We start from the raw sequence: 72,089 nt of genomic DNA, 5'->3' as shown, positions 1-72,089 counted from the left end.
CCACTGTGTAGATTTTTAGCGCCATCTAGTGGTGAGACTGTGAATTGCAAACAACGGCTCAGTCCACAGCTCACCCCTCCCGTTTCGAAACGCATAGTGAAGCTACCAAGCTACGGTAGCCGCCACTGGACAAAAATGTCATCGTCTGAGAAAACGCAGTGACAAAACGCGCTCTGTAGAGCAGTTCGTCCATTTAGGGCTACATGACATGTGAAATGACGACTTGCATGTAAGGGCACCACTGGTGTATGTAGATAAAATCAGGAGTGTTGTCCCATCCTGGTTCTCTAGTACCCTCTTCCAGAAAGTTTTAGATGTCTCCTTATTTAAAACACCAGATGCCTCATTTATAAAGCGTGCATACGCACAGGTTTGATCGTAAAGTGTGCGTACACAAAAGTCCATGTCTTTGACGTGGAAAAGTGCTTAGCGCCACGTCAGGGTCTGAGCAGACGTACGCACTTTTGCTTGTCCGATTGCTGCAGGTTTTTGGAAATGTAAGCTATTCTTACTGCTCGAAAAGGATTTTAACTTTGACCAGCATTCTTTTATACTGTATGTCAATGACATTAATTGGGCATCGTTTAAAGGCGGAGATTTGAAACTGCTCAGCTGCGCACAAGTTCAAGATCATTTGAGATTTATAAATTTCACATCTGAAAGGATGGGTACTCGCATTTTCTGGGCATACGTTTGTTTTATGAATCACACATACGCATTTGTGAAAAATGATCGTGAGATAAAATTTAGGATGGTTTCTACGCAGCATTTTATAAATGAGGCCTCTGATTCAGCTCATCAGCCTTCTTCCAGAATGGTTAACATGGCTGTTTCTCAATACCAAGAATGCCAAGTTCGGACTCCTGAGGACAGGAGGACGCAAGTCCGGTTATATTGCAAATGCAACAGTAGAGTATATGAGGTCTAATTCAGGCTAACCAATGCATGCAGTCCTGGCTAGAATGTATTTTTGCAATAAAACAGAATAAAAAAAATGCAAAATCACCTGGAACTCACATATCCGAAAATGTCAGAGAAAATTCTAATATAGGCTTTATCTTTACTAACTTTATTTACTTGTCCAAAAGTGTCCAAATCCTTCTTGTGATCACAAGCATGCCTTCAAATTCATCCTCATGCCTCATTAGTATCACCAACTAAAACACCTTCAGCGAAACTCGACAGAAAATTACCAACTGCTTATGGAATTAAAAAGAGCAGAAGTAAGATGCAAACAGTCTTATTTTATCCATCTCCTCTCTTTAACGCTCAGTGCCATTTCAGTTTTGAATCTCCAGTAGATAAAGGACAGCATGTCAAAACACCGTCATCGCTCTGAGCTCCCTTTCACCCCTTACGTCTCCCAGCTCTGAGTTATTTCCTCCCTGCCACCTAATTAGGATTATCTTTAATTTGCAGGATTACAATTAATAGCGTACTGCAGGTAAGTGATTAAGAGTTACCTGGTAATGACCCCGGGACGCTAACTACAGAAGGTGGAGAAATGATGACAGCTCCTCAAAGCCGGTGCGTCAGGCCGCTATTTTAGATGGCCGATTTGGAAGGCGCCCCATGAGCCGGCAACACAATGGAGGAGAACACTTTCCCGCTCTGTAATTAAAGTCCATTGAGTGAAATTACCTTCCGATAATTACCGGGTAGTTGTCAGCGTTTGTTATAGCCTGGTGAGGCTCTGTCTTTCTTGCCTCGAGGTTGGACCGGGTTGGGCCTGGTAGCCATCACCACATGTTAGTGATCTTTTGAGGGGAGGGGCTGTATGTGTCAGAGCCGTGCTGTTTATGAGGGTGACGAGTAGCATTGCTGCATTTTCGGTGAAATTAACAGATCTAACAGGCAGGTTGTGTAACTCTGAATTGTATGTGTTGCGCAGTTTAGGTCAGTATGGAAGTGTGTTCAGGCAGCTCAATCTGTAGCATCCCCAGGGAATACACCTAAGGCCTTTTGCACAGAAAATACACTGAAAATGTGTCCGGGGATTGTTTGATTTTAGTTAATTCACACTGACTGACTTCTTTTTTTTTGAGGGCGCAAGATGTGAAGTTCGTCACAACATGTATGTAGCCCGTCATGTGTGTGGTTCCTTATTTTAAAATATGTGTTGAGTGCGCGTTGAGTGAACCTATGTGCATCTCGTGTAATGTCAAAATAAGTGCCTGCTGCAGATGCATCTAAAGGGTTTATGATAATAGAGACACATATTTCGAAAACACATGCAACACCCGACACTCCGAACACATATTTTGAATTTGAAAAAGAGGCTACAATGTGCATGAGCTCACCAAAATTGGACAGTTGAAGACTGGAAAAATGTTGCGTGGTCTGATGAGTCTCGATTTCTGTTGAGACATTCAGATGGTAGAGTCAGAATTTGGCGTAAACAGAATGAGAACATGGATCCATCATGCCTTGTTACCACTGTGCAGGCTGGTGGTGGTGGTGTAATGATGTGGGGGATGTTTACTTGGCACACTTTAGGCCCCTTAGTGCCAATTGGGCATCGTTTAAATGCCACAGCTTACCTGAGCATTGTTTCTGACCATGTCCATCCATTTATGACCACCATGTACCCATCCTCTGATGGCTACTTGCAGCAGGATAATGCACAATGTCACAAAGCTTGAATAATTTCAAATTGGTTTCTTGAACATGGCAATCAGTGGTGGCCGGTGACTTCTTTTTTCAAGGGCGCATTAAAGGGATCGTTCACCCAAAAATGATACATTTTGTGATGAGCTTCGCATCATGCGCTCTTGAAAAAGAAGTCACCGGCTGCCACAGGGTTCATCCCAGCTTTGTTTCACATTTCATATTATGTTCAATTGAATTAAATTATACATGTACATATTGTCACATACATTAGGCTACAGTTTTAAAAGCACATAGTGTAAAATTCAAGATAAAAACAAGTTTATGGATATACATACATAGGCCAATATCCATGTATTGTTATTTGGGTCACATTGGTTTTAACCATACAGTAGCACGTTAATGACTGCTTTGCTTGGTTTTATGTACATTTAGATTTAAGCACAGTCCATTGACATTGTGTATTTAATGTGAGGCATTTAATGATGCCTAAGGCCCCTGTTAATTCTCTCTTTAATTCATTTGTGTTAGTCAGAAGGCCAGCACTGTTAATTAAGAATAAAAGACTTGGTTTCACATGTTCAGTGCGAGCATATGTACCGTGTCACGTTGGCAATGTGTGTGTGAACCTCAGAGGTCTTCTGCAGTTCACGGTGCGGTTATCTTTAACACAGGCCTTCTCGGTTTAAGATGAGTATCTAATTATTCAGGCGAGGCTAATTTAATGGCCGCGGACAGGTCTTACGCGAACGTCTATGTAAATTATGCGCCTCCAATAAAAATTACAGAGTCGGTCTGAGCAGCGAGATAATGTAATAAATTATATTTTAATTTGAATATTAATATTTGAATGTGGCAGCTTCCATATCTGGCACTTTCTGGTATAATCAGGATATGGGGGATAATTTTCTTGATGGGACTTTAAAGCTCGGAGAGAAGATGATCAGGGAACGAGTGATAGAGAACGAGAGGTAGTCAGAGGTTGTAATACTGCCAGGAATGTGCTGGCACAGTCAAGGTCAATTGAGTAAATGAGGAAAAAAGCGAACGAAAGTCCTTACAAAGCACTTTCTGGTGGAGGCATGAGCGGATCTGTTTACACACATTGATAACTAAGGTGTTGTAATTACAGATTCACCATGTGGTCACATTAAAAGCACATTTCCAGGATCTGGATTCATGAATAGGTGAAAACTGCTGTCTTGTGCAAAAGCTGAAGTGAAGATTTTAAAGTATTGGGCAAAGGGATGTAGCGATCGTAGTTGCATTTATCTTAAAAACTCACTTCCTATCAGGTGAAGCATGGCTGTAACTATGTTAAAGTATCTTAATACAGCCTATAAGACCCTTCATTTTAAGAAAGTGTGTCAGAAACTAATACCAGCCTGTACAAAAGCCCATCATGTTTTATTGTGTAAAGCAAACAACATTGAAGAGCATGCAGGATACTGTTTTATTCACAAACATATCCATCTTTACTACAAATGCATTCAAATGTTTTGTATCTCAACTACGTAAAGGACATTTTCTAATAATCGATTACTGAGATATGGTGACTGTAAGTTAGGCATCCATAATATTAACACAAGCGCCGAGGTTATCAAGACACAAATACCATGCGGGAGAGTCGATAACATATTAACCTTAATCTTAATTGATTTGCATTTTCCCGCCCCCGAGTGAATGACGGACAGCAGTTAGGAAGAGCGGTTCTCACCCCTCACGGCCCCGCAGAGTAAAATATTAATGCTTTCACACCACTCAATTATATTAATGCTTTTTTTAGACAGCATTTACATATCATATCAGGCACCTTTATTCACCTGAAATCCTCTCTTTGTAAAAACCCATGCTGGAAACATATTCTTTACGGGCATGTTTTATTTATTACTGAAATTGCTTATGTAATATTTAAGAAAGGCCACATCTGTGCGGGGAAAAATGTTGTAGATGTTCTTCTAATATTTGGTTTCAATTTAATTTGGTGCTGGCATTATTATAACATAAATAAGTTCATTAAATGCCAAGGGATGGGGGGGCACACCAAAAGATTTGAGAACCAGTGCTGTACTGTATTTCTACAATTGTCTTTTTCTCTGTTTTCCTATGCAATTATATAAAACATTATTGAGAACTTTATTAATTCGTCTGAGCTATAAAAGTGCAATATTTCAGAAATATATATATATATATATATATATATATATATATATATATATATATATATATATATATATATATATATATATATATATATATATATATATATATATATATATATAGGGGAGAGCGGGGTAAGTTGTCACACTTGTCACACTTGTCACACTGTCTAACATTTACTGAGCACCATATATCACAAAAATATAAATCTTACACCGAAGGAAAGAAGCAGCTAAAGTGTCAAAATTTTTTTAACATTCACATCTACACACTGCAATAAATGATTTTCAAGAAAATATTTTCTTAGTATTTTTGTCTTGATTCCAGTAAAAATATCTAAAAATTCTTAAATTAAGATGCTCTTTCTTGATGAGCAAAATGACCCAAGAAAATAAATCTAGTTTTTAAACCAAAAATATCAAATTTAAGTGATTTTGTGCATAAAACAAGCAAAAAAATCTGCCAATAGGTTAAGCAAATTTTTCTTGAATTTTTCTTGAATTTAGTTTTTAAGAAAAATGTTCAAGATTTTTTTGCTTACCCCATTGGCAGATTTTTTTTTGCTTGTTTTATGCACAAAATCACTTAAATGTAATATCTTTGGTCTAAAAACTAGACTTATTTTCTTGGGTCGTTTTGCTCATCAAGATAAAGCCTCTTAATATAGGAATTTTTAGATATTTTTACTGAAAACAAGACAAAAATACTAAGAGTTTTTTTCTTGAAAATCATTTTTTGCAGTGCACTGCAAAAATGACTTTCTTACTTAGTATTTTTGTCTTGTTTTTTGTACAAATATCTAAAAATTCTTACATCAAGATGCATTTTCTTGATGAGCAAAATGACCTAAGAAAATAAGTCTAGTTTTAAAGGACAAGTTCGGTATTTTAGACTTAAAGCCCTGTTTTCAGATTGTTTATGGTCAAATAGAATGGTTTTGACTGAAATTGCAACATTTTCGGCTGCCCTGAGAATTTTCGCGTGTTTGTGTTTCAGCTCAGACCTCTACAATGGGTTTATAGGTGCACTGGAACAATCCTTCCTAAAATGCATTAAACTTTCGTTTACAAAGACGTGAAACTCACCGAGTGGTCAGGGGTGTTCACTGATATGCTCACACAAAAATCGCTCCAAAAGACGCATTCCAACAGGTTTTATCGTAGTTTTTACCAACTCCATTGACTGTATTAGACGTCCTGTGAGGTACGGTATTACTCCGCGCCGGGAACTTTGTTTCTATTCTTGCAATTGGCAAAGGCGGATTAGCGCCACCACCTGGGCTGGAGTGTCTATTATTCAAGCTCTAAGCGGAAGAATGTACGGGTGTGAGGCGTTTGGGGAAATAGGTCCACAAGTTAACAACGAATGCTAAAACAGCTGTTGGAAAGCATCTTTTGCAGCGATTTTTGTGTGAGCATATCAGTGAACACCCCTGACCACTCGGTGAGTTTCACGTCTTTGTAAACGAAAGTTTAATGCATTTTAGGAAGGATTGTTCCAGTGCACCTATAAACCCATTGTAGAGGTCTGAGCTGAAACACAAACACGCGAAAATTCTCAGGGCAGCCGAAAATGTCGAAATTTCAGTCAAAACCATTCTATTTGACCATAAACAATCTGAAAACAGGGCTTTAAGTCTAAAATACCGAACTTGTCCTTTAAGACAAAACATATATAAAAGTTAAGTGAAATTGTGCATAAAACAAGCAAAAAAAAAAAAAAAAATCTGCCAATGGGGTAAGCAAAAAATCTTGAACTTTTTTCTTAAACATTTAATTCAAGAAAAATGTAAGAAAAATTTGCTTACCCCACTGGCAGATTTTCTTTTTTTTTTTTTAAGCACAAATTCACTTAAATTTTATATTTTTTGTCTAAAAACTAACCTTATTTTCTTGGGTCATTTTGTTCTTCAAGACAATGCATCTTGATTTAAGAATTATTTTGATTATTTGAATAAGAAAATTGTGCTAGTGTCAGATTAGAGCGATCTTGACCATGTGAACACGAAGTTGACTATAGAAGTAGTCGTCACACAAAGTGGCTATTTAATTTTTGAGCTAGAGCCTCTAGTTTTGGAGTTATGAACAGTGTGACAGCTTACCCCGTTCTCCCCTTCATGTATTTCTCAATACATCCTTGGCATTCAGACCTCCAATGTTTTTACATTAATATTTAATTTCTTCCTCCTCAGCTCCATAAAGGTCAAAAGATACACTCCTCTCTCATTGGCCCTCATATAGACCAGCAATACAGCAGCAGGTCCTTATTTGACTGACCTCTTTCAAAATGAGACGCTTTTTGCCCTACATTACATTTTCATCGTACCATTAGTCGACAAGGCGTCTTTTCCTGTGATAGCTACACAATGAGAGCAATATATTTTAATTTAAACCCTATAAACCCGTTGAGTGCTTAATTAACTTTTACCATCTTTAGGGGAAGAAAGCCAATTTAGAGACGCTAGCGAGGGTTTGATTCGATATCAAATGGTTTTACATCCCCCGTCCATTTGCAGGGCCTTTTCAGAAGCTGATTAACAGACTGAATTACCGTGTTGGAAAAATTCATACCCTTTCCCCTCGGGAAATCTCCTCTCTCGTGCAGTGAGCACGATTAGCTCAGCTATTGTTTTTCTTTAATAATATTATTTAATGAGCGTTAAGCAGACAAAAACAAAAAGAGCTCATTTGAATTTGAATATTCGGCACATTGTGATGTCACAAACACTCATTTAAAAATTAAAATAACAAATTAAGCTGCATTTCTGTGTAGCTCAATTGGTAAAGCATTGTGTTGGCAGTGCAAAGGTCATGGGTTCGATCCCAGGAGCACACATATGGATATAATGTATAGATTGAATGCACTGTAAGTCGCATTGGATAAAATGCGAAAAAATGTAAATGCATTTGCGTGACAATTTCAGAAATGAACAAAACTGATGTTTTTATACCAGCTAGGCTAAAAAAAGCTGAATTAAATAAACAGGACACAAGTGATTAGATATTAATGCCATTAAAGGATGATTTCTGAGAGCTCTTTGCGTGAATGGATCACATGATTTCCAAATGGAAATGAAAATGATCTTTAATTAAGAGAGAAAGCCAAACATTTTCATTAAGTCTACATGACAATGAGCCCTGCAATCTCACTAGTCTCAGGAGAGGCTCTCTCTCTCTCTCTCTCTCTCTCTCTCTCTCTCTCTCTCTCTCTCTCTCCTCTCTCTCTCTCTCTCTCTCTCTCTCTCTCTCTCTCTCTCTCTCTCTCTCTCTCCTCTCTCTCTCTCTCTCTCTCTCTCTCTCTCTCTCTCTCTCTCTCTCTCTCTCTCTCTCTGGGCTAGTGCCTGAAGTCATCACCCCCCACCTGCTTCATCTCTGTGTTTACTTGCCATAAGCGAGGATTGAGAAATCAGCCAAGAGATGAGTCTGGGAGAGGAGGGCACCCCACACCTACATGATGTTAACCCATGTAATCCTATTACAGTCTTTCTTTTTTATTCATGCTATTATTTTCCTTGCAAAGCCTAGAAGAGGCCCAGCTTGTTTACATGTGTCCTGCAAAATGACACACAGCACTACCAGATCAATTCACTAAGACCAGAAGATTATGATAATTCCCCACTGAAAAATTGATAGGTTGTTCAAACACATGGTAAGGTAAAATATGGACAAACCAGCAGGGCAACAGGTTAACCTAGGAAACGTCCTTATTTGACCCAACCGTGGGTTGAGAGAACATCGTTTTACTAGAATTGTAAATCTAAATGCATTGTTAATCAAATCCATATAAATGCATGTTCATTTAGGCTACTTAAAGCTAAAAAAGTATAAAAAGTATGAAAGTATTTGACACATCAGCATTTTTATCAGTAAGGGGATTTCTAAGTGTGCTATTGACACAAGATGTGAGAAATCAGAACATTTAAGTATACAAGTTGAGTCATAATAAATAAAGTGAAATGACACATGGATTAAGTATTGAACACACTTTATTTAATAATTTGTAGAAAAGCCTCTGTTGATGATTTGACTTCTAGACATCTCTTGTATGGAGAGACTCATGAGTGATTCTGGCCCATTCTTCCACAAAAATGGTCTTTAAATCTTGAAGGTTCCTTGGGCCTCTTTTATGAACTTTGATCTCTGAGATTATGTAAGAGTAGATTCAGAACTGTGATAATTTTTCCTTTAAAGGGGACAGAGAATGAAAAAACATTTTTACCTTGTTGAATAATAGTAGTCTAACCGCATTCACGAACATACAAAAAGTGCTAGACATGCTAACAACATCTCAGTCTCATTGAAATTCCTCTTTTAGAAATATCAGCCAGAAAACAACCCAATCTGAAAAACTGATGCTTATGACATCACAGGCATCTCACTGCCCCTCCACTTTAAAATAATTGTGTACATTTTTTGAGTGGCAGCAAAGTCAGCCAATAAGTAATGAGATTACAAGTTAAGCCAGTAGGGGGAGCCAAATATGTGCAAAACCACTTGTTTAAAATCCCCCACCCTAGAGCTATCTGAGAGAGGTTTTTAGGAAGCTTCTAAGGCATTACAGACCCAAACAAAATTTTTTTTTGTCTACATGTCACATCACAGAACAAGGATAAATACCCTGTTCAATCATTCTATGTCACCTTTAAAATGAAATAAGACTAAAGTCATTAAAGGGTTTACAGAATAGCAATTTTTGAAATCTACACTGTAAAAAATAAATTGTTGGCTCAATGAATTATTTTTTAGTAACTAGTTCCACAGAAATTTTACGTTCACTCAATTTCTGACTCCAAAGTGTTACCTGGATTGATGTTTTTTAGTTGGCCCAAACTTGACTCAAATATAAAAAAGTAGGCTATGTTAGCTCAACTAGCTTTATAGTTCATTCAACTAAAATGTTTTAATCAGTTGAATATTTAAAAACTTACAGTAAAGACTATGTCAATTAAAATTTAAGTATTTACTCAATGTTTTATGTGTTACTTCAATTAATATTTATTATTTGGAAATGTTTAATAAACTTTTTAAAATTATTTATCAAATAATTTATGCTGGTGTTGTTAACAAATAATTAACTTCAGTCACATAAAAACAAAAGCTTTTTATTCACTTATTTACTTATCATACAGACTGAACATACAGAATTAAGTCTTCTCTTAACAGAAGGCATAAAACTCCAAAGCACTCCAAAGTCAGAACATCTCCAGGGCCATTTAACTTCTTTCGCCATGCATCCCTCTGGTCTTCCTCTCTTCACATCATCACCGCTCTGGTTTGATAAACAGAGGAATATAAACACACACACACATACATAGATGTTTAATATAATAAAGCTTGACGGTGAAAGACTTTATACTCTAAAGTTGCCAAATTTCCCTCAGACATCACACGTAATTGAATTAAACACTACTGGGCGGTTTTCTCGGACAGGGCTTATCACTGACTAATTATTTTGCTCAAAATGCACGCCAGTGTTGTATTTTATAAGGTTTGTTTGTAAAAATGTCCCAATTATAATTAAGACGGAGTCCTTAACCCTCTCCGGTAACGTTAACTAAAATAGCTCCACTTTATCTCGGAGACATAACATAACACACCTTTATATAACTTATATCTTTACAAAAACGTCGCGTATTTGCGTCTTTGCCAATTTAATATAGTCTAAAATTAACATTTATTTACAAACACTTACCTGACGTGAACTTGAGGAAACGGCTGATGACTTGTGTCCTTGTGTAAAACAGTGAGTGATTCAGGCTGTTAGGTGCGGATTGATCTCAGATGAAATGACCTGTGATCCAGATCCTTCCGAGTTAAGACATTTTAAATTAAAAACTCACGCACATACTGTACATACACACACGTGCGCGAGCTGGTACACACACGGGTATATTTAGAAGTTTTATTTAAGATTGTAATGATATTGGGACTATTTCTCCATCCGCTCCTTCAGCTCTGAAGTTCAAATTCGCATGCTGTCCGGTTATAACAAATGTAAAAGATATGAAACATCACTCAACAACGATATCAATTAAGTGCAATCCTAAAATATGATTTAAAACATAACCCTTTCATTGTTAAGTATGAGAAATTAAAATGAATTAAATCACTTTTAAACGCCACAGAGATATCAGAGCCAGCAGTCGATTTCTGATGCGCTTGCCGAGGCGAGGCTGCGCTGGGCGGGGTGTGAGCGCTTAAGCGCCGGTGATTTTCTGGAGCTCATATGGAGGTCAAATGGAGCTAATCTCCGTCCGAAAGTGTCCGAGCACATTTTTAAATAGACGCTATCTTTATTAACCGACCGCATATTTAAACTTTAAGCACATACATTCACGCCTGAACAACTCTTACAATTACATTTTGTGACCAAATAACAGTAATATTATAAGCATTTTGCTGTCATAACTCCACATATCGACCAGATTTGTCTTAATTAGTTCAGTCAACATTAGCCATTCTGAATGTTGACTGGATTTGAAAATAACCATTCATTTAATGTTTTAAACACAGATTTATCTAGACTTAAAATAATATGTCTTCTCAACTAGCTCAAACTAAAAAATTGGTTTAACTTATATATTTTTGCCCGTCCAACATTTCATTAATTGGATTTTTTACAGTGTACTGTAATTTTAATAGCTTAAGAAACAACAGTTATCTCTGGGAAGTTAAGGTTTTGCATTATACATATGTGTTTGTGTGTACTTTTAAGATCTTTTTCCTTCGTTGTGGGAGAAAGAATCCATGTGTGTTTTGTACTTCGACTCCCATCTGAGGTTACTGGAGGTGGGCATGGATGAGTTAACTCCCCTCAGCTTCCCCTCGCCTCCTCTCTGCTCCCTTCAGACATCCAGCAATGAATAATACAGTAAAACAATACAACACTTCTGGTCAGTGTAAACAAAAGACTAGTGTGATGACACAGTCTAGTGAATTATAATGCTGAATAGCAGCTTACAGCAGAGTCACATCTGTGTCTACTGTTCGCTTGACTGAGTCCTTCATGTGTTTGCCTATAGGCTTAAATCAAGTTCTGCTCATGTCGAATGAAATGGAGTAGGTTATATCGTCAGTGTAGTCGGGGACAGTGAGAAGAGAAACTTTTAAAGTAATTCTTAAAGATTTAATAAAATCTTTAATAAAGTAAAAAGAGATTTTCGTTTCTCGCGTCATCGTTTACTTTGGGATTTGTACCTTTTGCGTATTGGAATCGGATAATATGTGCTCTTTAAGTTCAAAGCTGATCAACTTAGATTTACACGTTATTGTTTTTTATTTTATTATTTTAAGTCTAATGCTGGATTCCTCTTTGTAAGTTGACATGACTTAAAAAAGTTGACTTAAAAATGTATAAAAACATATCGAGCCCCTAAGGTGACATTGGAGTAAAAAAACTAAATTTAGTTTCGCGTGCTCACGCGAAACATTCGCGTGCTCACGCGAAACTTTCATGTGCTCACGCGAAACCTTCATGTGCAGAATTTTTTTTAAAGTTTAGTTTCGCGTGCGCACCTGAAACTTTCTTGTGCGCACATGAAACTTTCGCATTCATGTGCGCACGCGATAGTTTCACGTGCATGCGCAATATTTTCACCTGCGCATGCGAAACTAAACGCGATAGTTTCACATGCGCACATGAAACTAAACTTTATTTAATTTTTGCTCTATGTCCCCTTAGGGGCTCCGTAATAACATGTTGAAATTGTTCAAGTTAATTTCTTAATTTAAAGTAACACAATTGTTGATTTGACAAAAATGCTGCATTTTTTTACAGTGTATTATGAACTCATAGGTGCAAAGGTGTACGTTTTGAAAGGGTACCACCGTATTGACAGCTAGGTACCATTTTTTGACCATTTTGTTCTGACAATGTATTATCAAAAGCTTAACAAGAAAGTCTTGAATCAATTTACACAAGTAAGACATACTTCTGAATAATCCCTTAAGGAGTTATTTACAAAACTAGCTTTTTATCTGCACCCCACTTCTTATGCAAAAGGACCAGCCATACATGAAATACATTTATTCTTTCACAATGAGTGATGAATGTAAATAGGTGAAGCTCTATAATCTAGCAGGGGCCACTTAAGGCGCACCAACGTATATCCATGCAAATAGCTTTAGACGTGAGAGTCTGAGCGAGCGACCTCTCTGTCTAAGTCACACACATACACACTCACGGCACCAATAGAGGACAGAAATGGAGATGAATGAAGCCCTAGCCACCAAAGTAATCAAAAATGCATTTTCCATATCTCGGTAATTGAATTGTGTACAAGCTGCAAGTTAATGAGGTCATCTCCCCTCCAGCTCTGACAGCAAAGCACAAATAATTATCTCCCCATTTTTCCTTATGTAGCAATTAATTTGAACCATTGGCAAGCAACCGCCGGCCCCTCCCCGCACCTCTCTCCAGAGCGGCCCCTACTTTCTCTTCTGCTCGTCCCCTCCCCCTGCCTTTTCCCCCGTGTGCCACTTTCTGCCTCTTCCCTGCTCTCTTTCTCTCTCTTTTTATCCTGCTCGAGTGCATTCTGGTTTAGGCTGAGAGGCATTGACAGCCGATTGATGTGAGAGAGCCGGCGGGGCGGCTCGGGGCCAATGTGGGCAGGACACGCAATCAAGGCCTTACAGCTGTCACGAGGCTGTGTGGCGTCCAGGTGACTGTCACCTGAGATTTCACATGCTGGCACTCGTCGGGCGCCGGGGCCGTGAGAGAAGAGCCAAAGGGACATCTGGTTCTGGGTGGAGGATGAGGAGAACGGACCGGCGGTGGTGTTTGTCTTGTGTGGAGCTGACGTGGAGAAAGAACGGAGAAAGATCAGATAAAGAGATTGTTCTTAATGGGACATTCATGCAAAAATAGGCTTTATGCCCAGCTGCACTACTTCCTGAACTTCAGCCAGCTCCTTGTTTCCTGTCTGCCATTATTGGACAAACTGATTAATCCAGGTGTGTCTGATTACTGTTGTTGTGACTACTGAGGTCAGGCACACCTGGATTAATCAGTTTGTCCAATAATGGCAGACAGGAGCTGGCTGGAGTTCAGGAAGTAGTGCAGCTGGGCATAATGCCTGCCTATTATTCAAAAATAATACATTTTTTGACCATTTGTTTTCATAGTGTACCTCATCCCAAAATAAAAAAAAAGAGTCAATTTTTTATACTACTCACCCTCAAGCCATCCTATGCGTATTTATAATGTCATAAGTCACATACACCTAAGATGGATAGAGGGTGCAAGGCCTAAATATTCATTTTGGGGTGAACTATCCCTTAAAGTATAAAATAAAGAGTTTACATGGCCTTCATTATGTATTTCCTTCTATCTATACATGACTCAAATCCCTCTCTACATTCTGAGCTTTAATAATTGCCATCAGTCAGTCCTCGAGTATCACCGCGGCGTACCAATTACACGATCATCTGCAGTCACATCAAAGGGTCTGTGAGCTCATTGTCTTTCATTTTCAGTGAGTTGAAGCCAGGAGGATGTCCGCTCAAATGACTGACAGCTACTTTATCTAATCCCTGACAAATAGTGGCTTAATAAGCATCCCGACACTGGATCGGCCGCAGAGGATGTGTCGGTAATTGGGGTAATGGAGGAGGTTGGCAGATTTCATTGACCTCTGCCCTTCATTAATCCGTTTTCCTTATCCAGCTAATATCACGTCTCAAGTGAGCCTCTCCTCCCCTAACCAAACAGACAGCTCCCTATTGAACCTGAGATCTCACCTCACCAAAGCGGAGCTTGAAAATTAGCCCTAATAAGATCTTTGCTCCTATTTGGAAAGAGAAACGATCCCCATTACCACGTTCGTTCCTCTGCGGTGTTGATTTACACAGAGACTTGAACGTTTACCATTGCGTGCCCGGCAGCTTTGACATCGCTACTTGCAGACGCGTGCCAACAAACAGCCAATCAGATTTATGAATTATTCAGCACCGGAAAGAAGGGTTTGTTATCCGGGAGCATAATGATAAAGAAATGCATTCGTCCTGAATTATTGTAAATTACTGACTATATGAGATTACCTTTCTGCCTCGGTAGTTTCTAAAACCAATTCACCTGCTTGAAAAAAATACAGACGTGGGGTTGTAGCTTCATACAGTGGTAAAGGAAAATCAAAAGATTGATGTGCACCGATGCAGTGGCTGAACTTTGTCATCTGACCACATTTAATGGGACATTTTTATACCTGTAAATGCTTAATAACTTCTTACACTCTGAGGCTATTTTGGGGATTTCCGCCTGGATTTGGCCTACCCAATTTCAAAAGCTTCCCATACCCACATGCAGTGGTGCACATACAAAAGTTTGGTATCATTTTACAGGAAACCCTTTGAAATTACATAAAACACTGTTAAAAGTGCTCAACATGGTTGTATGTGTTGTCAGTCCTCTAATAAACACAAAAATAATTAGCCGCTTTTTGATGGTTTTTTTCTAAAGTCTGTATTTAAAAGTGTATAACTCTGGCCCTGAGTGGTAACGAAACCTACAGACAGTTTTGTTTGATTCCAGCAATTGCCAGCTTACAGAGGAAAAAGGAATTTTTTCTCTATCATAATAAATCCAAAAGTTATTTTACTCCAACTGAAGGGAGGAATAATACCCTTTTTGTATTAAATTTCTGCCTAAAAATCTTTGAAGTGCTCCCATAACCACATACAGTGGAATAAATGCAATTTATTTATATCATTTTAAAGAAAACCCTTTGAAGTTACATAAAAAGCTGCTGTTTGTGACAAGTATTGTTATTTATGTTGTTTTTCATATGATGAAACACCAAATTTTCTTTTTTTATGTTGTAAATACTGTCTTTGATAGTGTATAACTCTGGTTCTGTGTGCTCTAGCAGACTGCAGACAGTTCTGGTTGTTACCAGCAGCAGACAGTAAACACCCAAAAAAAGAATGAACTCTTTAGCATGTCGCATTCAAAAGTTATTCTCATTTTACTGAAGGGTGTGAAAATACATTTGTCATATAAATATTAATTTTTTGTTTTGCACATATAATAAATAGCAAGGGATTATTAATGAACACAACCAAAGAAAATGCTGTGAATGGACTCATTGTTTAGAGTAGGACCTAAGAGAAAAGATGGTGTAGCATTTGTGGCTATCTGTGCTATCTGAGGCAGTTCACATTCAAGTTTCCCATATGTTTACAAAAGACCATATTTTACCTCATTATTCATTCGACGATTGTTGAATATGTGATAATAATAGATCAAAAATAACGCTGTAGTCTTATTCCTGAGAATGAGAGCTTTCATTTGATATAAGACTTGCCTATGTTGGTCATACTTGAAAAATATGAAATACGTGAATATTAAAATCATATAAAAAATTGTGGGGGGGTGATAGTGTAAATTAAGTGTTAATAACTTTCTTACAGTAAAAGATATCTCAAAGTGATGCATATCTGCAGAAAGTAGAGACTCTAAGCTTTCAAACAGTATCTCATATGTGGTACTGGGTCCATGATAGACCATTACAAATTACAGGAATATTTTATATTAAGTCAAAATAAGATAATTCTGGACCCGGTACAGGGTCCCAGAGTTAAAGAAGTTTGTTTATGCCACCATGTAAACAGAAGAAGGTAAATGTTTTCTTTGAGGTTGCAGTTTTATAGCTTTCATATCAATGTTGTCATGTGAGTTTCTTCTTGCTTACACGATTAGAAGAAATTATCAAAAATGGTCTCTAGCTGTCACACCTTACTTACCTATTCATTTAGCTGACGCTTTTATCCAAATCGACCTACAATTGCTATATATGTCAGAGGTCGCATGCCTCTAGAGGAATGGGTTAAGTGTCTTGCTTAGGGACACAATGGTGTGTCACAGCGGATTCGAAACCTGGGTCTCTCACACCAAAGGCAAGTGTCTTATCCACTGCGCTATCACTACCTCTATGTGGTACCAATATGTACCTCTGAGGTAATAATATGAAGTCTTTAGGTATAAAAGTGTACTTTTTGAAAGGGTACCACCGCAGTGACGACTATACATGAATATCAGCTGACGTCACTCACTTGTCTTCCGCCATTTTGAGGACCTGAAGTGGTCGCAAAAGAACTAGAAGCTATGCCTTCAAAATCGCTATTTTTACAACACTAAGAAGGCTCAACACAACATGATATATTGCTCAAAGTATCGCCTGTGGCTCTACACGTGAACTCGAGCATTAAGAACATTCTTTGTGAACACAGAGTTAACTAAAATGAAGGTTTTGAACAACTGACTTTGGCGTCCGCTCGCCGCCTTCTTCCCAGTCAAGATGTATCGATCTCCAATTGCGACGTAAGGAGGGGAGTAAAGATTGATAGCTCCTAAAGCATAGTTCCATAAAAATGCACGGATAATTCGTTGTTTGTCGCAAGTGAAAAACAACATTGACCTTCTAGTTGAAAAAGGAGCCATGAGATTCATTCATTCGCATTCTGAAATCGATTATTTACGTCTGGCAAAGATGACGAGCGGTCACCATAACAGCCAACGTCAGTTGTACAAAACCTTTCTTTTTAGTAAACTCCGTGTAAACAAACAATGTTCTCAATGCTCGCGTTCATGTGTAGAGATCCAGGTGATACTTCGAGCAAAGTTTCATGTTGTGTCGCGCCTTCTTATGTTGTAAAATAGTGGTAGTTCGGTAGCAGCGGACAGCGGCTGGAAGACACATCAGGGATCGAGTAGGCATCACACCCTAACCAAGATATATTTTTTTAAAGTAGTGTTTCTTTTCATGACAGTCGAGATGCGACATGTTGTCTTTCGTAGCCCTACTGTATCCGTAAGAATCATAGACAGGAAAAGATAAGAAATTCGTAAATCGTAGCAAGCTAACCAATGCTTGTCAGTGGCTTGGTAGTACTCAGTAGGTCCTCAAGATGGCGGCATGACGTAAAAGGTCACATGACTGATTTCCATCTATAGGGACTGTGAAGTTTTTACCATGCAGGCTCTTCATCAGACTTGGATACATTACACGCCATTTGAAAGACTTTTATTTAATACATTTTTGAAATTTCAAAAACTTAAAAGAAGATAATTTAAACTGTTCTTAAATGATTTATAGTCATGTGCGTTTTTCTTTTTGTCAATTTGGTTTAAGATAAAAATGCAAAGTGATCTTATGAGAATACGTGTGTATTTTTACGTAAAGTGTGGTTTACATTTACCTATTTTTTAATACACACTGAAACGTATTGACGTGTTGACAGGACTAATATGTTTATTATTTAAGTATTAACAGCTTTACAGAAGTACAAATTTGTATGTATTCCTATTCATAAATATTAAAATTGCGGGCATTGGGTGTTTCTTATTTAATTTAATAACTTGTTTTCAATCATATTTTCTGACTTATTTGTTAGACTTTCGGAGAATTACACAGTATTAAACAAGACTACACTTTAAGGGGTGGTTTCCCGGACAGAGATTATCTTAAACCAGGAGGACTAGACCTTAGTTTAATTAGGAAATATAAGTAGTTTGAACAAACATGCCTTGCTAAAAACATTACTTGTGTGCATTTTGAGGCAAAACAAAGGGCACTGATGTATTTTAAGATATGTCAGTGCAAGTTGTTTTCAGTTTGGACAGCTCTTACATTTATTTTAGTCTAGGACTAGTCTAATTCCTGTCCGGGAAACCGCCCCTAAAACCTTAAAAAGAATAAAATTTCTGTTAACCATCAATTAACCATTTGTAATATTTTGTAGTTTGCCATGACACACAAAAGGCGTTTCTCCTATGCAGTCTTATGCAAAATAATTACACCAAAACACAACGTAGTTTCACAAAAGATGTTCATTTTATTCATTCGTTGTAATCAACATCTTATCAAGCCATGTTGATCCTAGTTCTCATCAGCGACTGTAAACATCAAATCTTTTGTTATGAATTTGAATTCAAATATTGCGCCTCAAGAAGTTTTACACATTGCTTTATGGCAGTGATATCAAACGCTCATTGGCTCTTGCATGCTACGTCATAGATTTGCGACCTTGCCGTCTTTCAGTCGATGTACTTTTAAAATTTAAAATGTGTGCCTTGAATGTTTGGTGTAGGGTAGGGTGGTAACATTATTGGTTAAAAAATGGAAATTATATCGCACGGTATGAAAGATTTGTAAATGTTTTACGTTTTGTAGCTGTAAAAGCGTAATAATGCCACGATTAAATATTGCAATTGTATGCTTGAGAATCTATTTAAACATACAAAAAGTATGTTTTGTGTTTTTGAAAGTGATGTATTACTATGTATTAACAGTGAGACCATGGGTTTGTATTCCTTGTAATGCACTGTAATGTAATGTAAGTCTTTTTGTATAAAATGTCTGTTTAATTCATGAATTTAATGTAAATGAAATGCATGATATCATGTACATGCGGTTGTTTCACATTATAGGGAGTTCCTCAATAATCTTGCGTTAGTTTGGTAAAGTTTTGTCATTTATTTTTTAAACCATGTGCTGCATGTCTATAATGAACATTTTGTCCAGTTCACAAGCGTTTTGTGACTAGAATTCAGTCAATGCATGTCAAATGAACCAAATGTTTTCCCTCTCCACGAAGTAATGTGACTGTGAACGACAATGCAGAAATGTACAATGACATTTTTTGCAACTTGTTAGCCCAATGCATCCATTAACTATCTCTATGACAAAAAAAAACATGGACTTCGCTAGTGATAATGAGAGAAATTGGTGCAGATCCCCAGATACTTGTCTTTTGAGGTCAAAGCATCCATAATCCAAGATGTGTTGTTTTCTCACATCTGCCAATTTGTTCTCCAGGCTTCTGCTTTAGATTGTGAAATGGACTATGGTAATAAGGGTGTTGACTTCAGTGAAAAAGACTTCATTTCTACGTCTCGTATGAAGATGTGGTCTCCATCTCATCTACGTATCATTATATGCCGCAGCGCGTTTTTCCCGGCTTGCCATTAGTGCCAGAATGTGGGTCGCGATAATAAGAGGCAGCGCTTATGCTAGTAGCTGTGGGCTTGGTGTTGTGTGCACCTATGAATGAGTGAGCAGAAATTGCTGTGATTTGAATGACGCTTGGCATTATATGAAGTGACACGGGAAGGTGATAACCCAGCTAAATGCTCGCTTTTGTTTGGGGTAATTTTAAATGAAACTAACAACGTCTCTGTGTCATCCTGACGCGGCTCTGGTTTTGTCTGCTCGCTGTGACATGACAAGGGTACGAGTCTCTGAGGGAGTCAGGCCGAAAATTGAGTTTGCGTGTCTCGTATAATCACGTGCCAATTGTTTTGGTTCGGAGTTAAGCTTTTTCCGGCCAGCGTTTTAACTTTTCAATGACGATTTTGTTTTTGGTTTTAAAGTTTAAAGATGAACTCGTGCACTCGCGCTTTTAACGGTTGTCATTTTCACCAGCTGGAGTGAATGAAGCCCATCAAAAAGTCGATTGTTAATGAAAAGCTTTGAAATTAACTATTTAAAATTGAGTGAAAATCTGACTTAAGATACTTGAGTTTTAACCTTCTCCAATTCAAAAGGAAGAAACTTCAACCTCTGTCCCTTGACAACACTAATTCAGACTGCGAGAAGATGTACAAGAACATCAAATGAAGAGCCATTAGATTCATCTGTGGGTTGAAAATTAGGCCTGGGAAATTATATCTGACGTGAAGCATAATTACCTTTCAGTGAAAGTGAACATAGATCACAGGTTTCCTGTTGAGGACTCACAATTCATCTTACAGTCACCTACTTTTTTTTGAAGACTCAACAAAGGATTGGCATCAGGTGTCACTGTTAATGAATAAGTGTGTTTGATGATTGGCAGAGGCTAGGAGGATAAGCCAGCTTTAGTGATTAAGTATTTTATGAATTGAAAATAGCTTTTGCCGAAATTGTGTCTGTACGCTTTTAGCTTGACGAAAGTGTTTCTGAATAGGTTTGGTTTCATTTTAGACAATTTCATAAACTGCTTAAAATCAGCGTGCATGCAAAACAGTCAAGTGTTTTATAAATATTTTGGCTGTGCTTTACACTCAAAATATAGCTCTTTGGCTAAACATGATTAAATCATGGACAGTGGTTTCACATGTTTGATTAACATGTAAGGTTTCTTCAGATACTTCATGTAGATATATAACTGAATCAAGTTTACTTAACATGAAACAAAACAAATACTTCTTGTAGTCACAACATGACTGAATCAAGTAAAAGCTTTTCAAAAAAACATCAGCTGTTCAATTTCTCATTAATGCAATTATCTAATCAACCAATCACATGGCAGTTGCTTCAATGCATTTAGGGGTGTGGTCCTGGTCAAGACAATCTCCTGAACTCCAAACTGAATGCCAGAATGGGAAAGAAAGGTGATTTAAGCAATTTTGAGTGTGGCATGGTTGTTGGTGACAGACGGGCCAGTCTGAGTATTTCACAATCATTTACTGGGATTTTCACGCACAACCATTTCTAGGGTTTACAAAGAATGGTGTGAAAAGGGAAAAAAACATCCGGTATGCAGCTGTCCTGTGGGTAAAAATGCCTTGTTGATGCTAGAGGTCAGAGGAGAATGGGCCGACTGATTCAAGCTGATAGAAAAAAAACTTTGACTGAAATAACCACTCGTTACAACCGAGGTATGCAGCAAAGCATTTGTGAAGCCACAACACGCACAACCTTGAGGCAGATGGGCTAAAACAGCAGAAGACCCCACCGGGTACCACTCAACTCCATTACAAATAATAGAATTAGCACAAGCTCACCAAAATTGGACACTATTGGAAAAATGTTGCCTGGTCTGATGAGTCTCGATTTCTGTTGAGACATTCAGATAGAGTCAGAATTTGGCATAAACAGAATGAGAACATGGATCCATCATGCCTTGTTACCACTGTGCAGGCTGGTGGTGGTGGTGGTGGTGGTGTAATGGTGGTGGGGATGTTTTCTTGGCACACTTTAGGCCCCTTAGTGCCAATTGGGCATTGTTTAAATGCCACAGCCTACCTGAGCATTGTTTCTGACCATGTCCATCTCTTTATGACCACCATGTACCCATCCTCTGATGGCTCCTTCTAGCAGGATAATGCACCATGTCACAAAGCTCGAATCATTTCAAATTGGTTTCTTGAACATGGGTTCACTGAACTAAAATGGCCACCACAGTCACCAGATCTCAACCCAATAGAGCATCTTTGGGATGTGTTGGAACGGGAGCTTCGTGCTCTGGATGTGCATCCCACAAATCTCCATCAACTGCAAGATGCCATCCTATCAATATGGGCCAACATTTCTAAAGAATGCTTTCAGCACCTTGATGAATCACTGCCACGTAGAATTAAGGCAGTTCTGAAGGCGAAAGGGGGTCAAACACAGTATTAGTATGGTGTTCCTAATAATCCTTTAGGTGAGTGTATAATGCCTTCAAATCAAACAAACTCAAAAATATATTCAGTTAGTCTGTTTTTATCAATAGTATTTTACATAAATGTTGTTTTTACCTTTTATTGAACCTTTATCTGGTAATTTTCTTTTACTGGTACATAAAACATATCTTTCTATTTTACATGACTTCTCAGTTTTCTGGGTTGTGTAATGCAATTTCCTCACGAACCACCAGGGGTTTGCGGACCCCAGTTTGGTAAGAGCTGCATTATAGGATTGTGTTCTCTGTGATGGATTCATGCATTTCAAAAAGGCATTTCAGAAGGCAGCAAAAAAGTGTTTTTGAACAGCTTTATATCATGAATTCACATACACAGTGCTGGGTTATTTGAACCCATGGTTGGGTAAAATATGAACAAACCCAAGCATTGGTTTACCCATGAATGTCTTTTTTTTGAAGAGTAGGATTCCTTAATATTTTACCTATATAGACAGCACACTAAGTTTTCTAAAAGAGCAAGTGTGGCTATAGCTGCAACTTCTAATTTATGTGCCAAGCTTCGTATTGTAAACTCCTGGGAGTATTTCTGAAATACTGAGACTTTATGACACAAACGCACACACATTACTCCCATCCACAGCTGAGACAGGTGTAAGTGTTGCCTAAACAGAGTCTTTCCAAGCCCATGTGCACATCCCTCCTTGCGTCTTTCGGCACAGATATGGAAAAGTACCTCGAGGCGGTAAGGGTCTGTAGGCCTTTCCCTAGAGATAAGAGGAGCCCATCTGTCTTTGAGTGCCACTGAAGCTAAACTATAACGCTGGGCACGACTCCTCCTCAGAGAACCCCCCTCACCTCCTCCCAATCCGACCATAGACGGCAGATGGCGTGCAGCCTCTTCGTTCCTCTGCCATGTTTGTTTAATACATTTAATTAATATTCTACCTCAATAGAGACCCACCACAGACCCTCCCGTCAACCTCCTTGAGGTGTCATGCATCGCTATCTCTCTTTCCTCACTTCTCTTTTATGATGGACAGACTGGCATTGGGCAATTATACACACAAGAGGTTAAAAGTGCCCTTGAGTGCTTTCTAAATGAAAAGCTCTGTGTGTTTTGTTGTAACGGCGGATGTATTTAATCACACGTTGGCCGCGGGACATACACGAGACCGATAATGCCGTAGCTTCCCTGTGCATTGGTTAACTGACACACTGCTCAGGAATTTCAAGTCATTTGTTCAGTCTGGCTGAAGGACCCTTGGGTGTCAGTGGCCCTTATTAATAAAACTGTATTTAAAAACTGAACATTTTGTATGTAATTTTGACCAAAGGCCAGACTTCCTGTCAGCGCTTTCTTGTTATCCTATGATTGGGACACAAAGTAAATGCCAATTTTATAGTACTTCATAACAAGAGAGCAGATTTTAACTCCCTCATATAGGCACTGATAGAAATTGAAAAGGTCAAAAATGAAGATACATTGTACAAAGACTTAAACTGTTAAATGCTTCAAGGTGGTAAATAACACATTAACCTTCTAGGACCTGGTGTGTCCACATACATGGACATTAATTTTTTTGTTATTTGCACCATAATACTTAATTCTGTGTAACTGGAACCTGTTGTACACAAACGTGGATACTTTCACTGCTTCATGTTCAAAGAAAAATATTTGGTTATTATATTTATTTGTTCTTCCTAACCCCAAATACCTGAAAGAAGTCTTAAAATGCAAGCCAAACCAAAGCTGGGGTCTTAGGGGGTTAAACAATCTTAGTTATGTCTGGACCATCAAACCCCAACTGGAAGATTTAACTTATGACCATCCAAAATTGTCATATGGAAATTATGCAAATAAATAATTACACTATTCATTGTCACCAAACAGTTATTTGAATATTGAACAGTTTTCTACTTAATATTAATTAGGACCCACTTTATATATAGCCTATTCACTTTTTTGTTATTTTAACAGGATGGTTGAAATTGATGTCTCTGGTGATTTTTATTGTATCCTTTCAGCCTAGCAGACTTAATTGTTAGTACTACAGTTTTATTTTAATTATGACATATTTCAAATCACATTATAGGTTTTTTTGAAGAATTAAAAATTTGTTCTTGTGAATGTATATAACTATCTATATTTTGGGCACAGTTTTTGTAACCGGAGTTGAACTAAATGTAACACAAGTTGGGACATCCATTGGATAAAAACGTATACACTTATTTTTTTCCCCCCATTGACGAGATATCTCGTCATTTAAGAGAAAACATTTGCATATAAACGTGTTACTCATGAGGTTTTATGGTTATCTGTAATACCACGATTATCCACTAGATGGCGCACTTCCCTAATTTATAAAAAACTGAAGCAAAACATTATTTGTTAATTTTACACTGTTTTGAAAATCGTTCTGAATCTAATCTCTAACAAAATTCCTCTACAAAAATGCAATTATTTTAGCTTTTTGGCAAAAAAATAATATTTTTGAAGAGAAATAAACTACCCATATTTAAGTTTTTCCGGTTTTGTTTGTATGTTTTATTTGATTGTTTGAAAGCAGAGGGTCTGTTCTTTCATTTGATATATTTGTATGTTTATGTTTGTATGATATATTTTAAGAAGAAAAATTTCCTTTTTTTTAAACTTGTGAAAAAAAAATGCTGGCGGGCTACTTTTCAAAATAAAAAAGACTGGCCGCGAATAAATTAAATACTTTTTTTGAAGTTGCATGTTTTCTTGACGAGTTTCGATTTGGGATTAATCAACCCTAACAGAAAAAATTAACCATGTTTTTTTGTGATAAAACGGTAGTAACCATGTTTTTGGTGTATTAGGCCTAATTTCTGTTAGCAAAACGGTTTTCCTAGTAACCATGTTTAACTATGGTTTTCGAAACAGGCTTGTGCACAATTCAGAATTGAATTAAGAATGACTCCTGAATTCCAATTCAATTCTTGAATTTGAATTGATGTCAAAACAGGATCTAGAATTACAATTCGAATTTGAATTAAAGGAAGCAGAATTGCAATTCAATAGAAATTCAAAGAAATTCATATACTTATTATACAGTATGTGAAGTGTTAAAATGAAGCTTTCAGTAATATATGTCAGATATGATTGCATTATACATAATCTATAAATGATATTAGTTTGAACTACTTGTACAGATTACATTAACAGAAAATGTTTTCCCCCAGCAATTAATGTTAAAACTGTAGTCACATAACAAATAATTATTTTTTTTTGTAATTGTAATTTTATGGAACACGATGGAACATGACTTCATTTCCCAGAATGCTTTACTTTAACCAAGTATTTAAAATGGTTGCCAAACAATTTTACAAAGTTACTTTCCTAACACTGAATGTGAGATTCTTTCTGTTGTGTGACTGTGGAATTTCTTTGAATTGCCATGAATTTAATTCCACTTCCTGTCATTGCAATTCAACTTCATGTAGGGTGGAGTCAATTCAAATTCCAATTCATGAATTGAATGGAGGCCAATTCTGAAATTCTGAATTGTGCACAAGCCTGTTTTGAATATCATGGTTTTCAAAACCATGGGTATTTTGTGGTAACCTAAATGGTTAATTTTCATAAGGGATAAAGATTATAATACGTTTTTTAAATAAAAACAAGAAGCATATTTAGTCATTTGGATCTTCATCAACTTGGTGCATCCATCAAAAACTACTATTGTGACTAAATCGTGGTCATAAAACTAAAGATGCTAATGATGACAGCGTTAATTTCATAAAGTGCTAACAACAAAAGGAGCACGGGATGAATAAATCATCTAAACTGTCTTTGTATAGTAATGATGTTAGTCAAAAACAGCCTGATTGTAATCTGTTTACAAGCACCGAACTGGCAGACCATCCAGTGCCTTAGGGCAGGACTAACGCAGGGCAGTCATTCCCTTCAGTTTCACCCAGATGTACATGGCACATTTCTCTCTGTGAGTCTTATCAAACAAGAGCATTTACATACGCGGAGCAAGACATGAACAAATCAAATGTGTCATTAGCATATGCACCACAGACTCATTTGACTTGCTAACGTGCCGGGCATGGATTTTGCCACTGTGGATACGTTTCACAAAGACAAAGGTTATCTGACATGTAATATAATTTGGAGTATCCTTGGGGCCTGCTTTATTTAAACAAGGATCTGATTTGGCTTACACGTTGGCCGGTTTGTCAGGGATTAATCTTATCTGCATAGGGAACTATTATAATTGATTTAGATCTGCCAGAATAATCCATTTTGTTTGATTATCCATTATTTATACTCTCAGAAAATGTTTAAGTTGAATAAGTTGGCCTATTTGAGTTCAATGCTCTCCTACATGTATGTATTTAAAATCTATACCTTTTTATAAGTTACCTGTGGTACATTATGTGTTTGTTTATGCAAATGTGCATGACACTTAAAGTGATGGTACCCTTGCGTCGCTGTATTTTATTATTTAAGGTCATAATCTACTTTTTGCAAGATTTAATTCTTTTGCAGGGCACATACAGGTCATGTTTTAAATGTAAGACTTTTCACCAGGATAATTCACTGAATTCTGCACACAATACACACTATGTATATTTGATTAACATTGTTTTATAATCGGCGTTTTTTATAACTGTGTTGATTGATAACAGATGAGATTTGATCCTGAACTCATATAAAGACTAATACTGCCCTCATGTGGTTAAATATGGTAATTTCCTACACAATCATATTGCACATGTATTTTGTATATACGTTTTAAAACTTGTTAAACTATTTAAAAAAGAGACATTTACATTGTGTCCCTGTCATGGGATAAAAATTAATCGCTTGGTTTTTGGTTAAAACAACGCTGTTTTTAAATACAGTCTTCCCCAAGGGCCCTTCAATCAAAATACCTGATCGATTTTTATTTAATTAAACTTGGTTATTTTGAGGAATAACCCTTCACTCTTCTGTGTCACATTTATTTATCTGATTAAACATTTATTTTAATTCATTTACAGATACAGATAAATAAATAGATAAAAACAATTCGTCAGTAACTACCCCCCCCATCACTAAATCTAGCTATTAACACTTCAGTTTGTTTTGACACACGTTTCTGTATCCCTCACCATTATGTTTCCAATAAATCAGATAAATAGTCCAACATATGACCTTTGACCTGTCAGGTCAACTCTTTGGTCACTTGGCTGTAGACATGTGTTAGGGGTGGGGGTTTACTTGTGTATGTGTGTTTGTTTTAACAGGCTTGATGAATGACATCTAATTCATTGTTGACCCACTAGGCTAAATAAACACCTTAGCATTGACAATAAGCTTAGTTTGATCAAACACTTAACATAGTCAAAATAATCAAGCAACTTCATATTTTCAGGGTCAGCTTAATACATAGCATCTTAAGGCAGTAAAATCGCAGGATTTATATATGCAGGTATATTATTTAAAGTTAATTACATTCCTTTAAATTAGCTAAGGCTGGGTCCACACAATAAACTGTTGTTTAAACTTAGTTTTTTTTTACAAGACTGTGATCCATTTAAATCTTGCCAAGGTCTGACAGCTTATATATCATCAATCTGTGCCAGAAAGACTGAACTATGGTCTCATTCCATAGAGACAGCTCATAAAGACCTGCCTGCCACAAAATGATCAAATGTATTTCAGGTGTCATACTGTAAATGGACAGTGGAAGGCGCTCTTTCCCCTTTTACTGTTCACTGCATTATGACGACTAGAGTCAAGCGTATAAACTATGCAATAATATCATTTTATTTTCTTGTAGTAAGTTATAGATTGTTTAAATGTCTTATAAGATGTGGTCGAGGTTATATTTTCCCAATGTTAATTTAGATAACTTACTTATAGCCTCGTGGAAAGGTTTTTTATTTCCATTAGTTTTTGTTCCAAGCTAAATATGTTTTACGATGTTTTGCCAAGCCAAATACATGTTTTCACCACTAGACAAAAAGATAGCCTACTTTTATCAGAACTGCCAAGCATTTTTTCAAAGGATTCAAAGCATTTTTTTTACTTGAGGTAAGTTTTTGAGGGTCACAGCTTTGCTACAAGACAGTAGTTTGGTTTAGTAATGTATGACATCATTTCATATTTGCATCAATGAATTTGGCAGATGCTTTTATCCAAAGCAACTTAGAGCGCATTCGAGCTATACATTTTATCAGTATGTTTCCTGGGATTGAACCGGTTCTTGCCAAAAAAAAATTTAGCCACAGACGCTCCATTGCTATATAAATTAAAGCTACAGAAACAACTTCATATGCATATATTCAACTTTACATTAACCAATCACTAGAGCTCCTAATCAGATATTTCATTGCTTAGAGCAGTGGTTTTCAAACTGGGGGCCGCGAGATGGTGCCAGGGGGGCCCCAATTTTATGACATTTAATGAAATACATTAATTTATCATGACTTCTGTGTAATTAAACTTAAAAAAATAAGGCTACTAACCAAAAGCACTACTTTTTTGTATAATTTAATGCTTTTTTATTAAAATTTTGTGTTTTATAACAGTTTTTTGTAACAAATTTTCTTTGGGGGGGCCGCAAAGAAATGCACCGTACACAAGGGGGGCCGCACGCTGAAAAAGTTTGGGAACCACTGCCTTAGAGGAGACAAAATTATCAAATTTGTTATTGAGTGTGGGGTGAAAAGTTGATGTGCACCTTCAAATGAATATAACACTGTCGTTTTTTGGTCTAGAAGACCCGTCTTGGTCTTTTTTTAAAGGCGGCAATTTAAAGAGGACATTTCACAAGACTTTATTAAGATGTCAAATAAATCTTTGTTGTGCCCAGAGTGCATATGTGAAGTTTTAGCTAAGAAATACCATATAGATAATTTATTATAGCATGTTAAAAGTGTCACTTTGTATAGGTGTGAGCAAAAATTTGCAATTTTTAGGTGTTTCCTTTTAAATGCAAATGAGCTGATCTCTGGACTAAATGACAGTGGTGTGGTTGGATAGTGCAGATTGAGTGAATGATGTCACAGTCCAGATGTACGCCCCAACATTAAATTACACATTAAATTAATTACAAAGTTGTTAAAATGTGCTAAAAACAAAGTTGTGACTGCGGAGTAAGTGCTACATGCTAATTAAAGGAATATTCAAATTTCTTAAAAGAAAAATCCAGATAATTTACTCACCACCATGTCATCCAAAATGTTGATGTCTTTCTTTGTTCAGTCGAGAAGAAATTATGTTTTTTGAGGAAAACATTGCAGGATTTTTCTCATTTGAATGGACTTTAATAGAGCCCAACATTTAACACTTAACTCAACACTTAACAGTTTTTTTCAACGGAGTTTCAAAGGACTATTAACGATCCCAAACAAGGCATAAGGGTCTTATCTAGCAAAACGATTGTCATTTTTGACAATAAAAATAACAAATATGCTCTTTTAAACCACAACTTCTCGTCTAGACCCGGTCCAGCGTGACCTAACGTAAATGCGTAGTGACGTAGGGAGGTCACGTGTTACATATATAAAACGTATATAATTTGCGGACCATTTTAAACAATAAACTGACACAAATAAATTAATTAGTATCATTCCACATTCAAAAACGTCGGAACGGTCCTCTTTCAACACACTTTTAAACACTGGGGCGGAGTTTCGCGTTCGTCCTCTGTGACCTCTTGACGTCATGACGTATTACGTGGGGTCAGGGGCATCACGACCGGATCTAGACGAGAAGTTGTGGTTTAAAAGTGCATATTTTTTATTTTTCTTGACAATCGTTTCGTTAGATAAGACCCTTATGCCTCGTTTGGGATCGTTTATAGTCCTTTGAAACTCCGTTGAAAAAAACTGTTATGTGTTAAGTATTAAATGTTGGGCTCTATTGAAGTCCATTAAAATGAGAAAAATCCTGCAATGTTTTCCTAAAAAAACATAATTTCTTCTCGACTGAACAAAGAAAGACATCAACATTTTGGATGACATGGTGGTGGGTAAATTATCTGGATTTTTCTTTTAAGAAAATTGACAATTCCTTTAATGCTGTATGCTCGCACTTAGGCCGAAATTGTACTATTGACGTTACAGTTAGGTCCATACAAAATAAACCCCACAAATTTACCACTCAGAAACGTCTATTTACAATCTCCAAATAATTAGTCATTCCTCAAAATCTGTATTTTCTTCTGATACAGGATCATAAAATATAAGATCGGTTTACTAATGTGAGCTACTGACATGAGCCTCAAAGCAATCAGAGCAGAGCTCAACATTATTATTTATCACCCTTTTAAATAGGGCAAAAATAGACCATTTCATTCAAATGACAAATCCTAGGGCTGTAAATTAAAAAAACTTTTCTGGATAATTTTTGCACTTAATAAATTTACATACCTTGTATGTAAATATCAAATATGTAAATATGTGGCACCTTTAAAAGAGTCACATGTGAGCTTCTTTATCTTATTTTATTTTTTCTCTATTTAAACTCACCGCTGTCTATTAAAAACAGTTGAGATGTTATTGTTTTTAACTTTTTATGTATTGAGACTGTAGAACGGCTAATATTACAGTGACTAATAGCATTTGTATGAACAAGTATGTGCAATAGTTATAAAACACAGTGTGGGCAGAAATGTTTCTTTGCAACACAAACAAACGTCCTGTCAATAACAGCAGTGGTAAAAAAAATTCCTGTGCCCTTGTGAACCAAATTCTTACTGTTTGTTTTTACTAGGCCTACAGATTATCATATTTGTGTAAGATGCCATCGCTTGTGGAAATGCTTTTTCTGAAACGATAAGGCGACTGTTTTCCCGGTAAAATGAAGTATTGTTCCTTTTCCCAAATTAATCATGACAAATGAGGGGAGATAATAATGAACTTTAGCTGCTACTGGGAGGATTGGAGGAACTAAATATCCTTTATTTACTTTGGGCACAACGCTCCCAAAGGTATTTCAGAGAGCATGCAGACCTCTAACTCAAAAATAAAAAAAACAACTGTGACTTATTTTCCATTAAGTCCATTTTTCTTTTCTTCTTTTTAAGATCTTATAGCTGAAGAATGGGTGATTCTTTACAGTGCTTCCATGCAATATAGTAAATATTAATTAGCAATAAAAAATAAACTGTACTAAAAACTAAATGTCTTTCTCCTTAAGAGCCTTTCTGTCATATCAACTTGTGTATAATTTCTTTCTCAAAGGTCATCCAGAGGAGATCTTTCACAAGCAAGCAGTTTTCAAGAAGTACACCGGTGATAAAACTCCTAATTTAAAGATTCCTCTTCGGTGACTATATCGTCTTTAAAACATGCCGATCTGGCATTGAGATAGACCAGCCACTCGTGCGGAAACATCTCCTGTTTCCCTGCTTTCAGAAGAGGGAATTTTAAAAGTGGGATAAATCAAAGCTGGTGTCTTCATTGGCCACTTTTACATCCAGGAGTGAATTATAGTGTCTTGGTGATGAAGTCTCTGAAGAGCTGCGCGTGTGGACAGAAGGCTTCTCCGAACAACCTGTCCACTGTGTTTTGGAGATAAGTGTCGGTCAGAGAGGCCAGTGGTGAGGAAAGTCTGTCTGCCTTGACCTTATGACCTTTAGGGCAACATCTGGAGGAACAACCCTTGTGTTAGATTGTTCGTCATGTATGTTTGCTTTCTTATGCCAGTCAGGTTTAGTGGCAGTAAAACTTTGCAGAGAAGCTTAACTTGGGTTTTAAGTTCAACTCTTAACAAGAGGTCAAAGTTAGTCCTCGTTTTTTTTTTTAAATGCTGTGTAAGGTCATTTGAAATGTATGTGGTAATCTCTAAATAATCTGGTTTTATTTAAGGAAAAAATATTATATGAATGAATCAACTTGACTTACACACGCTAAGAATGTTTAAAGAGAAAAAAATTACATAATTTATGTCTCATTCTGTACCAAACCCATATGATTCATTTGTCATGAAACACTAAACCATTGCTGTAAAAACTCTTTTTTGGTTTTAACTGGAATCTTTATTTTAAAAAAGTATTATTCAAACGATTCCTCACAATTGTCTTGCTCAGTTTATGAGTCTGAGTCGCAAGATCTGAACCAAAAATCTCAGCAATTGGTCACATCATGTTTTTTTTCCGACCAAACTCCTGAAACATCCCAGACAGCATTTTTGGTGCTTCAATTTCAGGAATTAATTATATTTAAAAGTGCATTGTGTAACTTTTTAAAGGATCTCTTGACAGAAATGCAATATAATATGCATAACTATATTATCAGTGGTGTATAAAGACCTTAAGTAATGAACTGTATTGTTTTTATTACCTTACAATGAGCCGTTTTTATCTACATACTTTACATGAAAGTCGCCATCATGTTTCTAATGTAGCCCTAAACGGAAAAACGTTTCAAGCGCGTTTCATCTCTGTATTTCCTCAGACGATGACGTGTTTGTCCTGTGGCGGCTAATGTACACTGAAAAAATTGATTCATTGAATTTAATCAATTGTTTTTAAGGTAAGTGGTTGCAATCAATTTATTTAAGCTACATTTAAACAAAAGTTTTACATTTTATTTTAATTTACTAATCTTTTTTGTTTAAATGTAGCTTAAATAAATTGATTGCAACCACTTACCTTAAAAACAATTGATTAAATTCAATGAATAATTTTTTTCAGTGTAGCTTCTCTACGCATTTCAAAATGGAGGGATGAGCGATTCACAGTCTCACCACTAGATGCCGCTAAAAATCTACACACTGGACCTTTAATATAAAATTATATTTGGATTTTACGTTTTGAATTTGTTGTAATTAGAGAAACATTTCTGTTAGCTATGTGTGATTTGTATACACACACACATAGTTCACACACAGCCCAGTAAGGATCATATCTCTTTCTCATTACTGTACACTGTTTGAGGAAATGCAGAGGTATAGCTGATGACATTGCCAGGATAGTGGAGAGCTATTGCACAATGTAGAAAAGAACGTCTTTGTATGCGAGCGATAGAGAGAGAGAGAGAGAGAGAGAGAGAGAGAGAGAGAGAGAGAGAGAAAGGTGGAGAATATCTGTATCATGACTGATGGAATGCAGTCTCATAGTAACAGTGTGGAGATCCGTACCAGGGACTCAACATCCAGAGTATCGCCAAAGCCATTACAACATTACACCAGAGACTCAACTGAGGGGGATTTCCCACACAAACACTCACTTACTGCTTTTGTGAACATCTCTGAATGTTTGGATTTCTTCGTTACCTTTTGTGTATTAAATCAAGTTGACTAATGTTTAGCATAATTGTTTGGGAATGGAAAACTGATATAGTAATACCATACCATAAATTGGATACCATTAAGCACCAAGCTATACAAGAAGATGTGCAGTACAATAATTTTATTTTGCTTGGGGACTGATGATAAGTGACAACAATGTGAATTAAAGTATGTTTTTTAATAATAAAAGTTACAACTCTAGTAAAATCATTTATTATCCTTACCAACTTAATCTCATGGAAATTCATAACAATGTATTTTTTTTTCGAGGTGGCTAATTTTTATGAAAAAGATTTGTAAAAAGATTTGTTGGTTCAACTTAAAAAAGTAAGTGTTCGTGCTGCCTTAAAATTAGGTTAATTCGACAAATATTAGCAAATTCAAAAATGTTGAGTCAACTAATATTTTTAAGTTAATTAACTCAAAATTTGAAGGTAGCACAAACACGTTTAAAGTTGAAACTATTTTTTTTTACAGTGAACCTCATTCGTGCATTTTAATGTGATCTGCTTTCTCACTGGGTTTCCATCCAAATGTGAAGCGAATCTACGGTCAGTCCTGTGTGTTTGTTCGCTACGTCAGAATTAATACAATCGCATAAATCAAATCCCACCTCGAGTGTAAAAAACTTTTTTGCGAATCAATGTATTTTTAATCGAAATTTGGCGTTTCAATTACTCGTTTATGATACGATACTTCAAAATGCGCATAGAATCATGGTGATGAAGACATGGCGGTAAGGTTTAGGGGTCGGGCTTCATTATTGTATTGTTTTATCTTTTTTATCATATGAATTATTTGCCTTAAAAAATACAGTATTTACAAACGATCAGCCTGATCTAACAGTTACCTACAGTATTTGCAACTGCAAAGAGTAAAATAACCCATTTAAATGGATAGTTCACTCAAAACTTAAAATTCTGTCATAATTTACTCACTCTGAAGTTGTTACAAACCTGACCTGTATAAATGATTTTGTTCTGATGGACAAAAAAGAAGATATTCGCTGGGTTTCCATCCAAACGTGATGCGAATCTTTTCAAAATTCGCAAAAAAAACAAACAAACAAAAACAGAGAAATGCAAAATAGGTGCGTTTCCATCAAGCTATTTGAGCGAATGATTGTGGTAACCTAGGAACCAAGTTCCGTCAAGTTACTAAAGAGTAAAATAACTCATTTAAAGGGATAGTTTACTCAAAAATTAAAATTCGGTCTTCATGCTCACTCTGAAGTTGTTACAAACCTGTATAAATAGTTTTGTTCTGATGGACAGAAATGAAGAAGCTGGGTTTCCGTCCAAATGTGATGCAAAATTCGCAAATAAGGATAAACAAAGAAATGCGAATTAGGTGCGTTTCCATCAAGTTGTCTGGGCGAATGACGGCGGTGGTATTGAGTAACCTAGCAACCAACAGTAAACAAAACAATCTGGGCTTCGACTAGGCCACTCCAAATGGCACATTTTGTTTTTCTTAAGCCAGTCTGTAGTAGATTTACTACAATGCTTAAGGTCATTGTCCTGTTGCATCAACTAACTTCTGAGCTTCAACTGGTGGACAGCCACCATGACATTATCCTGTAGGATTTTTTTTACCCTCGATGATGGCAAGTGGTCCAGGCCATGAGCCCAAATCATGATGTTCCCTCCACCATACTTCACTGTTGGGATGATGTTTTGATGTTGGTAAGCTGTGCCGATTTTGCGCAATAAAATTTTTCCCAAAAAAATCAACTTTTGTTTCATCAATCCATAAAATATTTTCCCAGTAGCGCTGGGGTTTGCCAAGGTGCTCTTTTGCAAACTTCAGGCTCACAGCAATGTTTTTCGGGAGAGCAGCGGCTTCCTCCGTGGTGTACTGTCATAGACACCGTGCCTGTCCAAAGACTCAGGAACAGAGCTGTTCCAATGATGTCTTCAAGCCTTTAGTAGTTACTCGTGAGTTCTTCTTTACTTCATTGAGTATTCTGCATGGTGTCTTAGGAGTCATCTTGACTGCGCCCACTTCTAGGAAAGGTAGCTACAGTATTTAACTGTCTCCATTTATAGACAATTTGTCTAAGTGTAGACTGAAGGAGGTCTAAACATTTTGAGATTGTTTTGTATCCCTTTTCAGCCTTATGGAGTGCAACATCTCTTGATCAGATATCTTTATAAGAGCATGGTTCAGAAGAGCTGATGCTTCTTAAGGACAGCAATCTTAAAATGTATGAGTGTCTTAATATCAATCAAAGTTGCACTAAACCACACATTTAAACTCATTTTATTAATTGCACTCCAGTTTGCCAGCTTCTGACAAAAAAGCTTTCAATAAAGTAATTAGTCCATGGGCTCACTTACATTTTCCTCCAGCACTGTGAATGTTTAATGGCTGTTTCCAAAAAGACACAAGAAACTGGAATTATTTATGTCTTGGGAGCTTATGCACATCGTGTTTGTTTATTGTTGTGACCTAGATGAGGATCAGATAACATTTTATGGCAAATCACTGTAGAAAACCAGTTCATTCCTAGGGGTTCACATACTTTTTCTTGTCACTGTAGGGAACTAGCAGCAAGGACATTGTGACGACGTCAAACCCCATATTTTTTTATGTTTGCTACATAAGAATTAATTCGGCAAATGCGTTTCCATCTCCCATTTTTGGCATTTAATACCACCTTAAGCGAAACTTTTTTTGCGAATCAATGAATTTTTTATAGAAATTTGCAGTTTCCATCATTCGTTTTTGATGCGATATACTTCAAAATGCGCATAAAATCATGGTGATGGAAATGTGGGGCTTCATTATTGTATTATTTTATCTTTTTATCATATGAATTATTTGCCTTGTAAAATGCAGTAATTACAAACCTGTGTGAGATCAGCCTCACCTAACAGTTACCCACAGTATATAGGTGCAGCTGCAAAGAGTAAAATAACTAATTTAAAAGGATTGTTTCCCAAAAAATGAAAATTCTGTCATCATTTACTCACTCTGAAGTTGTTACCAACCTATATATAAAGGTGTTTTTGTTCTGCTGAACAGAAATTTGATAATGTAAAGAATGCTTGTAACAAAGCAGATCTGGGGCACCATTGACTTCTATAGTAGTAGTATAGTACTGTATAATAATACTATAGAAGTGAATGGTGCCCCGTTTGGTTATTACCATTTTTTCAATATTTTCATTTGTATTTAGCAAAACAAAGAGAATTCTATAGGTTTGGAACAATGTGAGGGTGAAAAAAATGTTTGGTAAACTTTCCCTTTAAGTCTGCAGGAAACACAGGTCTGTATAGTTTTAGACACAGTATTGTGCTGGATGTATCAGGTACACAATCAGGGACATATCTCCATAGAAGCTCCATATAAACATAAGCAAAGATAAGTTAAATGCTCCAAAACTTTCAATCTCAAATGCTTATCTTTGTTTAAGTTTATATGTGCATTTAGGAGCTTCTATATGTCCCTAATTTTGCCATAATAAATCAACGTTATGTGAAAAAAAGATTGATGTGCAGTCACAGTATAAAAATAGCTCACCCAACTAAGTTTCAGTCTCACAACCGTTCATTTTATAATAAACAAAACGTAGTAAGAGTTACACTTCGAATCCCATACTGGCCGCCGGCCTCCTTAACCGAAGCTCCTGATAAAAATGCACAGCTGCAGCTGAAGGTCAGAGATCCACTCCGCTCATCTCACCTCTCAGTCTATCCTCTGTTCTTACCCATAATTCATCACTCTCTCCTTTCCTTATCTTATCCTGTGAATGAACGCGCTCACTGATCGACCACCTCTAGGGTCATAAAGGCATCATGGCCACAGCCAGCTGGCCTGGTCAAGAGATCATCTCAAGCTGTTTATCAGTGTACAATCACCATGTAGAACTTAAAAGCTCTTGAAGAAAGCGACTGTTGTTATGCACAGTAGGTAAGAACATTTTTATTTTTATTATGAAGTGGAATTAATTTGATAACCAACAGGGAAAGTCGGTAATATCATGTTTGTGCTGTAAACCTACAGTTTTTGCACATTGTTGATTTGAAGTAAAAAAAAATATGTGATCTTGTCTGTGAAGTTCAGGCTAAAGTCTTATAATACATTTTGGGATTAATAGCATCAAAGTTTGATTTCAATCATTGATTTAAATCTTTAACATAAAAATTTTGTTGTTATATCAGTTTTATTTTTTTACAGTGGGTCACGTATTATTACAGATATTACTATTAATGCAGCAAACTTAATTTTTTTTGCTAATGACAGATTTAGTTATTTAAAACCAAATAGGGTGGATTGAAATCAGATCATTTGGTGAATACTCATGAGAAACATAATGCATCACGACACACGTTTTTGGAGACGTTCTTCAACCTCCCAATCACAGTTTTATCAAATTAATCCTGCTTTTGTGAGTTTGACAGACGTGAGATGGCTCTAAACTAGACTGAAGTCAAGTCTTTATCAGGCCTTGAAAGCATCACAGGCTAAAAAGTTCAATGAGAGCGAGTTTCTTTCATCTTGTGCTATCAGAGCCAAAAAACTGGCCTCTAATCAGCTTTCGTTTACAGTGATCAGAAGAAATATTCAAGGAATATTACGAATTTCTAGTGTTATATTTTAGTCTGCTGACTCACTGTTACCTTGGCCAACACCTATCAAACACAAGACCACTAGTCATTGGTCACTCCCAGCTATTGTAGTGCTAAAGTTTCAGCTTTGAAGATTCCCGCTGAGACAAGACCCATGGTTCTTTCAATTTAAGTGGCGAGTATAAATGGTCTCCGGGCCCGAGGTCCGCTGGATGAAGACTGTGCCGAAGTTACACAAAGCAGCCACCTCGCCTTCAAAGGGCACTCCAAGCAAATCTAGGACAGAGATTAAGCACCGTCTCAGTGAGATACAGAGGGACTTTTCGGCATGAGTAATAGGGTGGAGAAGCTCTGATTTACACAGCACTGGGGGCCAAGCAAATTGCTTAAGATGGAAAAGGGTAGACGGCCATGACTTCAGATTATGATAAAATATTAGCAGATAGATATGTTTTAATGATTTGAAAGTAGACACTTGTTGAATGAAACTTAATCTTTATGAATGAAACAAAATCTTGTGTGTCTTGAGGAGTCATAAAGAAAGGCTTGTGTCACACCTTATTCCAATGTAAAATTGTGACCCTGCAGCACAAAACCAGTCATATGTAGCATGGGTATATTTGTAGCAATAGCCAACATGGGTCAAAATTATACATTTGTTATGCCAAAAATTATTATGATATTAAGTGAAGATGTGTCTTGAAGATTTAAACAAAGATGTCAATTTCCTAACGTAAATATATATACAAATGTATTTATGATTAGTAATATGTGTGGCTAAGGACAACATTAAAGGCGATTTTCTCAAAATGTTGATTTTTTTGCACCCTCAGATTCCAGATTTTCAAATAGTTGTATCTCGGCAAAATATTGTCCTATCCTAACAAACCATAAATAAAGGAAAGCTTATAAATTCAGCTTTCAGGTGATGTATACATCTCAAAAAAAAATTATATATATATATATATATATAATATATATGCCACAATTGATAAAACATTTTAAAAGCTAAAAATTTATTATTATTATTATTTTTTAGTTTACGGTTCAAAATTATAAAGCTAAAAATGCATTAATATTGTTATTTAATTTACGGTTCAAAATTATAAAACTAAAAAATGTATTAATATTATTATTTAATTCACGGTTCAAAACTTTTTAGAAATTCATTTCACTGTAAATAAGTGGAATTTTATTATTTGGTTGTCCATTATATTATTGGATATTTAAATGTTTTTCTTTTTTCTTGACTAAATTCAGTTGAGACTGAGCTTTTCATGAAGATAATGCTGAGAGTTTTATTAAAAAACAAAAAACAAAAAAAACAATAACCGTCAATAACAGATACAAGACAACCGGAGACAGTTAATAAAACAAAACAAACTTTCAATCTACTGTAAATGCTTTTCACATTCTGTCCTTTACGTGAGTCACATTTTCCATGAACAAAATGCTGTCTGTCAGGTTTTAATTATTTGGTGTTGGCTGAGGATTGAAACTAATATTTACAGCTCGACAGCAACGGCTCAGCCAAATGACCAGTGTGACCTACTCATAAATAAACTGGTAAGGTCTAAGAGTGGAATATTAACAGCACGGACAAATACATCAGTGAAACGATTTCACAATTTCAGATACGGAGAAGGAGCTGGATAAAGTTGGATAGGTTTAACAAGTGGAAACAAACGTTACATTTTTATTTACAACAAACATAATAAATTAGTCTGACGGCAACTAAATTAACTGTTAAGTACATTACATTTCACATCTCAGTCTCAGCACAATAAGGTTCCCTTAATGGAAACAAATGGTTTAAATTGACCCAACATAATAGTGCGAGCTGCCTCTAAGAGGCGCTGCGCATGCAGATAAAAGACCTCATATGAGTCTAAGTGCTAGTCTAGTGCCAGTTTCCCTTAACCAAACCATAACCTTCACAACTGCAAAGAAAAACAGATCGGCAGCAAGAGATAATAAACACAACAGACCCACTATTTCTTATTTTAATTTTTATCTTTTTGCAAATAAAGAAGTGGTGAATCATGATCAACAAACGATGCAAGACGCCCACATGAGCTTCATGACTTTTAAGTAAATTTTTGTCTTAAAAAAATGTATTCTATGTATAATAAAAAGAAACTACTCGCATATCCAAATTTGATCAGTATGAGTATCATCTAAAAATGAGCCTTCTTGCTGCAGATCTTGCTTTGCTTACACAAATATCTTCAGTGTATGTTTCGGTATATTGGGACAGGTCTCAGATCAGCACCCACTGTTAATGAGACTCATATACTTGACTCATATAGTCAGCTGCAACTTGGTCAGATTCCTCTGGTGCATGTTGTGATGCCTCACAAGCTCATCGGACCTGGCGAACTTCTTCTGACAATTCGGCCACCTGCAGTTGAAGGGCTTCTCACCTGAAAAGAGAGGGAGAGAGAGACTTTAGAATTGAATGTACGATTAAACTAGGGGACAATTTTGGCAAGATAAGAAAGAGACCACTTGGATTATTTAAACCACCTCAGGAGGTTCAAATATCCATCAAAGAGTTGAGAAAGAGAGGCAAATTATGAAAAAAATTAAAAGGTTTACGCACTTGTTTTACCTGTATGTGTCCGGGTGTGGGTCTTAAGGTGGTCTGACCGTGAGAACTTTCTCTGACAGGTTTCACACTGGAAGGGCTTAACGCCTATACACACACAGGAACATACAAGCGTGGTCACGCACACACACGCACACACAAGAAAAGAGTACAGTAGGAGAGCCCATACTAAATGATTGTCTCAGCTGTTGTGATTAACTGGAGGCGGAGGCCAATTTGCATATTTATAGATTCACGTATACTAAATCAAGCAAGGGTGGAGAGTAGGGAAGCACCGATACAACATTTCTGTGTCGATACACATCAAATCAACATATATTTTTTTTTTATGTAACAAATTAAGTTCAGCTTGTGTTTATACTGTAAGTTATGTCAACTTATCAGTAGGTTTAATCGAATTGCATTAAGTTGTTTTAACTTCGTGCTGCATTTTATTAGACTACTTAGAAGAACGACATCTACTGATGACGAAAGATAACAATAGTTTTGCTTTTTACTTCTTGTTTAAATGATAATGCCGTGAAATCCTAGAAGTGTTGTAATATGTTGTAATTGTGTCCCAATTCAAAATAATCACAATTCTGGTGCATTTTTTTCTGCCTTTTGCCCTCATCATCTGCTGTTTTAATTTAAACAATCTGTCCATATCCAATAGTGTGAACGATCAACCTGATCTCATGAGAATTTTTAAGTATTTTATGACGAAAGCTAATTTGTACGAAGTGCAAATCGTACAAAAACGATAACGAAACCCGGTTCCTAACCCAAACGTCATGGTGGCAAAACATATCGTTGAAACAAAGTGCGCATGTAGTTGTATGAATTCATATGAATTAGCCATCTTGTTGGAACAATGCTTTTATTTGCCTATATCGATTATCCGCTTGTTCATGGAAAACACCACCGTTTTCAATATTTTATGTTTTTACCTCAACTTAGATGAATTAATACACAATTATCTTTGTTTCAATTGGTGTACTTTTAATGTTTGTACAGCACTTCTTGAATGTGTTAGCTTTTAGCCTAACCCCATTTATTCCTATGGCTCTGAACAAAAGTTTTATTTTGTGCCACCATACTTACTTGTGTAACTACTCATGTATCAGGAAAACATGGAAGTGTTTAGTGGCTTCTAAATTCATCCCTGTTTGGATCCTAAGAAATGAATGGGGCTAGGCTAAATTCACAACGCGCTGTACAAAGATTAAAAGTGCAAGCATTGAAAAAAGATAGGAATGTATTAATTCATCTAAGTTGAGGTAAAAACATAGTAAAATGTTGAAAAACGGTGGTGTTTTCCTTTAAATCTGACGTCATGTTCTGCTTCCGCGTCCAAACAATCTCAAATGTCATAGGGAAATATACACTAATATACACTCGTGTCATAATGCAAAACTAACAAAAACACCCAATCCTAATTTTTATCTCCATGACAAAATCTGAGATGATCAGACATCGACATGAATTTGCGGACATGGATTTTTTTTACGAATTATTCATATGTTGCTGTCTGTAATTCTGTGAGCCCAAGACCGCAGCGTACAATGAGTTTATAAAATGTTTGCTTAAATGTGTAATATGAATAAATAGTGCTCATAAACGGCTCTTTAAATAATATTCTCCATTGAAATTATTAGATGCCTGGACGCGGAAACAGTATTCCTTACGTCATGACTTAACAAGCCTGTAGACATTTAGGCTATTTTAGATGAATTATTTAAAATTTTGACTTTGACGATCAAATGTGAGTTTTAAGGAATAATATTATCAACTACAGGTGGACTTTAAGTATGGGAGACCAGTCAGTTTCCAAAGTGAATAGCAATACATTGACAAACACTTTATAAACTTTATAACTTTTATAAAAAAAATTAAGGAATACATAACATTTTTACACATTTGGAATGCAAGTGAAAATCTAAACATCTATATCTATCTATCTATCTATCTATCTATCTATCTATCTATCTATCTATCTATCTATCTATCTATCTATCTATCTATCTATCTATCTATCTATCTACCTACCTACCTACCTACCTACCTACCTACCTACCTACCTACCTACCTACCTACCTACCTACCTACCTACCTACCTACCTACCTACCTACCTACCTACCTACCTACCTACCTACCTACCTACCTATCTATCTATCTATCTATCTATCTATCTATCTATCTATCTATCTACATTATATGGATGTTCAAGGTTCTTTATGGAACCATACAGCCTGACAAAGTACCTTCATTTTAAAAACAGGAGACATACAGTAGAGATTAAGATACAGATTATAAAGCACAGAAAGGTCAAACCTGTGTGTCTTCTCTGGTGTCTTTTTAGCTGGTCTGATCTGGAGAACCTGCGACCGCAGTCTGTGAAGTCACACTGATAGGGTTTCTCCCCTGAAGACATTAAACCCACCACATTTTTTACATGATGATCACGTTAGAATTACACAGCATTTTACTTAAAACAAATAAAAACCTCTCACCCGTGTGTTTACGACTGTGCATCTGTAAGTGAGAGAGTTTAAAGTATCTTTTGTTGCAGCCCGGGTAGGCGCACATGAACGGCCGTTTTTCGTTGGTCTCAGATGAGCGCACTATTGCAGGTGTAATGCCGGGTACTCTCCTCACATCCTGCGAGAAAGTCAACAACATTAAATTAATGCAATTTTTTTTGTTCCTATAGCTCATTTGGTAGAGCAGTGCAAAAAGTCATGCAGTGAAAAAAAACATATTAACATAAGTTTCTGTTTTAACAAATTAAGTTAAATAATTTCAACTTGTTTATATGTTATGTCAACTATATACTAGTCAAAAACTTAAAAGAGTAGGTTGAATGGACTTGCACAACCAATTTGATTAAACTTGCATGCAGCGCTGCAGCATTTGTTTACATAGTGGTTTAAATTGAATTTAATAAAAAAATTTAAGGTAATTGGTTGCAATCAATTTATTTAAGCTACATTTAAACAAAAAAGATTAGTAAAGTAAAATAAAATATAAAACTTTTGTTTAAATGTAGCTTAAATAAATTGATTGCAACCACTTACCTTAAAAAAATGTAAAAAAATTTTTTTTCAGTGTAGGGAACACCCATAGGCCTACTGATAAAATGTATACCTTTTAAGGCGCTTTGGATAAAAGTGCCTTCCAAATACATAAACGTTAACGTATGTTCACTGATCAGAATCCGAGCCAAGTGCCCATGTGATAGCGTGTCGAATGCTTAGCACTGCAAATGATTAGCATGCTCAATCAGTTCATTACTGCAGAATTAGCTGTGAAATGATCATTGAGATTTATCCACGCTACCGATATGAGCTCTAACTGTGAACAGTTAGTCACGGACGTTAGACAGACTCTATTTCACCGCCTCACTCCCTCCATCCTCCCGTCTTCCTCATTTGCCCACTGCTAAAGCCCATCTGCTCTTAATTAACTAGCGCTTAGCATAATGGCGTTTCCGTACGCTGACACAGTAATGAATGTGTGTTAAATGCTATTGATAAGTAAATTACTAAACTGTTCTACCGCTGTAGTGCCAGATTTTTTTATTGACCCCGCGGGAATGATAACACAGCAGGCAAAGCAATACACGCCAGCGTGCTAACATGCTACATTTGATTTGTATGCGGCAGTCAAGTTCAAATGAGCTTTCCTTGCTTGTGTTTAAATGTATCTATGGCTCAGGTTAAAAATATTTTAGTTACCTATCGGTGTACTATACAATAAAGAAAGATAGAGACGGAGTAAAGAGAAAAGTGAAGAAGGCCATGTCATTGTGAAGAAGAAGAGTTCTGGTGTATGTCTTTTTTACTGCTTTAAAGCCGCTGACAGACATTAATTAAGACCTAATGATTTATATGCATGAGCAGCAAGCAACTGGAAACTGCAGCTTTATGGCTAATGGACTTTTTAAGTGATTCCTCTTCCCTATTCATCCTGAAATGCTTTTCAAATGTGTCAACTCTTCTGGCAGGCGTCTGCTTCCTCTCTCGTAGCCTTGACGTTGCGTCACAATCTTTCACTTGGCGGCTTCTTTTTAAATTGCATCTGTCTCTCTTTCGTTAACTTTTTAAGGCATTGTAGGACATTTTGAATTACTTTTTTTTTGGGTGTACATCATTTTTAATACAATAATATTTGGTTGTGTGTTAGTCTGTGTGTGTACTTAGGATATGTTTGTCAGTGCCTATGTATGTATACTGCATCAGTGTGTGTGTGTGTGTGTGTGTAAGTGTTTGTGCATGTACGCTACGGCCTGACCTTGTCCTAATGTCAGCACATTTACGAGAGCACAGAGCAGCTCTGTGTGTCCTGGGTGAACTCTGGGTACTGTGGGTCTAGAGATACTAACCTGAAGTCCTCTGAAGACGCCGTGGGTGTGTATGCGGTACTGTGTGCTGCAGCTGTACACCATGGGCGTGTTGGGGTCACTTTCATAACCTGTTGGATGGCTGTTTGTGTAAAAAAAGAGAAAATTATGATCAGCTGTTAAAAAGCAGCCTGTATGAAATGAAGTGCAGTCTGATCTTATGGGTTCTTAGCATTGCAAAAATATCTTAATCAGTATTGTTGTATTATTTTTCTTTATAATATCTAAACATATTTTAATTACGATTGTGTAAGATAATAATACTTGAACGGTTGTGTTAAAACAACAAAATTTGTGTCCTTAACTAGACACATCTCTGTGTTATTATTGGTTATTATTACATTTTGTGTTGTTTTAACATATCTTGTGTTGTCCCTTTTATTTATTTGAACACAAAATCAACACACAATGTAATAAATAGCATAACACAGAACAATGTGTAAAAATGCTAACACTTTAAAATAGTTGTTACATAAGTAAATGCATTTGTTAACATAAACAATACTTATACAGAAGGGCTCTCCAACCTTTTTGTGAGCAAGGGCTACAATGCGTAAAACAATCTGGATGGCTACTTTTTCATACTTTTTTAAAACTTTTTTAGTTTTTAGTTTTTTCACACTGATGTAAATTGAAATGTTTGTTTTTAAAATAATTTTGTTTTAAGTTAGTTATTTAAAGCAACACTATGTAGTTTTTTTACCTTTAAATAATGTCTCTAAAATTATTTCAGTGATAGAACAACTTTTATCTGGACAAATTGTACTGTTGCTGCAACCTGAGCAGCCTCCTAGCTGCTACAAGCACACTCTGAAAGTGGCGGTGGAGGGTAGGAAACACAGCCCCGCCCCTCCCCCTGCCCGCAGAAGAGTGTCTGATACCAGGCACTGTTGCGCTTTTCAACCACATGGGGGAGCTGTAAGTCATTTTTACATGGAAACTACATAGTGTTGCTTTAATGATATAAAAACGGTGGTGTCACGTCATGATTGACAGCTGTGATATCGTGTGATATGCGCATTCTGCGAGAGCGAGGGCGGGGTCTTGATTTCGAGGCTTTACATCCTGCTCACTACTGCGCAGGACAGGTCCCGAAATCGCTACTGCCCAGACTCAAGACCCAAGATGTCAGCGCCATATCGGGACGAGCAATTCGGTCCCCCCGGGCAATTCGGTCTCCCCTAGGACCCCCGCGTGATTCCATTGGCTGGAAAAACTCCTCATGGGTAGTTTTCTTAGCGCCTTATTACAATTCCTACAAAATCGCGTTACGATTTATGTAGTTAGAACGTTGTTAAAATTACAATTGATGTCTTTTAAATGATGTTTCATATAGTAGTATATAAATGAGGCTATAGGTGGGAGATCTACACATTGCTTGTGTCATATTATTTAGATATTATATTCTGTACCATTTCCACTTTTTACTGTCTACTTATACAATTACTTACTCATTAATTACTTATACAAAACATGATTACTACATAGTTGAATCACACATTTAAATTATAATTTATAAGCCATGATTACTACACTTCTACTATTAAAAAAAATATTCCGTAAGGTATGTACATTTTTAATTTGTAAAAATAAAAGTATGGTTTTTGTAAAGCAGATGATGACAAAAAAGTACTGACGTGTCTGCAACATGAATATTAGTTTATTATATTATTTTTTGGTTAACTTTTTTTTTTTTTTAATGCTTCTATTTTGTACAACGTAATTAGCTTGCTAGACCGCTTACACAGAAGAGATATCGCAATCACACATTTTTGAGCAGGCATTAGTGCTAGGTACCGATCGGGGTCTTAGGGGAGACCGAATTGCCCGGGGAGACCGAATTGCTCATGACAGCGGCTTCACTTTTCACCAATGGAAGAGAGAGCGTACAGGCGTCGTCCATCTTTTTTTACAGTCTATGGTTCTACAGCATTTATTAATTTTGTTCATGTTAATTTGAGCATTTACTAATAAAATTTTAAAATCAAAAGTTGTAACTGTTAACATTAGTTTATGTATAATAAATTAATACAAAGAGCTGCATCGACAATAACTAACCTTAACAAAAATAATGCTAATAAACTTTATTACACTTTGTTAGTTTAATGCATTTAATAATGTTAACAAATACAACCTTATGTAGAATATTGAAAAAAAAACTTAATTTAATATAAAGGTAACACTTTAAAATAAATATTTTTTCATCTATTGTAAGCATAGGTGTCATTTACCCTGGGGACGCTGGGAACATGTCCCCACCACTTTTTGAAATGGCTGATTTTGTCCCCTACACTTTTTGAAAGCATTTGGTTAAAATGGTTCTGAGAAATCAAACGAACCAAAAAATGTTAAAGGTTTATTTGCACATAATTATTTTATGTTAAGTTTTTTCATGTTGTTGACTGGCCTACGCTATGCCCATTTTTGATGCGCCGTTGTTCAATATTTTTTCCCGTCCTGCTGTAATGTTTTTTCATCTGATCTTTTGTCCCCACCACTTCACAACCCAAAAAAAATACGCCCCTGATTGTAAGTCTAAAATATCAGCTTACGATACATATAAAGACAAAAAAATTGTTCTCTAGAAAGTCTTATAAATCTCGCAAGGATGTTAAGTTGAACACATTAATTTTTTTTTATTAAATATCATGTTAGTCTACAGCAGAGGTTCTAAAACTTTTCGGCACCCCCCTAAAGAATTTATGACATATAACTATAACTTAGAATTTGAATTTAACAAAACATTAAATTATATAATGTATCAATGCTGTTGGATAGTAGCCTTATTTGTCTGAGGTTTAATTATACAGAATTTATGCTAAATTAATTTATTTGATAAAATATCATAAAACTGGGCACCATCTTGCACCCCACAGTTTGAGAAGCACTGGTCTAGAGTGACTACAATGACATAAACATTAAGGTTTCTCTTGAATTATTCCATTGGCATTGTGCAATATAACAAAAACATCCACGTCAAGTGTCGAAAAACATTAGCAAGCGCACCACGGCTCTCCATAAAATCCAGTGCTACCTCATAACTTCCCCCATTATGTCCCACAAGCAGATGTAGTCCTTCCTAAATCTCTGCATGCATTATTTCACAGCGTTTGGATGACACAGAGGGCAAAGCTAGCTATAAAACACAAAGAGTCATCTCTTTGTAAGTCATGCTGACGTTGGGGCAAATTGCTCCCTGTTCCGAAGTGCAATATTTTTACCCCAAAAATCCGAGGTAGGGCCAGTCAAAGAGATGAATGGGGAATGCATGGTCTTGCTCACTGTTGAACTTCTGCTTAACCCCCAAAGGTATGTCTCTTTACGTGACGCTGTAAATACACACATCCCTGTATCTGACGGGACTATTCTACACCCTGTTTCTTTGGGACCACACAATATACAAATTTAGCAAGGGCGCTGTTTGTGTTTTGTTTTTTACTTTGAGGTCATGGTAGAGATTTCTGGTGTGCTTGAAGCGAAACATACTTTGGTGAATTTAGTGCATTAGGTGTAACAGTTCATGAGGTATAAAGTTCTCTTTGTCTAGTAAGACCAGCCAAGCAAAAAAGACGGTCCAAAAGAGCATCCTGCATTAAATCTTCTCACAGTTCATTTATTCACCCAAGCCCAGCTAAAAAGCAACCTTGGTCATGCTACAGGCAAGGGATTTGGAGGTATGCAAAGAGCTGTGTTATAGACGGATGGATGTATATGTGACCCTGTCTGTGAATACCCAGCTAAAGTACATTCTGTGAAAAAATATCTTTTGAAATCTTTAATATTGACTGAGTAAATTGTCAATCAATGACTGAAATCAAACTTTTATGAGACTTTAGCCAGACAGGGTCACGTATAGAAACAATTGAGTTTGGCTTCCATGGCCGCCCCCTCAAGATCGATCAACTGAACCGGAAACTACCCTGTCCTTTTTATTTCTCAGCGCATGAATCATTCCTTCACCCAGGGCTCCGTCGGCTCTCTACGGGAGGCTGAGGAGAGGTCACAGCCTCCATCCTGCCTGGCCGAACATGACAGTGGATTCTTCTCAGAGGGAGTAGAAACCGTCCCATTGTGCACTGATACACCTCCTCAAGCACATGCAGCTCCCTTCCTCCGACGTTCGGCATGGTCAAGGCTGACGTGCCACTTGCAAATATATGGCAGGATATCATTCCCAAGCCAGACAAAACAGAGGCTAATTCTGTATTTGCACAAAAATGTGGCACAAACAGATGAGATTTTTCGGTCATGATACGTTATGTGTGAACCCCGGTCCAAATGCGAATTTTTACTGAATTTGAAATCCACATGAAATCAAAATTGAGGTTCGGTTTTTAGTGTGAATAAAACGTTTATCATTATTTGAAATGCGCCTTTTGGTCCGCAATGTCGTTGTCCTGCCCACTGCCAATTTAACCAATAGTGTATTTTGACAGCTCGGTTGCCAGTTATCACGGTTGCTTAAAGGAAAACACCACCCTTTTTCAATATTTTACTATGTTCTGACCTCAACTTAGACAAATTAATACACACCTATCTTTTTTCAATGCGTGCACTTAACCTTTGTACAGCGGCTCGTAAATGTGTTAGCATTTAGCCTAGCCCCATTCATTCCTTAGGATCCAAACAGGGATGAATTTAGAAGCCACCAAACACGTCCTTGTTTTCCCTATTTTTAAAGCCTGTTACATGAGTTGTTACACGAGTAACATCATCACTCCTGACTACTCCTCCTCTCGCTCAAACTTCCGTCAATATTACTGCGCCCGAGGTCGAAGTGCTGCAAACCAAGTGCTCTTCCGCCATACAATATAGTTCTCATTTTTATCGGCTTAAAAAATCACCACGTTTTATTTTTTTTTACTCGTGTCACTACTCATGTAACAGTCTTTTAATAGGGAAAACATGGAAGTGTTTGGTGGCTTCTAAATTCATCCCTGTTTGGATCCTAAGGAATGAATGGGGCTAGGCTAATTGCTAACACATTCACGACGCGCTGTACAAAGATTAAGTGCACGCATTGAATAAAGATAGGTATGTATTAATTTGTCTAAGTTGAGGTAAAAACATAGTAAAATATTGAAAAACTGTGGTGTTTTCCTTTAAATGAGACCACAAAGTCCACATGAAAAATCTGCATTGAAAACTTACAGTCTCACAATTTAATACGGATTCACATCTACATGGATCAATGCCTTTTTCGTGATGTGTTTGTGATTTCCATCATCTAATCAGATTTTAGGCTGTGAGGTGAACTAAACGCTATTATCTATTTTAAAAGGGGAGGTGCCACTCAATAAGCCCCACCCTAACTTGCTGTTTCAGTGGAAATTACGTCAAACAAAGCTAAGCATTTCAAGGCACTTCAGTGGGCCCTTAAAGGTAAAATGTGTGATTTGTTTTTTTATGTGAAAAACTTTCCCACACCCAGCCTATGCAAAAAACTCTACTTGACCCATTTGTTGATTTCCCCCAAAAATGTAACATGCAAATACAATGTAGTGAAGTTTTAGAAAAAAAAACATTGCAACTTTTGGCGGTCAAGTTTAGCACAAATTATTTCCTGACATTCACAAAAGTTAAATCATGTACAGTTACCAAATGTGTGTCTAACAAAGCAGATTAACTGTCGTTTTGGATCACGACTGGGACAGATATATGTAATCCAAAACAGAAGAATTTCTCTATGACGGGAAAGGGTCACGTCGACCTACCTCTTAATACTGGACGCCAGAGGGTTGACAGGGTTCCACGCCATGCACTCCAACTGTGACGCCATTTGATATAAATTATCACTGCTGGGATTCAACACAACAGAAAACAGCATTTACGAAAATATTCATGTACAGTATTTTCCCTATGAATACAAGCACAGTGGTGCGCTCTTATTATTAACAACCAGCAATCACAGTCGGATAGAGAATGTGGTGGATGAAAAATGACCCAGCTTTTGACAAAAGCATCCTGGGTAACGACGAATGAATGTGCCACATACTACTCACAAAAAAAAGGGGGTTACCCGTACCACAGGGGTATCGGTTAATCAAATCAGGTCATGGTTTTGACTGAAATACCTGCCATAAGTTATTAAAAGGACTATTAGTTACCCTGCCAGGTGCTCAGCCAAACACATAGTTTGGATTTATCTCCAGCAACTCTGACATCACAGCGTTTCATCACAGACAGGGAACAGCGTACTTCGGTACCTGGTACCAAGCTTTGCTTCACTGGAGAAGGAAAGTCCCTGCGTTTTAGGATCAAGTGAGTTTACTTTCAGCAAATAATGCCATATTATCGTCCAAACATTTTATTGTTTAGCAGTAAAAATAACGTACGCAATGTTTCAGGTCAATACTTTTAGCAATTTGTGTGTTCGTGTGCTCCCTGGGAATCAAACCCTTGACCTTGACGTTGCTGTTCAAGCTGATTTATGCATTTGTGTTTTTAGGTTTTAACAAAAATGCAAAAGCCTATAAATCATGAATGGTTTCATATGCTCTGCCATTCAAATAGAAAAAATAAGCAATTCAAATGTAAACATGTTTTTATGCCAAGTCATCTAAAATGCCTATGTAGCACAGGGCTGTAGGTACCAGGCGTTTGATTTGAAAAGCAGCACAGCATTTGGATTTGAGTATTCCCAGTCCTTCCACTGCCGCAGATAGCCGACTGTTTATTGCAACGCATTGGAGCAGGAACTGAAAAATGCAGTTCGACCTGAGTCAAAGTCCTCTTATCATCCTGATTCTGTTATTTTGAATCTTTATGTTCCCTCCGGGCTGGAAAACAACATGGTTAAGGCATCCGCGGAATGTGAGATCGTTTCGGGGCCGTAGTGTGCGTACCGTTAGCCGAAGTTACAGGGAATTCCTCGGAGAACAGTTAACCACTTATCAGAATGAAAGAATTCAGAGCTGGTTTAAGAGTGCAAACGGGTGGTGGATTAAAGCGTTTATGTTGGCTGAGTTCACGCTGCTGTTCAGCACTTGACCTTTAATAAGAACGTTCGACAGAAACCAGCTTTGATTTGGCAATATGCTGTCAAATGAAATTACAGCCAGTTGCATTTTAACAGATGTGTTACTGCTGGGCCTCTCGTATGGAAGATTTTTACAGTTCGGTTGCATAGATTGTTTACATTTATTCATTTGGCAGATATGCTTTGATAAAAAGGTATACATTTTACCAAATTGTGTGAACCCATTACCTTTTGCACAATGCTCTACCACTAAAAGCATAATATAAATGAACATTTTGGTAACATGAAGTATTAATTTTAAACACATAATTAATTTTGACTAATGTCTATATGCAAATAAATTCATATCTACCAAAATGTTCATAAAACTGATATTAATGCATAGAACGGCATTGTAAAATATTAGTTTTCCCAAATACATTTTAAAAAAACTATCATATCAAAATATTTTTATGTTATAAAACTTACCAAATTAAATTAAGTTTTTCTAAGTCAACTTAATAAGTTGCATAATTAAGTTGCTTAAACTTAATTTAGCATTTTTTACAATATAGTTTCATTTGTACTGTTTATAAATTAGCATAATGCAATCTATGAATGCGTGGGCTTGCTAATGCACAGGAAAAACAAAGTACTTCTTTTATCCAGGTGGAAGTTACTGTTCAGACATGCTGGATAACTTTATTTGAACATCCTGTATGAACAAGGTCTCCCATGCGCCTTTTCCTCTCCTTGTTATTTAACTTCCCACTTCCTCTGTGCTCAATGGCATCGTGACATGGCGGCTTTTCTTGCATCTATGATTGTTGTTTCTAAACAGAACTTAAGTTGAACTTCCTGCAAACGTGTATCATTTGTAAATCGCAGTTGGTCGAAAATTAAATAATGCTTTTGGTTTAACTGGTTACTATCGGGCAAATGTTATGTCACCTAATTCATGCATCTCAGTTGGTATAGGGCATGGGTTCAATCCTACGAGCACAAGTACAAATAAAATGCACGGCTCGGAATGTCACTTTGTATAAAAGCATCTGTAAAAATGCATAAATATAAAGGACTCTGATGAAGTTATAGTGTTAATAAAGTATAAACCAAGAGGCACCTGGAGTTTAATGATGTGCATCACATTTAAAGAGAGCTTTATAGAAGCAAGAAACAGGAATTTAAAGGGGACGTATCATGAAAATCTGACTTTTTTCATGTTTACTTGCTATAATTGGGTCCCCAATGCTTTTATCAACCTAGAAAATGTGATAAAGATCAACCCAGTAACTTAGTTTTTATAAACCATTCTCTGCAAACATGTGAAAAAATAGCTTATTAAAATTTGGCTCCCCTTGTGATGTCAGAAGGGGATAATAGCGCCCCTTAATCTACACTATCCAACCACTGCACTGCCATTTAGTGCAGAGATTAACTCATTTGCATGTTAAAGGACACACCCAAAACGGCACATTTTGCTCACACCTACAAAGTGGCAGTTTTAACATGTTATAATAAATTATCTATATGGTATTTTGAGCTCAAACTTCACATACATACTCTGGGGACACCAAAGATTTATTTGACATCTTAAAAAAGTCTTGTGAAAGGTCCCCTTTAAACTGTTATGTGTGTGCAAATCTCATGTGTGTCGAGAAACATGTTTTATAAGATACCTTGAGACCTTGAACGCATGATGGATAAGACTGGAGCTCTACCTGTTGTATGGGTTCCTCAAGAGCAAAGCCTGACTTCCTGTACAGCTGTCTGACGGCGTGTGGCACCCATATACAGGCGGAGGAACGGTATACTGCTGGTCACCTGAAATCCAACACATATGAATATGAAGCCATTAATAGCATTTGTTACATACAGCAATGTACCGTTTTGCATTGGTTATCAAAGTGGTTACAGCCTGGACTTAAACAAAGTCTCTTTTTTATTTACTTCTGAGTGGTACAGCTATTCAGGTCAAGTTTCGTCATCTTAACCAATAAACATTTGTAAATAAACTTGCCAAGGAAACCATCAGGAGATATTAACGGGAAATACAAAACGTTCATCTAATAACCACACCTGACAAGTTCAAACTTAAAAAATGTGCTACATGATGTCATGGATAAAATAAAATAAAAAATTTGGCTGTATGGTCCCATAAATAACCTTCAACAGCCACAGCACAGTTTTTTGTAGTGGAAAAATGTCTTTAGTTTATAAAAAATAAATTATTCTTGACTGTATGTTTCTTTTATGGCATCGCTGTGAAGAACATTTTGAGTGGAAAACAGATAAAAAAATTTAAAGGGATAGTTTACCCTAAAATAAAAATTGTGTCATCATTTACTCAACCTTTACATTTATCCAAACTTGCGTAAATTTCTTTGTTCTTCTGTTCACACAAATGGATATATTATGAATAATGTTTCTAACCTAACAAATCTGGAGCACCATTCCTAGCATAGTATGATTAAATAATAATATTGAAGTTAATGGTGCTCAGATCTGCCTATTTACATTTTTTATATCTCCATTTTTGTTTGGTATAAAGTTTGTAGGGTGAGAACAGAATTTTCATTTTTAATTTCTTTAATATGCATTGTTTTTTTATATTGCACTGGATAATTAAATGAATGAAAATGAACACTTGTGCACTTTTTGTGTGTTTGTCTCAAGTCACTAATAAAAAATCTCCACGCCTGGATGCTAAGAGTATCATAACTTCCCATTCCAAGGAAGCGCATGACTGAGCGTGTGTGTGTGTGTGTTGCGTATAAGCATCTTACAAAGGGAACATAAAATCGAGGGAGGGTTGTGGAGACGCGGCCGAGTACGCTTAGCAGTTATAAAAACAACAAGCTTCTTTGAAGCTAGAAGGCACACAGACCTCGTTCTCTGTTTCAAAGTGCAAATGAGAAACCGGTCTCATCCGGCGTCCACATTGTGAATGTGTCCCGTGGTAGTTCTAAACATTCTGAAAGAAATCCCACATTGCTGAATCTTCTGGTCACTACCGTAGACCTCAGAGAAAATTTACTGTGGCATGCACCGAGTCTTCCGGTGAGCTCTTAAGCAATGTGACGTGCTTTAGGGCGAAGAGGACTTTGGGGGAAAAAACACTGATCTGATTTACTGTCCGTTTTGTCCGACTTGCCCTCGGAATGACATTACGGAGACCGCAATGTAAGTTCAAAGAGCAAGGTCAAGCTCTCGAGCGCTCGGGAAGTGTGTGCAGATTAGGATCTCCAGCAATACGTGCATTTATACAAACACAGTAAAATGAAATTTAGTGCACGGTGCGTTCATGCTTACCCATGTTGCTTTGCTGCGTGATGGGGTCCTCATGTTTAAAGGAATGGTTGGGGAACTGTGAGGTGTGATGGGAAGGAGTGTGTCCGTAGTTGGTGGCTCCATCAAAAGCAACTGCGCTGTAACCTTGGAGAGTAACATATGATTATGTTAGTTTTAATAGATATGAGTCTCAAAGCATCAAAGTTTGTTTCAACTCAGTCAATATTAAAGATATCAAGGTTGTATTTTCACAGAATATTCTTTAGATTATGTATAGGATGAGTTTATGTACAACATAATGACTTTAGCTGAGTTTTCAAACCGTTGGATAAATTGCAAACCACAAGCATTCTATTAATATAAAAGAAATGACATTGCTGTGTGTAAGGCATAAATACAAATAACACTAACAAATCTACAATAAACTGAAGTAATTCTCCAGTTAATAGGAATATAAGATTCCTCCATGGATTCTACCCCCCCCCCCCTTCATTCCTCATTGGGGGCGAGTGGACAAGCTGTGAGCAAAACAAACGCTGGCAGGACACTGCAGTCGAGACTCGACACCAGGTTTAGGGGTGAATCATGCCTTGGTCTAACCCCAGGTCAGACGTAACATCGTAAATCAAGGTCCCCCGCCACCATCTTCATTAATTACAAGCCAACAACTTTCACCTCAGAGAGAGAAAACTCATTAAAGTCGACCATTTCTCTTCCATCCAACCAGGGTCTCAGCAAGGGCCAAAACTTAGGGGTCAGTAAGTGCTAGTCAGTGACTGTGGCCCTCATATCACTTCACGTTTAGGGGTGAATTTTATTTAAGTATATACAAGTATCAAAAATTAAAAAGCATGACAAGATTTGAGTTTAAGGTTATTTATAATAATTGATTACTTTTCATTGCTATTGATTAGAAATACATTACACGCTGTCACACAAGATGCATAAACAAAAATCTGTGTCATTTGAAATTTATGCCAAAATGAGATAAATAACTTTGCAGTTAAAACTTTGTAAGAATTTTAAAAGGGAGAAAAAAAATCAAATATCAGCCAGCTTGAATTGCATGTACCAATTATTAACAAACTAAGCGACAGGTTGACATAGGAATTAAAACACCAATTTTCCTTTTATATTTCTATCTGTTCTCCAATATTAGTTATTATCTGTTATTTATTAATTAAATTTAAAAATAGAGTGTGTTTTGAAACAAAAAATCTGCAGATTAATGCAACGTTTCCAGTATGTTTTTATTTTAGGCTATAAGAAATCTATTAATGGGTATCATTTACATTAAATAAAGCATTAAATAAATAATATGCATATGAAATATGTATAATGCTGCATTTTTGTCAAATTAACATATTTTTATGTTACTTTAACTTAAAAAATTAACTTCAACTAGTTTTTTATTAGTTATGTCAATTATTCATATGTTGAAACTTAAAATAGTAGCCTATGTTGAATTAACTTGGAAAACCAAGTTGTTTTAACTTTTTTTACTTTCTACTATTTTTTTACTTTCTACTACTTTCTGGTAGGCTAGATTTGTCTTATTCACCTTTTTTATGCAATACCATGTAAATAATAACTACTGTACAAATCTGGTCTGAAATCAATGTCACTTTACATTCTTGAGCTACTTAGTGGTTTTAATCTATCAGTCTTTGGGATATTTTTTGCACTCTCATTTTTTTCTTTGTTTGAGATGATGCACTTTATCATATTAAACAGGAAGGAAAAATATTTTCTTGCCTGACTGCAAAATCTTTATCCCATAAGTTGAAAACCTCAAGCCAGAGACACAAAGTAGTGAGTCCCAAGTATTAAATGACTATGTGATGAGGTGTTCGAAGCATATCTGTAAAATGACTGTGAAATCTTTTGCCAAATACAGGAGCATTAGGATATGTAATTACTCAAGGTAGACAAATATGTGTAAAGTGACGGCCCTGGTGACAGATAAATCACAGAATGCATTTACTCACTATATGTAAACTTACTGCTAAAACAACACCAGCGAGTCCTGGCAAACTACTCTATTAAAGCTCTTCAAAACAATAGAAATGTACTGTGTTAATATCCATGCTCACATTAAAGGTTATTTATCAAAATATTATAGAGAATTTGCTAATTATGCCGCAGTGTTTTATGGGAAATTAAAATAAATTTACTGTCATGAATTAAGGCTTTATAAGGTACGTTTGTCAGTGCTATTGTTATATTGATATACAATAATTATGCTGTTTTTTGCAAATACTGCAAAATTATTTCTCTTTTACAAGGATGAATTGTTGTAGTAATCAAAATATAGTGTAATACATTTTTTTTAATTCCTGTACTGTAAAAAATGCAGTTGGAAGTTAAAACAACTTGTTAGCAAGTCAATTCAACTTACTAGTTTAAGTTTTGTGCACTGTAAAAAATGATATCAAATCAACATAATTTTATGTTACTTTAATTTAAAAAAATTAAGTTATACAATTTCAACTTGTTTTTATAAGTTATGTCAACTTATCTCAAGTCAGTAGGTTGAATTGACTGGCATAACCAATTTGTTTTAACTTTATGCTGCATGTTTTACAGTGTGTACTTAATGTACCTACACTGTAAAAAATACTTTGCTGCCTTAAAATTTTTTGTTAAATCAACTCAGATTTAAAAGTCATTTCAACAGAGATGAGTTGTCACAACTTATAAAATATAGTTGAGAAAAGTCAACTTAATTTTATAAGTTACATGTATAACAACTCAACTGTAGTTATAACAACTCATCTCTAGTCAAGATAAATAATAGTAGGTTGAAATGACTTGTAAATCCGAGTTGATTCAACAAAAAATTTTAAGGCAGCAAAGTTGTGTTAATGTACATAAACATTAACACAACTGAATATTTATGTGTCTAAATTTAGTCAAATAACTAATACATTTAGGAGCACATATTAATAGGACATACAGTACAACATCTAAAATAGTTAACTAATATAAAGAAACTAAACGAATGTCTTTTAATTTTACTGTAATTGTTTTCAAGATGTAAGGTATGCTTAAAACTGCATGTAGGCTTAACTGTATTATTAAATTTAACATATTAAAGTGAAAATTTTACACTGAATAACAAAGTTTTAGCTAAATTTATATACTCTATAAACTTTTATATTCAAACATTAATGCTTTTACAATTAACATTAATTTTAACAGCACAGCATAATGTCACAGATCCAATGCAAAATTATAAGTTCTTTCTCACCCTGACTTCTGGAGCTGGGTTGGCTGTCCATACAGTTGGACAGGTAAGGGCCATTGCTGAACATCCTCGGCTGACTGGGTGGGGGCTGGCTGGGCGTGGGGGCCCCAAAGGCTCCGTACCTGCAGGCCCCAGTCCCAGTAAACTGTCCAGAGAAGTGCACAGTAAAGGCACTGAGACAGTGAGGGTCCTCATGGGGGTCAGGCGTGCCCCAGGTGGGCTCCTGCTTGATAAAGGAGTGCGGGGCCAACGAGCTGTAGGGTGAACCAGTGTGGAAGTCCAGCATTGGAGTCCACTGTGGAGTACTGCTCACGGGCAGGGTGCAGTTGCCGTTCCCCCCTGGAAGTGGTGGGACGGGGGGAAGGAGCGGGTTGAGGTCACGCACATCAGATCCCATTCTAGGGTACTTACGATACACCTTACGCAAACAGGCCTGGCAAAGAGTCGAGGTCCAACGGATCAGATTTGAGTTCGGTGCTACAATCCAACGCAAAGTCAATGAACGTCAAATCCGGCAAGGTGTCATCGCTGAGTCAAGTCTGTCACAGCCGAGAGGAGTCGCAGCAAAATCATACAGACGATACTGAAGTTGTTTTCAGTCCATGTTGCAGTAGAGACTTGTGTTGAAAGTTATGAAATCGAAAGTATAAGGGTGCTCAGTAGGGAGGACCCAAAAAGGGAGACTTCTTTCAGGATCTGTGAATGGAGGTAGGAGAGCAAAGCAAAGGGAGAGAGGTGTACCTCCTTTCTTGCTTCTCTGCTTTCTTTGGAGGCCTGGGAGCTCACGTAAAGACCCACACTGAGGAGTCAAGAGGAGGAGCCAAAGACCTAGTGAGGAACGATGAGTGTAACACTTCATTCATTTACCTCTCCCAATACAATACTCCTCCCTGTATACTCATACAGCATGCAGGGAGTCTCAATAAACTCTGTGTGTGTGTTTGTGGGAGTGAGGATGGAGAACAATGATTCAGAGACTGGGTTTTTATGATGTTTGAAACAAATAGTGGGCCACATTTTAGCAGGCACTATAAAACAGCTTATAAATGCAATTTACAATAAAACATGGCCATGTATGTAATGTCTTCCTGTGAAGTGGCATGCATATTTAACTAAATATAGCCTACTTTAAAGACTGCATATCGAGGAAAGTAGGCTACCTAAAGAAGTAGAATTACAGATAACAAAGTTTAATTTTATTTCATACGTAACCGTTTTTAAAGTAGCCCAATTTTACGTGGAGTACTTTAAATACGTGATTTTGCTCAATCAGTTTTTTTTTTAAATAATCCTGAGGATGAGCGCGTGACCTTACACGTCATAAGGACCGAGCGCAAGCTATCCTTACCACATCAATCAAACTAAATGTTTTTCGCTCGGATGATCTCATATGCATAAAACAGATGCCTTTTTGTAATTTAGGATATTTATCCAACTATTTAAGAGCACTGCTTTCATAAATTAAATAAGCCAATTACACAAAAATGAGGCGAATAATCACAGTGCTGTTTTGTAATACATGTTTATTGTAACATAATTTTAGGTGCGCGCATGGTCTATTTATTAAACCGTATTTATTTGTTGTGCGATCTTATAGCCTATTTATTTTATTTATAAACCATATTTGTCATAGCCTAGGTAAATATTTTCAAAACCCTGATATTTTAAATAATAATAATAATCTAATATTGTTTAATATCATTTTCTCTTAAAAAAAAAAATTATTAAAGTGGTTTCGTCCCTTCTGTATTTCTTTATATATTTTCCGAGACCAGATCACTGAAATTATGGATTATTTCAGGTCTGTTTTTAAATGTTTTTTTATTATTATTATTTTGTCCAACAGTGCTTTGACTATTAAAAACTTTAAAATGAGGCTCAATAAAGTGTAGCAGCAATCCAAATGAACTGTAACGAAAGAGTACTCGCGCTTACTTTGTTGCTTTTATTTTAACACCAGGCTATTAAATTATTACACTCATAAACATGGTTTCAATACATGGTTAAGCCAAATACGGACAAACCCAACGTTTGGTTTAAATTAACCTAATTGTTTAGATTAATTTAAACCAACAGTCATTTGATCTTGAAACAACCTTTCCTTTTTATGCTATTTTGAATTGCTTACGATGCATAATTCAATAAAAAGCAGCCTATTTGCTTACTCATATCTCATATTTTTCTTGCCCAAAAGAAAAATATTTTAAAGTGCTTAGCGACTTTTGTTTAAACAAAAGCAAGTTTCTATTCTAGTAATTTCATCGATGAATAACAAACACATCTGCAGGTGCTCACTCATTTTAAAGCAACCCTTAATTCTTTACAATATAACAATAACTTTCAAATTAAAAATGAGTAACATTCTTTTCATTTTAATAAAATCTAAAGTTCACAATTTAAATATAATAATTTTTTAAAAACGTATTATTGCAAAACAAAAAACATGCAGCCCACGACGACATCGTTTAAATCTTATGAATAAAAGTAATGTCCTTAAGTCTTAAAATTGGCGACAATCAATCGCATCACGATGAGAGGTCGATGAAAAATACATGTTGAGATGAGGAGGGATGACTCACTTGTAACACAACACAATGTGCAGTAAGGAAGAGAGGACTTACACACCCCTACAAACACTCCCCTCCGCAAAGGCTGAGCTCTGCTTAACCTCTGGCAAACGGACTCAAAGAAAGCCAATATTATTGGAGACCACAACTACAACCTGAGATAGACCTCAGCTGGACGTCTTCACCTTCAGACTGGATATGTGAAAACAAACGAATCCTGTATTATATTGTTATCACTCAGTCAATTTTTAGCCCTGACTTTTAACCAGGGCGCGTGGCCATTCATAACCATTTGCACAATACTTACAATAACAGTAATAGACAGTGACGAAGATTTTAATTCCACAGCGGCTCGACTTCGGCCTCTGAAAAATATGGTGTGACGCGACGCGCGCCTCACATCCAGACGCTTTAATGGTCTTAGATGAAACATTAAATTAGCGCATTAATAACGAGAGCACTAACCCATTTATCTGTAGTAGAGGAACATGAAAATACAAGAAAGAGGTGTTGAAAATCAAATGCTGATTTAAAACAAATAAAATCGTATAAAATTTTTATTTTGTCATGTAGATTGTGACCTGAATTTATCATATTATATGAAACTAGTTTTGTTAGGAACACAGGTTTGGTTTTGTATTAAAACAATTTGTGATATACCAGCATTAAGATATACCATTTATATGACATTCAAAGTGACTTAAAATGCATTCAATACATGCTTTTTCTTGGATCAAACCCATGACCTTTGCACTTTAAAGCAATATATCAAAATTAAATTAAATTAAACGTTTTGCTCAAAAATTACAGTATTAGTGGCAGCTGTTTGTCAGTAACTTACTGTAAATTTAAATGTATGTTATTTACACAACAGTTTGTTCTAAGATAAAAAAATTAAAAAGTCTTTATCTTTATAGAATAAAACCAAAATAAAACCTTCATGCAATGCATTCTGGGAACCAAAATCTGAATGAAAAAAAGTTTGATGAGAATTTCTGGTTCCCAGAATGCTTTGCATGAGGCTGTTGATTTATAGTTATATTTATAGTTTTATTTCGTAAAGATAAAGATTTGTTAATGTTTAATGTTTATTTAACTCTGCACAAACTGTTATGTAAATAACATAAATTTAAATCTACAGTAAGTTACTGGCAAACAGCTGCGAAACAACAGCACATTTTTTACAGGAAATTGTTCTGTGTACAAAATACGCATGGCAAAAATGTTGGCACTGTTTTATCACACGAGTCAGTTGGTGGTGTCCTTGAAAGTTTTTTTCATGTATGATGACTTTAAAGGTTATCTACTCTGCTTCTAGTCTTTGCCAGTTGCGTTTGCTTTCATAGCAACAGTTACACACACAAACATTAGCAGTGCAAGTCAGACAACGCTGAAGCATATTGCAAATCTGAGGTCACTGTTGCAATAAACTTTACACTGTGAAAAAGCAACCCCCTTCCCAACATAATCATTTGGACAATCAGCATATAGATGAATTGCCACATAAATATAAACAGTCACTTGCTTCTAATGTCCCAAAACCATTACGTTCTTTAAAAAGAATAAGAAGAGGCCACGTTCAGACACGCCGTCTCAGAAGCCGTGCTATCGAGAGGTCATAATAAAACCCGCTAAATCTGCAATACGTCACGTTGCCAGTTTAGTACATAGCGTCCATCGCTTAACCAATTAGCTGAGATCCGTCTTTATTTGTCAAACGTTTAGGCCTCGGTGTAGCCGGAAACGTCGTCCGAAGAGCAGGACGTGGCTAAGCAGAGGCAGTTCTCATTAAATTGATGAGCTGAGATCTGGTCCTACTTCACCATCTGGAATTGTAGTCTGGGGTTCTGCTGAAAGCTGCTGACCCAAGATTCAACTCTTCAACTCGGGGAAGAGAAGCGCGAGGAAAAGAAAAAGCCAGTCTTGTCAGCAGAAGTCACTGTGTCAAAGTCCTGTATCTTGTCATCAAGCTCAAGAGCTTTGGATGGGGGCAGCACGATCCAAATGGTAGATGAAAGTTACCACCAGTCTAGTCTCATGTACCCATCCCTCAATATGTCAATGACTTGTGATAATTTGTCAAGCGGCCGTAGGCTGTTTTGGTTGCTTGTTGAAGCCGAAATGGTTTGACTGATGCGCAAAAACATGAAAATGTTTGGCTTCAATTAGGCCGAATTCGACGCTACTGAGAAAGTAATGAGTTTTAGTTAGCGCTAGGTCTCACCTCATCTTCTTAGCTCAACTCCCTCATACACACTTGAACACACAGTACACCCACTCCTTGCTATTTCTGCTCCGAAAAAAGCATAGGTTCCCCCGAGAGACCGGGGAAATTCTGTAGATGTCCAATGCCGCTTTTCTAAAACAACAGCGGAGATAAAGTATTGCTCCCCTGGCTATTGAAATGCATTTTTCCACTTAACAAACAACAAATTATCTTAAAATCAAACCTAGCCGACTCTTACCCAAGTACTCGGCAGGCTCAAGAAAAACACAGTGGTCCAAGTGACCCTGAAAATATTTTGTTTTTCCAAAGCCTGCTATTGCATCAAAGAGATCAAACTTCAAGGTAGAACCTCTACCGACTTCATTTGTACAGCAGACTAATTGATAGCCCCAGATGATTTCCCCTTGTTTGATGAATCTCTCCTGGAGCCCTCGGAGAGCATTTCAAGGAAATGAGAAATGTTACTGCTCACCCATGACAAAGGAGACCAAAGTTTGAATATGCTTGTGGAGTCTTGTGCTAACAGATTCGCTCCAAGCCGCGATTTATTGTAAACATAAGAAGACCTGTGATTAAAGTCGTAAGTAATGAAGTGGACAGCTCTGAGGACGACGGACAACAAATGTAACGGATATCGACGCTGACAGGGAACATGCTATCTTTGTCAAATAAATAACAGCTCTGTTAGCCGCAGATGTGTGGTGAAATGACTCATCTTCATCCTTATCAGCGGGGGGCTTCGGCGAAAGGCGGTCAATGCTACATGCTTGGATATGAAATTGTCCTTGTCTGCTTCATAACAATGCCTCACTGTTCAAAGTGTCTGTGTGCATAAATCCATATCCAGTGTGACTAACCTGATTTTTTTTTCTCTTTCTCTGCACACACACACAGAAACATGCACAGGTTCGTTATCACTTTTTGTTATTTTTTGTCTCCCCACAGAGATTCATCCAGAATTAAAGAAAAATTCACAGGCACTGATTCAAATTTTAAATAATGCCTAGGTGACTACGATGATAAAAGCACAAATATTAAAGAATAATAAAAAAAGAAGAGGGTGGCTAAAAAAGTGGCCACTGTCACCCCCATGACTCTTATCTGCAGAAATTCTGTGCATAAGCCCGCCTGACCCAAATGCCAAGTCCAAAAAAACAACAATATACAGGTGTCCTTGTCTACACTCGCAGAAAGAAAGGTACAAAAGCTGTCATTGGGGCTACCTTTCAAAAAGTATATCTTACCTAGCACAGCCCATTTTGAGTGGGGGTGAAAAGGTGATGTATCCCTTCAAATTAATATAAGTCTGGCATTTTTTGGTCTAGAAGCCTAATTTTGGTCTTGTTTTAAAGAAGACACTTTCAATTTTTTTTACAGAAGTGTCTGGGGGTGAAAATATTAAATAAGAAAAAAAATCTTATCTTATAACGGTTTAAATTTATTGTAATAAATAAAATATTGCAATTTAGTATTATTTTATACATAAAACTATCTAAAGACGCTAGGTTTGTTTTGGTTTGCTGCATAATCTTGTCACAAATGAATAAATTACAGTCACTGCATTATTATTACTGCTAAAAGGTTTGGAAATATGAAAACTACATTCTTAGACCTCTTCAACAATATATATTTTTTCACGACAGATTAACATTTACATGAAAAATTTTGAAGTAAACTTAGGTGTCCCATTCACGGGACAGTGCCAGTTAACAAGTTAAAGGGCCAATATTATGCCAGTTTTGTCAGTGGCGGCTGGTGACTTCTTTTTTTGAAGCGCACGATGCGAAGTTCGTCACAACATGTATGTAGCTTGTCATGTGTGTGGTTCGTCATTTCAAAATATGTGTTCTGCGCTTTGAGAGATTGTGTGTGCATCACGTGTCATGCCAAAATAAGTGCCTGCTGCCTTGAACTTGAAAAGAGACGCTCGCGTTTGCCTTATACTCGCACAATCTCATGCGTAATCAGAGTTTACTGTTAAAGGAGTGTCTTGCGTGTATTTAGGGAATGTGAGCGTCTTTTTTTTAATCATAAACGGTTTTGACGCGTGTGCACCAGGCACTTATATTGACAAAACACGTGATGCACACAGGATCTCTCCACACGCATGACACATATTTTGGAAAAGGGAACGACACACGTGACAATCCGAACACTTATTTTGAATTAGCGCATCCTCAGAAGAGCAGTCACGAGCCGCCACTGCTATATGTGTCCATAAAGTTTCAACTCAAAATACCGCACATTTGTTAAAGCATGTGCAAAATCCCCCTAATTGGGCGGGAGCAAAAAAAAGTGCTGTTTTTTGTGTGCATCTTTAAATGCAAATGAGCTACTGCTTTCGGTTAATAAATCGATCTGGTTCCTGTAAATACATTCTGGGACAATAGTATCTTTACCTGCAGTAGTGCTACAACGTGCTAACAAACACATTCAGAAAAGCTTTTGGGCAAAGTTAACCAATCAGTGGATATTGGCGGGGCTTTGTTAATGTGACATCACATTAACAAGAGAATCAAAACAGCATGCCTAATGAGACTCTGGTTAAAAGGGGATTAAAAAAGAAGTGGGTAGATTTATTTCATAGTGTGGTTGAGTTCACACATGCCAACACACATTTATATCCAAACACTTTGAAAAAGTGGATTTTGCATAATATGGGCCCTTTAAAGGATACCCGTCCAGTCACAGCTTTTGTACTTTTTTCTGACATTATATTATATTTTGTAAATTTACAAAGACATTGTCTGTAAGGATACATTAATTTTTTCATCTTTACTGTGATGACCCAGTAACGGCAGCTAACCTGGCAACACAGTACATGATACCTTGATTGAAACATTTACATACAGTAGCATTGCCACTTCATTTAGGACCACATTTAACTGCTCAAAAAAATTAAGTATCTTAAAAATTGCTTTTAGATAACAATACACATCAGTGGCGGCGCGTGGCTGCTCTTCTGATGCTGCGTTTACACCAACCGCGTTAGAGGCGGCAAGCACGAGTGATTTCAATGTTAAGTCAATGTGAAGACGTGTTGATGCATGCCTGGAGGTCCCATGGTAGATGCGTTTCCGCCTCATTCGCACGTCTAGTCTAGTTTCACGCGAATTTGCGTCTGACGCCCAAGTTGGAAAATTTGAACTTTGGCGGATTTTTGCGCCGCGTTAACCAATCAGGAGCCACGCCCGGAGTCACTCATTCAGCGTGAAGGCTTGATATTGTCTGTGAGCAGTCACCCGGAGCTATACGACACAAGTTCTAATTTCTATAGAGACAGGAATAAAAAGGACCTCGCTTGGAAGAGTGTCAGTGAGGACACTGGGCAACCTGGTAAGTTGTAAATACACATTTCACTTTTGAGTCACATGATGTTTATTGACCTGCGTCGTTTATTTTACCCCTATAGTAAGGTGACTAAATACAAATCGGTAACTCTCTCGATAATGCACAATCAACATCAGCCATCCTGCAAACAGAGAACCGCATAGCACTTGCCCCTCCCACAAGAAGCAGATTTTGCCTCTGACGCACGTCTACTTCGCGATTTTGACACCTAAAACGCAATTGGTGTAAACGCAGCATAAGGGGTGCAAATGCAAAATAAGTGTTCGGAGTGTCATGTGTGTTGCTCGTGTTTTCAAAATATGTGTTTGTTGCGTCATGTGAACCATGTGCATCACCATGTGTTTTGTCAAAATAAGTGCCTCATAAACCCTTTAGACGTGTCTGCAGAAGGGACTTATTTTGACAAGACATGTGACCCACATAGGATCACTCGACGCGTCAAACACATATTTTGAAAATACGAACCACACACATGACGAGCTACTTACATGTTGTGAAGAACTTCGCATCGTGTGTCAACTACAATCCTGTAAAAACTTTGATTTTAAGTGCCCTGTCTTAATATGGATATGGCCCTCTTGTGCTCCACAAGGCCCGAGCTGTTAAGAGATGCTATTAAAATAACACATGCAGGTGGCTTTGCATTTGTGGCAAACTGCAGATAAGCCAAAGGCTGAGAATCGTCTGAGATCAACAGAGGTATTTAAAACCCTGGCTCGCCTTCAAAACGCCTGAACGCCGAGATATTCACAATTTAAGCGGATGCGGGAAACCGTCCAACGTTACCTAAACACAGAGGCTTTCAGAGACATCAGGCAGCAAGGGTATCAGCCAGAGTGGTACGGCCAGCTGCAAGGCCATTAATTAATTCATTTTGGTATGCACGCGCTGGAACAACCTTGAACATGTGTGGAAGAGAGAAGAAAAACATTCAACGTTTGATTTAATTACAATTCAGATGGGTTTTAACAAATGTGCACTTTCAGATCATCCAGTGAACGTGCTGTTATATATTGCTCTTATACATTACGTGCTATATATACTATTGTTCCAAACGTAGGGTGATCGTTTTGGATGGGAGACACGGTGAAGTCTTTCGCTCTATAAATGGCACACAATGGAGCACTTAAAAAGAAAGGGCTCCTTGTTTAATAAAAGCTGTGAGTTCTACATCCTAAGCGCACGCTATCAATCTCTGGAGATGAAATTTTTCAGTCTCCACTTAAGTTTATGGGGAGAGAAAACTTTACAGAGCTTGGCCGAGCTCCAGGAGAGACAAGAAATTATGTCGGGACGTTTCTTCAAAGATAGTATCTCTATGTTTGAACGCCATTGCGTTTAGTAGGAATCGAATACCAGGTCTACAAATCACGAAAAAGTGCTTATGCTTTGCCAGATCGTGAACGCTGAGCAAAATGTCAAAATCTGGAAATAATAAATGCCGAGAATGGATAACTTGGATAAAAAAAGCTTTTTTAATCGAATATGCCAGCATCAAGGACGAAAGTCAGGCCTTTTGTTTTGATTGCGGTCACCGCTGTGATGTTTTTGAACCCGTGACACAGCCAGATAGTGTTATCGCTTCGTCGTTTGTTTGTGTACAGGTTGTTTTTGGTAGTTGGGCACATCTTGGACAGCGAGCTACTGTCTGTTTGAGAAGACGCTTTGTACCGAGTTTACCACACGGCTCAGCAATTAAAAATGCTAACAGCAGAGTTTGGCATAAAGAAGCGAGCGAATCCTTTCATGTCAGATCATTTGGCAACAAACTTACAGTGTACAGTTACTTGAGGAGAGACGTCTCTGACTGTGCACGGGTTCATGGGCTGGTCAGGATAAAGGGGCTTTCCGGAGGGAAGATGCTTTTTAAAGTTATCATTTTGTTGAAGACGTTTGTGCTAATTAGCAATGAAAACATCGGAATGTATAAACGCTAATTGGTGAGACCCCTCTTAGTATTTGCACAATAGTTTAACCATAAATTAAGTAAGTAGTGGGGCTGCACGATTAAAATGTGGTATAAAATTGGCATATTGTGATATATTAAAATGAATCGATGCAATTTTAATATATCACAATATGCAACCTTTATATCAAAGTATGCAATAACTCAATGAATTTAATACTTCAACAAAGTTACGTATAATCAAAGTTTAAAGGATTAGTCAATTTTCTTAAAAACATCCAGATAATTTACTCAACCCCATGTCATCCAAAATGTTGATGTCTTTCTGTGTTCAGTCGAGAAGAAATTATATTTTTTGAGGAAAACCTTCCAGGATTTTTCTCATTTTAATGGACTTTAATGGACCCCAACACACTTAACACTTGACAGTTTTTTTCAGCGGAGTTTAAAGGACTTTAAAAGATCTCAAACGAGGCATAAGGGTCATATCTAGCGAAAATAAAAAATATGCACTTTTAAACCACAACTTCTCGTCTATTTCCGGTCCGTTGATGCGCCAGCGTGACCTCATGCAATACGTCATCACGTCAAGAGGTATGTGGAATGTCATTACGCAATTACTTGAGGTTGCGCTGGCGCATCACAGGACTGGAGATAGATGAGAAGTTGTGGTTTAAAAGTGCATATTTTTCATTTTTCTTGTCAAAAATGACAATTTTTTTGCTAGATAAGACCCTTATGCCTCGTTTGGGATCGTTTAGAGTCCTTTGAAACTCAGTTGAAAAAAAACTGTTAAGTGTCGAGTTAAGTGTTAAGTGTTGGGGTCCATTAAAGTCCATTAAAATGAGAAAAATCCTGGAATGTTTTCCTCAAAAAACATAATTTCTTCTCGACTGAACAAAGAAAGACATCAACATTTTGGATGACATGGTGGTGAGTAAATTATTATTATTATTTTTTTTAAGAAAATTGACTAATCCTTTAAGGTCAATGCACAGTATGAGACTGGCAGGCAGAGCAAACGATGCTTTCATTAAAAAAAAAAAACATTTATGCGGACAACACATACTTTACTTTACAAATATAAAGCATTATTGTACTGTACACCACATTATTATTAAAAAAAGTTATCTCATTATTCTTCAATATTGTGCAGCTCCAGTGAGTAGCAGATTTACTCTTTATTTGTCACCCGTGACCAAGCATTTTGATATAAGAAAAAATCCGACCGGCAAAATCGTTTTCTCTTAACCGGTCAGCGGGGTAAGCAAGTCAGTGAAAGCAGACTATATAAACACTCCTCAGTGACTTGAAAGTGATCCATCATTGTGCACTGCCATTGTACTGCTTCTAAGACTGATTAAGTCAAAGCGGACTAAATCATCTGAATTCCTGCTGTGCTGTGGCCCTTGCTTTCTAGATTAAGATGAAAAGGCCTGCACATTCCTCATTTGATAATTAATGATGCAACCCAAACGTGTTACTGACGCTTGTGGAAGAGCTCATTCGTGATTCACCTTCAAAAACACACATACACACGGTTCGCTAGATGTCCGTAAATGAAGTTTCGTTTACTGTTTACTTTGCTATTAAAGAGCATGCGAAAGGGGAACGACCAGACAGCGGTGTTGAGACACAGTCTGAGGTCGAGGAAGTCGTAAAATATCATTTAAAAAATGATTTGAATAAAAAACGTTTGTTTGACATTATGATCTAAAATTAAAGACAGTGGCACCAATAAGCAGAATGGAACTGATCTGAATCTGGTGACCTCTGAGCTCATTTTTCCTGTAATCTGATAGGTCGTAAGGTCAAACCAGTGGTCATTAATCTACCAGTAGGGGATAAATACACATCTCTACTTCCCACTGAAAATATAAGAGACTGATTTACAGATTATTATAATGCATTGTGCTAAAGGCAACAAACTGATAGAGAAGGTAAAAATAGAGTTAAAATAATAGATGCACAAATCATTCCTCCTTATTGCAGGCAGGCCTATTTTTGTATTTGAGGGGGAGCTTGCTTGTTTGAAAAGTAAATAAGATTACCGAGCCAATTCTAAAAAAGCTTAATTTGGGAACAATATATTTATAAAAAAGTGCTGCCAGATTTGTAGGTTTGTAACCCATTGAGATATTAAGAATGAGGACAATGGGTGATTAATAAGTGATATTGATACTTTTTATACTTTTTCAGATCTCAATATTGGCCTTGAAAAACTTTCTCAAACTGTAATTTCTTACTCTTGGCATCATCATTGGACTACTAATTTAACACATCATGTTTACACCAACTGAGGTCACGTGTAATGGTTTAATACCAAAAATACTTTGAATTATTCAAGCAAGTCTTAATGTAAGTGAATTTTGTTTTTGTAGTTAATAACAGCCATTCAATATACCTTAAATTGTAAGCAACTGAAAAAGGGAGAACGATTGAGAAGCTGGGCTCATCACTGAGAGGCAGTTAAGGGTCGCTGACTGAAAGTAATGGTGCACATCATTGAACTCTTACTGAGGGGGAGGTTCTCCAGATCCTATTTTCTCTCTGGCTTATTGAAACACTTTGCCACTTAAATATCCAAAGCTATATGAGGGGAAAAAAGACTGCAGCTTTGGCCCATGAATAAATGTTGACATAGGTAAAATTGTGTGTTCAGTAAACTGCCATACTTTCTACAATACTGTGTACAAAGTGAAATTTGTATTAAAAACCTTTTAGATGATAGGTGATTACTTTTATTTTGAAATAACAAAAGTTTTAGTTGTAACACAAATGCAGAATAAACTAAAGTAAATGATTCAGTATTGCCAAATGTTCTGATTTTCATTGTCTTATCTGAAAATTACAACATGATCTCACAGAAATTTGTGGTATAGTCACGCAAAATTTGATACATTTATTCGTGTCCATGGCACTAAATTCAGCTTTTTCGTGACACTCGCACAAATTTCTATAAATAGTTTCGTGTCATTTTATGTATTATTTTCTAATTTTTTCCCCCTATTTTTAAATCATTGTCGCTTGGGGTTGGGGTTAGATTTGGGGTTTGGGTTAGGATGTACTTTTATGTATTGGTTTCTACATGTTTTTCTTCCACTTTTAAAACTATTCTCGCCTGGAGTTGGGGTTAGAGCTGGGGTTTGGGTTAGGATGTCTAAAAATTTAACAGAAAGTGATTCTAACCCCAACCCCAAGCGACAATGGTAAGAAAATATGAAAAAACAATGAGAAAACAATACATAAAATCAAACGAAAAAGAAAGTCATGCAACGCACACGAAAAATTATATATAGAAATTTGTGCGAGTGTCAGGAAAAAGACATTCGTGCTCATGGCACAAAAAAAGCTAAATTTTGTGCAATGGACACAAATAAATTGATCAAATTTTGCGTGACTATAACACAACTTTCCGTGAGATCAGTATGGAGGATTACAGTAGATATTTAAAAAAAAAATAATCATTAATAAAATTAAATATAAATACAATTAATAACTCATTTATATAAATAATAATTAAACATACAAAATAAATAATGATAATTAATTTATTATTTTACATATTATGAAATT

At 36.7% G+C, this 72,089-nt stretch overlaps 1 protein-coding gene across 4 annotated transcripts; it reads right to left on the bottom strand.

The window, feature by feature from the left end:
• Positions 1 to 39,270: 39,270 nt before the first annotated feature.
• Positions 39,271 to 59,763, bottom strand: wt1a (WT1 transcription factor a). Of its 4 annotated transcripts, none has more exons than XM_065291674.2 (9): positions 58,466 to 59,763; positions 55,237 to 55,359; positions 53,646 to 53,748; positions 50,681 to 50,761; positions 44,949 to 45,048; positions 43,078 to 43,225; positions 42,899 to 42,988; positions 40,588 to 40,671; positions 39,271 to 40,399 (listed from the first exon to the last, which is right to left on the bottom strand). In XM_065291674.2, exons 1-9 carry the CDS (start codon positions 58,857 to 58,859, stop codon positions 40,278 to 40,280), a joined length of 1,245 nt encoding a protein of 414 aa, XP_065147746.1. In that variant the 5' UTR covers positions 58,860 to 59,763; the 3' UTR covers positions 39,271 to 40,277. The 4 variants fall into 4 exon arrangements, with proteins under 4 accessions (XP_065147746.1, XP_065147745.1, XP_065147744.1 ...); XM_065291673.2 differs by having other exon boundaries at positions 50,681 to 50,764; positions 58,466 to 59,762; XM_065291672.2 differs by having other exon boundaries at positions 40,579 to 40,671; positions 58,466 to 59,762.
• Positions 59,764 to 72,089: the final 12,326 nt, after the last annotated feature.

Source organism: Paramisgurnus dabryanus, chromosome 23 (genome assembly GCF_030506205.2).
Source record: "Paramisgurnus dabryanus chromosome 23, PD_genome_1.1, whole genome shotgun sequence".
Taxonomy (NCBI): Eukaryota; Metazoa; Chordata; class Actinopteri; order Cypriniformes; family Cobitidae; genus Paramisgurnus; species Paramisgurnus dabryanus.
This window is presented reverse-complemented; position numbering and strand designations above follow the sequence as displayed.

Coding starts and splice junctions, on each gene's coding strand:
- wt1a (XM_065291671.2), bottom strand. CDS start 58,859: ATGGGATCTGATGTGCGTGACCTCAACCCGCTCCTTCCCCCCGTCCCA. Junction 53,749..55,236: donor CACGCAGCAAAGCAACATGG/GTAAGCATGAAC, acceptor GTTGGATTTCAG/GTGACCAGCAGTATACCGTT. Junction 42,989..43,077: donor GCACAGTCGTAAACACACGG/GTGAGAGGTTTT, acceptor TAATGTCTTCAG/GGGAGAAACCCTATCAGTGT.